Source organism: Prunus dulcis, chromosome 2 (assembly GCF_902201215.1).
Source record: "Prunus dulcis chromosome 2, ALMONDv2, whole genome shotgun sequence".
Taxonomy (NCBI): Eukaryota; Viridiplantae; Streptophyta; class Magnoliopsida; order Rosales; family Rosaceae; genus Prunus; species Prunus dulcis.
In genome coordinates, this window is record NC_047651.1 from 20,167,705 (window position 1) to 20,236,099 (window position 68,395).

The 68,395-nt window shown below is 36.8% G+C and overlaps 10 protein-coding genes across 14 annotated transcripts; 6 read left to right on the plus strand and 4 right to left on the minus strand.

Annotated features, from left to right (window-relative positions):
- Positions 1-996: 996 nt before the first annotated feature.
- On the plus strand, positions 997-4,354 carry LOC117619648 (synaptotagmin-3). Its single transcript, XM_034349647.1, has 12 exons — positions 997-1,107; positions 1,485-1,583; positions 1,686-1,736; positions 1,826-1,949; positions 2,257-2,375; positions 2,480-2,581; positions 2,687-2,761; positions 2,870-2,946; positions 3,034-3,283; positions 3,391-3,780; positions 3,995-4,123; positions 4,226-4,354. The coding sequence occupies exons 1-12, from the start codon at positions 997-999 to the stop codon at positions 4,352-4,354; spliced, it is 1,656 nt and encodes a 551-aa protein (XP_034205538.1).
- Positions 4,355-6,739: 2,385 nt separating this feature from the next.
- On the plus strand, positions 6,740-11,321 carry LOC117618889 (synaptotagmin-3-like). 2 transcript variants are annotated; one of them, XM_034348650.1, is made up of 13 exons: positions 6,740-6,854; positions 6,958-7,094; positions 7,776-7,874; positions 7,981-8,031; positions 8,184-8,307; positions 8,396-8,514; positions 8,618-8,719; positions 8,810-8,884; positions 9,019-9,095; positions 9,351-9,597; positions 10,196-10,564; positions 10,709-10,834; positions 10,927-11,321. In XM_034348650.1, the coding sequence occupies exons 2-13, from the start codon at positions 6,984-6,986 to the stop codon at positions 11,053-11,055; spliced, it is 1,629 nt and encodes a 542-aa protein (XP_034204541.1). In that variant the 5' UTR covers positions 6,740-6,854; positions 6,958-6,983; the 3' UTR covers positions 11,056-11,321. The 2 variants fall into 2 exon arrangements, with proteins under 2 accessions (XP_034204541.1, XP_034204542.1); XM_034348651.1 differs by lacking the exons at positions 6,740-6,854; positions 6,958-7,094; positions 7,776-7,874; positions 7,981-8,031 and adding an exon at positions 8,084-8,114.
- A 4,397-nt stretch (positions 11,322-15,718) lies between these two features.
- On the plus strand, positions 15,719-20,815 carry LOC117619625 (E3 ubiquitin-protein ligase WAV3). Of its 2 annotated transcripts, none has more exons than XM_034349623.1 (2): positions 15,719-16,498; positions 18,460-20,815. In XM_034349623.1, the coding sequence occupies exons 1-2, from the start codon at positions 16,268-16,270 to the stop codon at positions 20,389-20,391; spliced, it is 2,163 nt and encodes a 720-aa protein (XP_034205514.1). In that variant the 5' UTR covers positions 15,719-16,267; the 3' UTR covers positions 20,392-20,815. The 2 variants fall into 2 exon arrangements, with proteins under 2 accessions (XP_034205514.1, XP_034205515.1); XM_034349624.1 differs by having other exon boundaries at positions 18,463-20,815.
- Positions 20,816-21,764: 949 nt separating this feature from the next.
- LOC117620171 lies at positions 21,765-22,531 on the minus strand. Its single transcript, XM_034350303.1, has 2 exons — positions 22,123-22,531; positions 21,765-22,029 (listed from the first exon to the last, which is right to left on the minus strand). The coding sequence occupies exons 1-2, from the start codon at positions 22,411-22,413 to the stop codon at positions 21,952-21,954; spliced, it is 369 nt and encodes a 122-aa protein (XP_034206194.1). The 5' UTR covers positions 22,414-22,531; the 3' UTR covers positions 21,765-21,951.
- Positions 22,532-22,947: 416 nt separating this feature from the next.
- Positions 22,948-25,194, minus strand: LOC117620173 (large ribosomal RNA subunit accumulation protein YCED homolog 1, chloroplastic). 2 transcript variants are annotated; one of them, XM_034350304.1, is made up of 3 exons: positions 25,120-25,194; positions 24,112-24,802; positions 22,948-23,459 (listed from the first exon to the last, which is right to left on the minus strand). In XM_034350304.1, the coding sequence occupies exons 2-3, from the start codon at positions 24,645-24,647 to the stop codon at positions 23,060-23,062; spliced, it is 936 nt and encodes a 311-aa protein (XP_034206195.1). In that variant the 5' UTR covers positions 24,648-24,802; positions 25,120-25,194; the 3' UTR covers positions 22,948-23,059. The 2 variants fall into 2 exon arrangements, with proteins under 2 accessions (XP_034206195.1, XP_034206196.1); XM_034350305.1 differs by lacking the exon at positions 25,120-25,194 and having other exon boundaries at positions 24,112-25,113.
- Positions 25,195-25,797: 603 nt separating this feature from the next.
- On the minus strand, positions 25,798-26,935 carry LOC117619046 (F-box protein FBW2-like). The gene has a single exon (XM_034348867.1). The coding sequence runs from the start codon at positions 26,734-26,736 to the stop codon at positions 25,933-25,935; it is 804 nt and encodes a 267-aa protein (XP_034204758.1). The 5' UTR covers positions 26,737-26,935; the 3' UTR covers positions 25,798-25,932.
- A 2,128-nt stretch (positions 26,936-29,063) lies between these two features.
- On the minus strand, positions 29,064-32,613 carry LOC117619060 (BTB/POZ domain-containing protein At5g03250-like). The gene is made up of 4 exons (XM_034348882.1): positions 32,235-32,613; positions 31,669-31,738; positions 30,149-31,372; positions 29,064-29,854 (listed from the first exon to the last, which is right to left on the minus strand). The coding sequence occupies exons 1-4, from the start codon at positions 32,291-32,293 to the stop codon at positions 29,309-29,311; spliced, it is 1,899 nt and encodes a 632-aa protein (XP_034204773.1). The 5' UTR covers positions 32,294-32,613; the 3' UTR covers positions 29,064-29,308.
- Positions 32,614-34,337: 1,724 nt separating this feature from the next.
- LOC117619339 (dolichyl-diphosphooligosaccharide--protein glycosyltransferase subunit 1B) lies at positions 34,338-38,550 on the plus strand. The gene is made up of 9 exons (XM_034349268.1): positions 34,338-34,583; positions 34,683-34,727; positions 35,184-35,815; positions 36,445-36,592; positions 36,700-36,879; positions 37,004-37,072; positions 37,333-37,422; positions 37,968-38,108; positions 38,214-38,550. The coding sequence occupies exons 1-8, from the start codon at positions 34,464-34,466 to the stop codon at positions 38,097-38,099; spliced, it is 1,416 nt and encodes a 471-aa protein (XP_034205159.1). The 5' UTR covers positions 34,338-34,463; the 3' UTR covers positions 38,100-38,108; positions 38,214-38,550.
- Positions 38,551-43,810: 5,260 nt separating this feature from the next.
- Positions 43,811-50,037, plus strand: LOC117619348 (protein ENHANCED DISEASE RESISTANCE 2-like). Its single transcript, XM_034349277.1, has 21 exons — positions 43,811-44,273; positions 44,771-44,845; positions 44,958-45,011; positions 45,092-45,157; positions 45,237-45,298; positions 45,799-45,929; positions 46,007-46,053; positions 46,139-46,239; positions 46,602-46,697; positions 46,776-46,840; positions 46,931-47,002; positions 47,261-47,407; positions 47,503-47,816; positions 48,037-48,100; positions 48,205-48,380; positions 48,736-48,837; positions 48,977-49,027; positions 49,117-49,260; positions 49,354-49,449; positions 49,573-49,674; positions 49,776-50,037. The coding sequence occupies exons 1-21, from the start codon at positions 44,121-44,123 to the stop codon at positions 49,866-49,868; spliced, it is 2,211 nt and encodes a 736-aa protein (XP_034205168.1). The 5' UTR covers positions 43,811-44,120; the 3' UTR covers positions 49,869-50,037.
- Positions 50,038-59,028: 8,991 nt separating this feature from the next.
- Positions 59,029-62,420, plus strand: LOC117618793 (GATA transcription factor 8-like). 2 transcript variants are annotated; one of them, XM_034348521.1, is made up of 3 exons: positions 59,029-59,128; positions 60,369-60,626; positions 61,197-62,420. In XM_034348521.1, the coding sequence occupies exons 2-3, from the start codon at positions 60,387-60,389 to the stop codon at positions 62,010-62,012; spliced, it is 1,056 nt and encodes a 351-aa protein (XP_034204412.1). In that variant the 5' UTR covers positions 59,029-59,128; positions 60,369-60,386; the 3' UTR covers positions 62,013-62,420. The 2 variants fall into 2 exon arrangements, with proteins under 2 accessions (XP_034204412.1, XP_034204411.1); XM_034348520.1 differs by lacking the exon at positions 59,029-59,128 and adding an exon at positions 59,384-59,666.
- Positions 62,421-68,395: the final 5,975 nt, after the last annotated feature.

Below are 68,395 nucleotides of genomic sequence, written 5' to 3' on the forward strand. Positions count from 1 at the left end.
AAATATGGTCAAAGAAATTTCACCAACCAAGTCTATTAGTTCATGAAATCCAAGTTTTTTTCTTTTGAAATAGTAGGGTTTCATTCAACTGTCAAATGTTACAGACTTGAGCGAACAAACGTGGTCTCATCAAAACCTTGTCTCTGAAAACTCAGTGAGAAAAATATGAGACGAAGGAAAAAGAGTGTCACACGCTCCATAAAGGCTACAAACTAAACTAAAAAACAAAACCAAAATAACAACGTCAACTAGTAGAGACACATTGGCCTTGGAGGACCCTCTTCAAGCCAAGTGTCTGAAGACACACTGCCTAGAACAAACTTAGCATGGTTACAATAAGACACAAACTGCGAACGATTGACAATAATATAATATTTAATACAAATCCCGTTAAAGTAAAACTCTTTTTTCTAGTCAATCGCATTTTGTTGAGATATAATAATGGTCCAAAGGACTCTTGAATTAGGGAATAATTGTAACCAAATTAAGAACATCCACACAAAATCTAAAATTAACCATTAAAATGGACTTTCGACAGCTTGAAAACAACCCATAACCTCTATAACAATTGCCAGAACAAGGATCAACACAATGGAAACTAGATCATTCATGCTTTGAGGTTTACGTGGCTTTCAAATTAATTTCATGTGGATCCCAAGAGTTTGAAATATCCCAACATACAACAACTACAAGGGTATTATTAATAATTATGTCTTCTTTTTTTTTCTTTCCTTAATCATGTTTAGAGTTTGCAGCTCTTTTGTGTATACATTTGGTTGTGTTTGAACTAGTTGAAAAACGTCTCCGTTTTGGCGGTTTTAGTTGGGAGTTTATTCGTTACGTTTTTTTAGTACGTTCTTCTAGAGTTTATCGCTGGTCATTTTTGTTTGCTGGAAATCAACCCTTCATTCATTGTCTTAGCTCTTTCTCAATGCATGCAGGTTTTCTGAGTTTTCTTTTCTTTTCTTTTCTTTTCTTTTTGTGAGGTTTTAGAAGATGGGGTTTCTGAGCAGTTTACTGGGAATCTTTGGCTTTGGAATTGGAATCCCTCTTGGACTCTTGGTGGGGTTTTTCCTTTTTATTTATTCAAAGCCCAAAGAAGTTGAGGTAAGTCCATTTTCATCTTGCTCTTCTTTCTGTTTTCTGTTTTCTTTTTGTTTAACATGTATTGTCCTGGATGAATTATTTACCTGTCTTGCATTGCATAGTTTACTTTATTTTGTAACAATTTATCTTGTGTTCTGAGGTGAGGGTGCAATGGAACTACTGTTTCTTTTTGAAATTTGAGAGAGAAAAAAAAAAGATGAATAGGTTGATTTGTCTAAAGGAATTATAATCACTTGATTTTCTTACCTTTTTCATTCTATGAGTGCGATTGTTTCATTCAGAATAATGAAAATCCAAATACCAAAAACTAAAATCAAAACAGAACAATGTTACATCGTGCAGAACATGTCTGTATAATAACTTGACATACTTTGCAGGATCCGGTAAGCAGGCCACTTTATGAGTTAGATGAACTTTCCTTGCAAGATCTTCTTCCAGAAATTCCATTGTGGGTGAAGAACCCTAATTATCATAGCGTTAGTATCGCCTTTCAATCACCTCACTCATCAGTAGAGTTTCTGTTATTGTTTCTCTTGCTGCTTGTAAGCTATATCTTTATTCATTCCACAACTGTGCAGGTAGACTGGTTGAATAAATTTATCTCAGATTTATGGCCTTACCTTGATAAGGTGATATTCTGATCATTAGCCATTGTTCTTTTTGATTTATTCCTTTTCCTTTATGTCTGTCTGAGACATGACTTTAACATAATATGCAGGAAATTGGAGGTATGATAAGAAGTGTGGCTCAACCTATATTTTCAGAGTACATTGGGAAGTTTCAGATTGAATCAATTGAGTTTGAGAAAATAAATCTGGGAACTCTTCCTCCTATTTTTTATGGTGAGTTTGCTCCCAGCATCATCTAATTCGCTTTACTGCATAAATCATGGGCGCAAATTGGTATTGATCCAAAAATAAAATTCTAAGGTTAGCACATCATTTGATGCCCCCAAAAAGAACGAAAGAAAGATATCATATATAATACCTAAGCTTCAAGAAATTTTGAGCAAAGCTTATGACCAAGAAATCATATTGATATATAATTGTATGCATCGTAGTGGAACGATCACATTTCCAGTAACAAAAAAAAAAACATCATTCACTTGTCTTTGTGTTGTTATCATTATTTTGGTTTACAAATTTTCAGGTCTTCAAGTCTATGAGACTAATGAGAAGGAATTAATCCTAGAACCATCAATTAAATGGGCTGGCAATCCCAACATAATTTTGGTGGTAAAAGTTCTGTCTGTACCTATTGCAGTTCAGGTAAGAAGAACCTAAAGAAGCATTCCTTGACAGAGGAATGAAGAATTTTATTTTCTTCAATGTGGATCCGTTTGTTTCAGAAATTTGATTAAACTTCATTTCAGTTAGTAGATCTACAAGTATTTTTAGCACCAAGGATAGCTTTGAAACCTCTTGTGCCTGCCTTTCCATGTTTTGCAAACATTGTGGTGTCTTTGATGGAGAAGGTAAGCAGAGGCTGTAGTTAACTTGTATCCCTTTTCGTACCTTAAATAGGTTTGGTAAATAATAAGACAAGTTTCATATGCTGAATTTCTCTGAACTGTCTGCAGCCTCATGTTGATTTTGGAATGAAAATATTGGGAGGTGACATCATGTCTATACCCGGCCTCTATCATTTTGTTCAGGTGCTGCACTGGTAATACTTTCATGGGGAGTTGGGATTTTTTCTGATTGTCTGACATTTGGATGGTTGGTTGGATATGAATCAACTATGTAAATATAATTGCCTGCAGGAGACTATTAAGAAGCAAGTTGCAAGCCTCTATCTCTGGCCTCAAACTCTTGAAATACCTGTTCTTGACATTTCGACGTAAGCTAATTTGAGATGATACACGTTCCTTGCTCAGTCACTTTACAGAAATATTTTGAGCAAACTATGTACTTTTTATTCATACAGAGTGGCCGTAAAGAAGCCGGTGGGAATATTACATGTGAATGTTGTTCGCGCAACTAAACTCTTGAGGAAGGATATCTTAGGATCATCTGATCCTTATGTCAAGCTCAGCCTGACTGGAGATGGGCTACCAGCAAAGAAAACGAGTATCAAGATGAAAAACTTGAACCCTGAGTGGAATGAGAAGTTTAAGCTTATTGTGAAGGATCCCAAGGCCCAAGTTCTTCAGTTACAAGTCTATGACTGGGACAAGGTTACCTCTCTTTACTTCTTTCAAATTAAACACAGACATTGAAGCAAAGAAATAGTGTAGTTACGTGTTAGGTGGTTGTTTCTGATCATTTGCATTTGCTCTTCCAGGTTGGGGGGCATGATAGGATAGGAATGCAGTTAGTTCCTCTCAAACAGCTAACACCCCATGAGATGAAGGAATTTAAGCTCGATTTGCTCAAGGACACAAATATTACTGATTCTCATAGCAAGAAGCAAAGAGGGCAGCTTGTGGTTGAGCTAACTTTTGTGCCTTTCAAAGAAGACACGAGCAAATATAGTGGAAAATTCAGTGGACCTATTGAAGCTTATAGGAGACACGAAAGCGAAATTGATATGTCAATGTCATCAGATGAGGGTACCCTAGGTGGATCAGGTGTACTATCAGTTATGATCCAAGGAGCCGAGGATGTCGAGGGGAAGTGTCACAATAATCCTTATGCTCTCCTCCTCTTTAGAGGAGAAAAGAAGAAAACGCATGTAAGTCTTGGTTTCAATAAATATGAACTCGTTGCTACTGTCAAACTCTGGTTTTAAGCAGCAATTTCATAGTCTCCTAGATAACAGTGGATGCTATATTCCATTTCAAGACAGCAGTATGAGTCTCCAAAGCTGTGTTAGCAAAGGTGTATTTCAAGTTTGTATGCCTGGTTATCCATTTCACCCTTATATGACACAAATTTGGTTTCTTCAGATGCTTAGGAAAACTCGTGATCCGCGCTGGAACGAGGAATTTCAGTTCATGCTGGATGAGCCTCCTTTGGACCAGAAAGTTCACATTGAGGTTCTGAGCAAGAGGACAGGCATTAGTTTCCGGTTGAAGGTGTGTGAGTTCAACCACTTATACTTAGCAATTAGTAGTAGCAACAATTTCTGCACATAAGTTACAAGCATTTGAACTTTTAATTCTGTTTCGACCGCGTAGGAATCGTTGGGACATGTGGAAATTAATCTTAGAGACGTTGTGCACAACGGCCGGATCAACCAGAAATACCACCTAATCAATTCAAAGAATGGGATGATACATGTTGAGATTAGCTGGAAGATGATTTGAGGCATATGGAACCTGGAAAGCTAGGGAGTGGTCTTGACTCTGTGAAAGAAAGCACACAAACCCTTCAGGCCATGAACATGAGTCAATCTTAGTCTGGGAAGATTATTATTGGCCTAAATTTATTAGAGAGGTAAAATATCAGGTCATGTTCAACACCGAAAGATTATACACTTATATATTTTGTTTAATGAACTTCATGTTTGGATGCAGAGCTTAGAAAACAGAGAGCAGAGGTGGATTTGTTTGCTGATACTAACGCTGAAGCTGTGAATTAAGCGCAGTGTCGCATACAAAAATGCATTACAAATCTTTTTTTTTTTCTTTGGGTGCTATTTGTATAAAATAATGTAACATCTTCTGTTTTTTTTTGTTTTTGTTTTTGGTTTTACTAAAAATCATTAGTGCAATACTATTCAAATTTCAGAAGGACGGAACTTTGGCCCATCACTAGCAACATCGATATTGTCTCCAACTTAACCACCTGTTTAGCATATGTGGAATTTATACAAAAGACCGCAATGTTATTAGGAGTTGAGCCATTTATTATATGAGACTTTCTATTTTGTTAAATTTCCAATGTGGGACTGTGTGTATTCTTCAACAAATACAAGTGTTTTCTTTGTTGAAACTAGAAATCCACACAAATAATGCACATCATATTGTTTGATTTGGCTTTCCAGATTGACATCTGCAGATGTTCTGAGACAACAAGAATAATCTTTCATCATAATTAATAAAATGTTTTCTACAATCAAACAATTAGCAATCTCAACAGCAAATGTGAACAGAATTTTATATCTAGCAAATCTAATATTTTATACATAATGCAGAGAACTAGCATGCTAATAGTTAATCTATTTGTGAGTTAGAACTCAGGAAGGCTTATTCATGATGATATCTGATATCAGTCTTCCAAACATTTGACCCTTTTTCCCTAAATAATTATTATCTTAAGACCAATCTCTTAGATCAATCTTAACGTGCCAAATGGCATCTTTAAAGATTACAATCAAATTAAAATATGACTTTGGCGTACAACCTTTTGTGTTGTCGTAGGTTAACAGGCTGACTTAGTTGTCCAAACAGAATATTAGAATATAATTGGATATTATAGAGCTGATTAGAGGTAGTTAATGACTTTTATTAGTTGGCCATTAGTAGGGTCCTAGGTGTGACTCACAGAATTATAGATTTCTTCAGTCGTGTGTGACTCACAGGCATATTCTATCGAATTTATATTGTTATTGTCGTCCTGCAGTGCACATATCAAAGTTTAATCGATTTGTCTTTTATTTCGGGAGTTGTTATTAGCGCTCTAATAAAATTATTATATACTCTTCAAGTGACCGTATATTGAATTCATTCATTCATAACATTTACTTAGTTGTTTTGATATCCCAATTACATACATAGCGACAATATCATTTTGTAGAAGATATTTATTTATCTCCCTATGAATGTATACTTTATAATTAGTTAGCAAATAATCGTCATTACAAATAATTTTGGGTCTATTTTGGGTCACCAACTTTGTCAAAAGGAGCACCAGAAAAGATAGAGCATGGAAAGCAAGTTGGTGAGTTGATGGGAAAGACAAATAAGCACAATTAATTACGATATGTACATTTTCTGAAAGCATGTCAAAATTTTTTTTTAAAAAAATACAAATGATAGTCTAAACTACATGAAGGGGGTGAGGAGTTTCTCATACACATACAACTAAGATGTTATGAAAATTCGAATCTAAGACCTCTGGTATGCAAGTCAAAGCCTTTTTCCACTAGACCCTATTGGCTAACTTTAAAAAAATAGATATTCTTTCTTTTTAACAAATGCAACAATTGATTACATATAAATTACTATTTTTCCTACTCAAATTAAAACCTTTTTATGTGCGAAAAATATCTTCCCTTTATTGCAAAATGTGGAACATAATTGAACTGATATACAAGATAATGAAACCCAACATAGAAGATTAAAATTTGAGATGGATGCAGACATGGGTTTAGTCAAATTGGTTAGAACGGATGTGCTCCCCACTCTGCACCTGAGTTCGATTCTCCATTCCCGTAGTTTAGATTAGATTAAAATGAATTTTTGCTTATTCTTGTATTAAAAAAAAATTACATGGACAAAAACCTTTATAATTATTACAAGATCCCTGCTCTTATGACATAAATAGACATGGGCTAAATTTGTGCTTATTGTAATAAACAAACAAACAAATTTAAAAAATAATACTCTATTTGAAAGAAAATTTTTAATTTGGTGACAAAGGGGTGCAAATGTCATTTCCAACATTGAGAACGTAACAGTCACAATGACTACAAGTTACATGTACACGTAGAGACAATTGGGAGGCTCTGATGAGCAGACAAAGGCAGTAGTTTCCTTTGAGCCAAAGGAATTCAAAGTTTGAAACTTCGAAGCCAAATTGAGGTGAAACGACACCGCCGTGTTTTCTGGTTTTTTGGCGCTCTTCTTCTTCCACAGTGTTTCGGTACCTACCCAAGTTAATTTTTCACTTAAAAGACCTTTCTTTTTTGGTTTTGTTGAATTATTGATATCTTTTTTCCTCTGTCATTGCATTTTTTCTTCCATAGCTTCTTGAAGTTGCAGTCTTGAGAATATGGGACTTTTCAGCACTCTCTTGGGGATTTTTGGTTTTGGCATTGGAAGTCTTCTTGGACTCTTGGTGGGTTTCTTCCTTTTCATCTATTCAGAGCCTGAGGAAGTGAAGGTAACCTATTATATATGTTTATAATTCTTGTTGCATCTTTCTTTGTAAGGATTCTTTGAAGCATTTCGTTACTGGGTTTTCAAGGCTTTAATTGGGTATTTTAGATTGAAAAATTTCTTCAACTTGCCGGTCTTGCATGGATAACAAACTGTGAACCTCAAATTGTAATTTTTGTGTTAGTTTTTAGCTTGTATCTTCTGTTATTTGAGAGGACAGTTTAAGTTGGACTGTTGTATCAGATGCGTTTAGAATACTGGGTTGCTTATTTGTTTCAGAGAATTTCCCGTTTTACTGGAGATTCAAATCAGAGAAAGTGGTCTTTTTTTACGCTGCAAAGTAAGCCGGGGGCATTTGCCATTGGCATGTCTATCTGCTTAAGCGTTGAATAGTGAAATCCGCTATCCAATTCATGGTTTTAATTCAACCACCATAGTCCTATATTTTGAAGCTTCACAAGGACGCTTTTTTGTTTGTTTTGTTTCTGGGGAATATTTAAGTAGGATCACTTGAAGTTTTCATTTTTCATTTAACTTCACCTCCCCTGCTTTTCCCCCCTCTTGAATCCTTGATTGTAACTAAGAGGTTGGTTTTGAATCTATAAACATCAAAGAAACACTTCTAAAAAAAATGACTGTGAAGCGTGTTTAGTCTGTTAAGTGTTCAACATACTTAATGTTGCAGGATCCAGTCGTCAGGCCACTGCATGAATTAGATTCATGTACTTTGCAAGGTCTTCTACCTGAAATTCCAATGTGGGTAAAATTCAGCGACTATGATCGAGTTAGTATATCCTTTTAATCCTATTACATCAAGCTTTTGCTCTTTCTTTCTCTCACTGCTGCTAAGCCTTCACATCTATGTTCTGACTATACGTATTGTTGTGCAGGTAGACTGGCTAAACAAGTTTCTCTTTGATATGTGGCCATACCTTGACAAGGTGAAAATTTGGTTAACAGTTCTTTTATTATCTCTTCTTGGCTAAACAAGTTTCTCTTTGATATGTGGCCATACCTTGACAAGGTGATAATTTGGTTAACAGTTCTTTTATTATATCTTCTGGTATTTGAGAATCAGTTTATTAATCTCCAGGCAATTTGTAGTACAATAAGAAGCATAGCACAACCTATCTTCAAAGAGTACATAGGGAAGTTTCACATTGAGGCAATTGAGTTTGACAAGTTAAGTCTTGGAACTATGCCGCCCATAATATATGGTTAGTCTACTCACTTTGATAATCTAAGCATAGCACAACACTTCCAGATTTACTATCATATATTTTGGTTACCTTTTGAATCTTTCAGGTCTAAAAGTTTATGAGACTAATGAGAATGAATTAGTTATGGAACCGGCATTTAGATGGGCTGGTAATCCCAACATAGTTCTGGTGTTAAAGTTGTTGTCTCTGAGAATTACGATTCAGGTAAGAAATGAAGACACAATCCTTGAAAGGAAAAATCTTTTTATTTATATGCTACTACATTTGATGCATTATTTTCAGAATACTGATTTGTGCTTATTCTCAGTTAGTGGATTTGCAAGTATTTGCAGCGCCACGGGTAACTTTAAAGCCTCTCGTGCCGACTTTTCCATGTTTTGCAAGCATTGTGGTGTCTTTATTGGAGAAGGTCTCAAAAGAGCATAATTTTTCGCTCTTTCTTTTTGTACTTTTTAATTTAGATTGCACTGATAAAATGATTTTCTCCATCCATCTGCAGCCACATGTAGATTTTGGAATCAAAATATTGGGAGGGGATATCATGTCCATACCAGGCCTCTATCGGTTTGTTCAGGTACTACACCAGTAATTCTGTTCTGGGTAGGATTTTGGGTTTTAGTTAACTGGGTTTGGATGGTTGTGTTAGACAATTTATGCTTGCTCAGAGGTTGGTTGGTATGAATTAACTAATCATCAACGTGTTTGCAGGAGAACATCAAAAAACAAGTCGCAAGCCTCTATCTCTGGCCTCAAACACTTGAAATACCTGTTCTTGATGCTTCAGTGTGAGTAATTATGAGATGATATAGCTATGCTTTGGAACATTTAGCCCCCTTCTTTCACCAAAAATTAATTAGTTATATATTTTATTCTCTTTATATCCATTTTAAGTCATGAATCAATCATGTTGAATGAGGCTTCACCGATGTGGAGCCATCACAAAGATGAATGTTGCTATATTTGTTTATAGAAAATTTATTAGTGCTCTTCTTTCAAATATTTCTTTACAAAACTAATTTCCCCTTTAAATCTTCCAATAGAGTGGCCAAGAAGCCTGTAGGTATACTTCATGTCAAAGTTGTTCGAGCAATGAAACTTTTGAAGATGGACATTTTGGGAAGTTCTGATCCTTACGTCAAACTAAGCCTTACTGAAGATAGGTTGCCAGCAAAGAAAACCACAGTCAAGATGAAGAAGTTGAATCCAGAATGGAATGAGAAGTTCAAGCTTCTTGTGAAGGATCCTGAAACTCAAGCCCTCGAGTTACAACTTTATGACTGGGACAAGGTTTTCCCCTCACCTCTTATCTTTTGGTTCAAATACGACTTAATAAAATTGTGAATTTTAATCCATATTTTTGTTATTTCCTGCAATTTTACCACAGTTTATGTGAACCCTTGTTGCTTAGATTTATGCTTAATGTTAAGGAATTTGAAGTTTTTCAATGATGTAGTCTTTTGTCCCTTTTGAAAAAGGAATCAGAAGGAGGTCCTTGTTCTTACATTGGTATTGGTTCTAGAACCCTGATCTCAACTTTGTTTGAAAACAAATTCAGAGAACAATAATTCCCATTTTCACCAGATTTCCATATGTTAGTTCTCACAAAATTGGTCGTTACTAAGTTAGAAATGTTCCTATCTGATAAATATTCCCGAAAAAAAAATTGAAAAAGTTACATCTTTCACCAGTCTGCTAAATAAGGGTGAAAAATAATAACCAAAAAAAAAAGTGAAGAGTAATTGCAGTATCTTTTCACTGTTGATCATTAGTATTTAGTGTCTCTATAAGTTTTTCTTAGGAAGGTGTACAAGAAAGGTTCTGTTTGTTAGTTTTTGAATTTGTCAACAAGGTTCAATTTCAGGTTAATCTTCTTTTCTGTTTATAGGTTGGCAGACATGACAAATTGGGAATGCAGTTAGTTCCTTTAAAAGTGCTAACACCCGGTTTGACAAAGGAACTTGTGCTGGATTTGGTCAAGAACACAAATATCAATGATCCTCAAAACAAGAAGCGTAGGGGACAAATTGTGGTGGAGCTTGCTTTCGTTCCTTTCAAATCAGAAAGCAGTAAGCTTTATGGTAATGAATATGGGAGAAGTGAAAGTGGAATTAGTAGGTCCTCAGACAGTTCCGAGTCCCTCGGTGGAGCAGGTTTACTATCTGTTCTGATCCAGGGAGCTGAGGATGTAGAAGGGCAGCATCACAACAATCCTTATGCTTTGCTTTGCTTCAGAGGTGAAGAAAAGAAAACTAAGGTGAACTTCCCTTTTGATAATTACCAGCTCCTTTTTATTATCAACAAGAGTTTCAGAGATGTGAACATAGGCATGTGTCACAAGTTCACAATACACAGTTTACCTGTTTTCTTAACTCATGGTACAAACTCCTTTTCTTCGCAGATGGTGAAAAAAAGTCGTGATCCACTTTGGAATGAAGATTTCCAATTTATGCTTGATGAGCCTCCTTTACAAGACAAGATTTATATTGAGGTCATGAGCAAAAGCAGAGCCATTTTCCGAGCGAAGGTATGGTTATCATTGTTCCCCTCCTTATACATGCGCCTATCTTCTTCACATGCCTTGCACTGCTCTGATTCTACACATCTCCTCATGTGAAGGAATCGTTGGGGTACGTAGAAATCAATCTCGCCGATGTTGTACACAATGGACGCATCAACCAAAAGTACCATTTGATTGATTCACACAACGGAAGGATACACATAGAGCTAAGTTGGACAAAGGCTTGAGACATGAGATACTGAAAAACTATGAGTTGCAAGTAATCTCAAGTCTCAACTGACCTTTCCAATTGTTACAACTTACAACAGAGGATTATATGAGGAAATGGGAGGAAAAGAAGAGAGAGATTCTTGAATTCAATTGATTGTTTTGATATTTCAATCTTTAGAGTAGAGTCATTCATAGAAAATGGGCTTCAACAAATTTTTTTTTTTCCTTTTCATTCTAATAGTTTTCTATTAAATTTTTGGTGAATTAGTGCTTTACCAGACCAACAAACAGTTACCATGAGAGGTTAAATCTACCAAATGTTGTATAATTAAGTTGGCAATTATGAAGCATGCTTAAAGCTAAAGAAATTGTTAAGCAGCAAAGTGCAAAACAATTCCCCTATTGATTTGGAAAGGGCAACGGCTTTGGGTTAAACGTTAGCAAGCTGAGGCCAGACCAAGCCCAAGTCACATTCAAAGCTGAGGACGAAGCTCAAATGGAGCAAACCTAGCCCAACCCAATGATGCCAAAACCCACTATACCCAGAAGGCATTATGATACATGATGCACATACACATACATGAATATGCTGATAAAAAGTAAAATTATGAAAAAAAAAGAAAAATAGATAAAAAAAAGTTTGAAAAGGACTTGCACAATCCCAAATATGGACATCATCTTAAAACATATGGACCCCAGTGGAGGCATGGATTAGGTTTGACTTGCTGTTGATCAGTACATGTGACATCATAATTAAGGTAAAAAGCTGCTTAGCTACTGGTTCCCTATAGTGGATATGCATGGTTTAAAGTCCATCTTATATTATCCTAATTAAAGAGTATTAGAGGATTAGCATACATGTAATAATTAATGTTCCAAACTATATCAACCGAGTGATGAAGAAAAAAAAAAATTCTCCAGCTTTTGCATTAAATATATTTTAATTACATAATCTCTGCCTTCCCACTAAAAAAATTCTCCAGCTTTTGCATTGTATTTTATTCTACACTACAAATCATATTTGTATGTTCTCTAAAAGAAGGGAGAACCTAGAACAAATCTGCGTTGAAAAAATTTGATCCTTCAATAGATTTGATATATGTACAAATATGCGTCAATGTCTAATAACCGTTGATCGCGTTGATTCAACATAATCAGTTATGTAGTTTACTTAATTTTTATACAAATTAAGAGAGAGAAAGAGATTAATTATTTAAGTAAAGCATGAATTTGAGTATTTTCTAAAATATGCAAGACATCCAATGCCCTTAATCTCACTTTCACTACCCAAGTGGGGAGCACCATAAGAGTAGGGATTCCTCTTGCATATAAAAAGGGTCAGCTTTCTGGTTGACTTGCCCCAGAAAGTCTGGCAAATTTAGAGGTAGTAAAAGGGAATCCTATCCCCTCCCCACAAAGGGTTTTTATGAGGATTCTTTGTTATAATGGATCTCCACTCATTGCTAGGAACCCTTCATTACTCTCTCTCTCTCACTTGCTAGGGCTAGTTGTGTTGTGTGAGGCATGCATGTGTGCTCTCAAAAGGAGGGGTGAAATAAAAAGGGGGTCACTTTCTTGGTTCCTTGCTGATGTTCTTTTGTGGGGGAGAGGAATAACTTTAGCATTTTAAAAAGCCACAGCATTTTTCTTTCTTTCTTTCTTTTAAAAGGGTATTGTCTTGTGATATTATTATATGAGGCCATGAGCCATGAGGGTAGGAGAGTAGTGTATAAAGTGGGAATAGGGAACTCCCACTCACTTCACTACATGATGGTTAAGTCTTGATTTGGATTTAGTGTTTGGTGTCTTGTTGGATGCTTTGAGGCTCCTTTGAGGCAGAGTGCACTGTGAGCAGCACACTCTCAATTTCAGAAGCTGCTCATGAGATGTCATGTATCTCTTTAAGGTTCTTGTGATTGTGAGAGATTCTTGATGCCTCTTTCTCAGTAGACAATCACCAAATATTTTCAAAATAATGGAGATACAAATTCTCTCCCACAAACTCCCAAAAATTCCACTATCCAACTGACTCTAGATAGAGATATGGAAGAATGTATTTTTGCATAGAGAACAAAGCTGTGTAATGTGCCTATACTGCTATATACTATTCCAAACCCTAATGGGAAGGGGAATATTTTACCCAATTTCAATTTTCAACCAAGGCCACACCTATTGGCAAGAACCAACCTTTTCCCCCTTTTTTTGATGAGTACACTTTCACTTTTAGCCAAAATTAACCTAGGAAATAATCAAGATATAGCATATCAAGACAAATAACTTGGTCAACTCAATAGTCTTCCAAGAATATATTAGGCAGCATTTTACATCAAAATTGTAATTTTCAAGCACGATTCTTCTCGAAGAACCCATGCCTGCCATAGCCTACTATTCTTGTAGAAATTATCAAAGCATAGTGGTTAGGGTTTAGGGTTTAGGGTTTTGTTGAAAATTCCCAAGTGCCAGTTTTTGACCATTGAATCGATATGACAGATTCTGAGGGTGGTGATGTGCATGGGTTCATCGACCAAGGTTTTGTATGTTTTGAAAATACACACGAAACCATGTTAATATATGATTATAATAAAACAGATATGAACACATATCATACTCATCACTAGGTTTACAAGGTTTGAAACTTTGAACACATCGTTTTAGGTGGAATTTAAAATAAAACAATTTGTTTATTGAAGAAATATTGGGCCAATATGATGACCATAGACATAGCCAAACCCTACATTGTGCTGAAAAGTTTCTTCTATTTCTTTCTTCTTTCGGTTTCTAGTTATAATAAGGGAGATTGCATGATTAAAAAAAGAAGGGCAGGAAGAACAAGAATTGTGGTCCTCCTTCTAAGGCCCATTTGGTTGTGAAAAGAATCCATAGGAAAATAAAACTATTTTGGGAATATTACAAATTTCATTTTCGGAATATTTTCCTAAATTTGTATTCGAAATTCTTCCTAAAATGTTTTTACCATCTCTAGGAGAATACTACGGTATTATGGTAATGTGGTACATCTTATACACGTGTGTATAATATGGGTGGACGGCAATATTTAATTTTTCCCATTTTAGAGAATAATATCAATAAATGTCCATTTATATTATAACACGTATACAAAATGTACTACGTGATTGTACTATCGTAGCATTCTATAATTACTTCATTTTTAGGTCAAGTGTTGTTTTCTACGGTATGGGAAATCTAGATGGAATATATCAAAACATCAAGAACCCTAATTAGGCTCTTAAAAGTCAAAAGAGGGAAAAAGAAAATTAACAAGCAAAAGCAATGGGAAATAAATTCAGAGGAAAACAAAAGAGAAATCTAAATCATGTGATGAGATCTAGTCGTAATGTCAACCCTGTTGACATGGGAACCACAAAAGGACTGCTGTGATGATGTGCACGTGTGGCAAACTTATCATGATCGGCTCATGTGGGGCAAATGGTGCCATTTTTCTTCTTCTTCTATATATATATATATATATATATAGAAGAAGAAAATTCAAAGAAATTTTTTGCATGATTAAAAAAAATGGCACCATTTGACTCCATGGCCAACAATGATTCATCATCATGATCCATAGCGCAGCATGGGGGCCAAAGCCAATTGTCATTCATGATAAAAAATATAAAAAATTTGAGCCATACATGTTGTAATGGGGTATTCTTTTTGTCAAATAAATTATGAACAGGCGGGCCTGTAGAAGGAGATTATGGCATGATCCACTCAACATTTTGAACGCTATTTTATTAGCCAAAGTAAGAAAAAAAGAGGGATTTGACAACCAGCCACTAACACTAAATATTGCTGCTTATCTGCATAACATTATTATTATTCCTTTTATACTTATACATATTATATGAAGAAAAAAAGGATTTTCGCGCATTTTACAGTATTTGATACATTATCGATATTTAGATGAATAAAATTATAGATAGCTTAATTTACCCTCGTTAAACTTGAACTCTTTAATTTCTTCTCATTTTAGGTAGAAACTATACTAATCAACCAAAGCTGCTGGAAAAGGAATTGATCATGATTCATGAGTGAGTACAAAGAATCAAGCAGGACCGCTTGGTTTATTTGTCTGTACATACATGGAAATAGATAACATTCCAAGAGAGTTGAATTTGTTAAATAAGGCAACAAGAGAGTTGGTTATCAAGATCAAAAGTTTTTATTTTTACCAGAGAATACTATGGCATTCATTGTTGCAGAATATTACTGTTACGTGGAGAAAAAAAAACATTAAGAAAATACGGCATTTGTAAGTGTGAAAATTTGTCATGGAATTTGGTGGACATTTTCAGGTTCGAAAGGTTATCATTTTATTCATGTTCTTTTTACAGCAAACATCATCTCGCCCAGAAAGATAAAAGATGATTTGTTTCTTTGTTTTTGTCCTTTTTTTGATAAAATAAAAGATGAAATTTGGGTCTCTGTAAAGCTGCTGCTGACTAAAGATACATCATATGATTTATATTTTCTTTTTTATGCAAAAAAATTCATGGAAACTAGAAGGCAAGTAGAAAATGAAAAAAGAGAGAAAAGAAAAGTAGTGGTTCAATTAATGATAATTTGATGAAAAAGAAAGTGAGAGATAATAATACAAAGCAGCCAACTTTCCTCTATTCAACCAAAACGTGCTTTTGTATTTATGTCCTTTTGCTCCTTTTACCATTCTCTACAGCTAAGCTCCTACTTCAACCCAACAACAAAGGTCAACATCCTCAATAAACCCACACTCACAGCCTCTTAAGACCAAGCAAAGCCACTCTCTTGTGCTCTCTCATGGCGGCCAGGGACAACAACAAGAAGAAGACCGGTACAAGCCCCCCCCATATGACTCAGTTGCTCTGTTTTGACATTTAGCCTCTCATTCTTCTGCAAATATAGCCCAACCATTTTCCCTCTCTCCTTGATTAGCTAAAACACCTCCCATTAAACCCCTCTCTCTCTCTCTCTCTCTCTCTCTCTCTCTCTCGATTTTCGTGTTCCATTTCAACTTTTCTTAAAGCCCATTATCTCTCTCTCATTCCAAGAACTCTCTCCCAGCTAGAGAAAAGAGCTAAAGCAGCTTAATTTAAGCACTTTGAGATCTGGGTTTTGTGAATTTTGCTTAAATTTTTAGTCTTTCTGTGCTCTCTTTTAAATTTCTTGAGCTGAGGCTCAAAGCATAGGTTTTGGGTTCTGGGTTTTAAGCTTGAAATCTTCAAGTGAAAAATGGGGAGCAAATGGAGGAAAGCAAAGTTAGCACTGGGACTGAATCTGTGTGTGTATCTTCCAAAAACACTAGAGGATTCATCTCCCTCCTCTCTGGACTCAGCTGAGAGATTGTCTGATGCTGCTTTGCTTTCACCTGCCAATTGGGCCATGGGCTCGTCCAGGCCCACCACGCCAACGCCATCCTCTCATGGTTTGAAGCTCTCTAGAAGTGGAAGCAAATCGTCCAAGGTTTGTCTTTACATCTCATTATAAAGGATGAAATGGGTTATGTGGTTGTGTGTGTGTTTACAAAATTGATGGGTTCTTATCATTTTGAGTTGATTCTGTTTATGTGCTGAGAAAATGAAGTTTTGTGTCTGCTTTGTGGTTTTCCAGTTTTCCTCGGTATAGTATTTTAGAAGGCAGAACTTTCAGCTCAGCTTTGCTCAATGGTTAATAATATTGGTCATGTATATCATATAAAGTATATAGTTGATGCTGCTTTATTTGGCTTCGTCTGTTATGTCTTGTGGATGTTAATTTTCTATTCATATTTTGAGATGTTACGAGATAATTTATTTGAACAATATTCGTTTCAAAATTAAATTTCCTTGCTTTCCCCAAGCAACCAATCAGGGGTATTAGGATCCTTGGAGCATTCATTTCTGATTTTTCAATGACATGGAAATAGCTTAGAAATTGCTTCCATTTCTTTTGTGCTGTGACTTTAAAATCTGATTTCGAATTTGGTTCCAATAATTATGATTGATATATTACTTCATCTACAAAATGGATGAAACTACATGATCTTTCACTAATAACGTTATTCTTTGTTCATGGTTTATGCTTCTTAGCCTGCATATTTTCAGGAAAAGTATTTTGAGAATTTACACATTAGTTCTTTTCCCTTTTTCCCTCAATACACATGAGGTCTTTGATGATACCATATTTTAGCAGATTTTGAGGAGCACAAAAAATTATGGATGGAAATCTAATGTTATGTTGTTTTCCTATCTTTGAGCATGTGGGGTTAATGCACAAGTCGCTTTCAGGACCATTCTTGTTTGCCTAAATAGTAAAGGAAGACTAAAGGTTTTACCTTTCCTTTTCCTCCTTCCCATGGAAGAAAAAAGGAAAGTAGCTTGTTTGGCCATTTGCTGGCCTCATCTGTTGACTGTTAATCTGCAAGCTTTCTGGCAGTGAGTTTCATCAAAGATAAAAGAAAGGGGAAAGTAGTCTTATAAAGCAACTTATGATTTTCCTTTTGCTTGATAAATTGGTTTCTCTGGCTCTTTTCAAACCTCAGGTCCATTCTATGGTTTCTTAAAAATGGTTCTCTCTGTTCTTTTTGCAAATTTTATATTTCATTCAAACCGAACAAATCATAGAGTAGTTTTCAATTTTTTGTTAATGAAGTTGCTCCTGTATTCCCTCATTAATTTTGTTGATCGTTTCTTCTTTGCTTTTTTTTCAACTTCTATCTTTTTCTTAGTGAACGTCTTTTTTTCCCTGTTTTGATTTTTAAGGCATAAAATTGAGCAAATTTTTGGGTTTCCATGATTATTTTTTCCATTTTCCCTTACTGGACACCTAACATTGACTTTTTCAGCTTACTAGTAATCACTTCCTTTTTCTTGTCGGTATGTGATAATTCTACTTGCTTAGCATACCCTATTTTAAAAGGCATCTCTTTTGAAAATGTACGGCAGACTTACCACAAAATTTAAAAAAACAAAAGTATCCCTCCCTCCCGTTTGCTTAACGTAACGGATTTGAGGGGAAATCCCTTCCTATGTCATTTCCCAGGGGATGGGAAATGAAGATTCCTTTCCCATGTTTGGTAATGCTGGGAAAGTAACCGGGATATGTCATTTTATTTCCTTTCCCATATTTTCCAATTATACCTATATTAAATCAAATAAAAAAAGAATGCATTGAATGATATATATTGTAATTCTAAATGCACATTACTGTTGAATTCCTTGCAATTGTGGAATGTTTGTGTATTTTCAGTACTATATTTGTCCTTGTACTTAGCACAATACTGTTGAATTCCTCCATGCACTAGAATCTGCATGCTATAATGATAAATGATATTTCCTTTGAGATTGTTTAAATTTATGTATGTGTCCATGTTTATGTGTGTTTTGAACTTTTGATTGATATGGCTTATTTACGCTTTCTTTCTTACACTTGTTTTATGTTTTCAGCAGACGTGCTCGATATGCTTAACTAAAATGAAACAAGGAGGTGGCCATGCCCTTTTCACCGCAGAATGTTCACATTCTTTTCATTTCCACTGCATCACATCAAATGTCAAACACGGCAACCAAATTTGCCCAGTTTGTAGGGCAAAATGGAAAGAAATCCCAGTGCAGGGTCCTAATCTGGATCCTCCTCCTGGAAGGGCAGCTATCGGTCCAGTTGGTTGGTCTCAGAATGATGCTTTGGTGACTATGGTTCGTCGACTACCTCCTCCTCGAAGAGATTTGAGCCGACGACACATTGTGCCACTGTATCAGGCGCATGAGCCAGGTGTCTTTAATGATGATGAATCCTTAGATCACCAACCTGTGTTCGATGAGAGAAGCTCTTGCAATAAAAATGGAACTGGTGAAAATTTTTGTAGGACAATAGAGATCAAAACGTTCCCAGAGGTTTCAGCTGTTCCAAAATCCAGTTCTTCTGACAATTTTACCGTTTTGGTCCATCTGAAAGCTGCTACTTCAGTTACAAGACAAAATCCTAGCAGAAACCAGTCTAGTTTGCCACAATTTTCCCAGACTCATCGTGCTCCAGTAGACCTAGTCACGGTGCTTGACATCAGTGGTAGCATGGCAGGAACAAAGCTTGCATTGCTAAAACGGGCTATGGGGTTTGTAATACAGAATCTTGGTTCCAATGACAGGCTCTCGGTCATTGCCTTCTCTTCAACAGCCCGTCGTCTCTTTCCCCTCCGCCGAATGACTGACACTGGACGCCAGCAGGCACTGCAAGCTGTTAACTCTCTGGTTGCAAATGGTGGGACCAACATTGCTGAGGGCCTAAGAAAGGGTGGCAAGGTATTGGAAGATCGAAGGGGAAAGAATCCTGTTGCCAGTATAATACTGTTGTCTGATGGGCAGGACACTTATACTGTCAGTGTCTCTGGCGCTAACCAACCACAACCAAATTATCAGTTGCTCCTTCCTTTGTCTATTCATGGTGGTGACAATACAGGCTTCCAGATTCCAGTGCATGCATTTGGTTTTGGTGCAGATCACGATGCATCATCAATGCACTCCATTTCAGAAATATCTGGAGGGACCTTTTCTTTCATTGAGACTGAAGCTGTCATCCAGGATGCATTTGCACAGTGCATTGGGGGGCTTTTGAGTGTTGTGGTGCAAGAGCTGCAGGTGGCAGTTGAGTGTGTGAACACAAGTCTCTTCCTTGGTTCACTAAAAGCAGGAAGCTACCCGAGTCGTGTGATGGCTGATGGACGCAGAGGATTTATTGATGTTGGAGATATGTATGCAGATGAAGAGAGGGATTTTCTGGTTTCAGTTAATGTCCCAGCAGAGTCTTCTAGCAATCTGACATCATTGATAAAGGTGAGATGCATTTACAAGGATCCCTTAACTAAAGAAATGGCAACAATAGAAAGTGGAGAAGTTAAAATTGAGAGACCTGAAGTTGCTGGGCAAGCACTAGTGTCAATAGAAGTGGACAGGCAACGTAATAGGCTCCAAGCGGCTGAGGCAATGGCACAAGCACGAGCTGCAGCTGAGCTGGGAGACTTAGCTGGTGCAGTTTCAACCCTTGAAAATTGTCGAAGGGTATTGTCAGATACTGTGTCAGCAAAATCCAATGACCGCCTTTGTGTAGCATTGGATGCTGAGCTCAAGGAAATGCAAGAGAGGATGGCAAGCAGGCATGTGTACGAGGCATCTGGGAGAGCATATATTCTTTCAGGACTGAGCTCGCACTCATGGCAACGAGCGACAGCAAGAGGTGACTCCACCGACGGTTCAAGTCTTGTTCAGGCCTATCAAACCCCATCAATGGTTGAGATGCTTACTCGATCTCAGGCTATGCTGTTGGGTAGTCCATCAGCCCAGCGGCTTGTCCGACCATTATGTTCACAACCAAAGCCGAGGTAATCATATAGGATTGCTGTGTGCTCATCTTTTTTTTTCCCCTTTTTTTTCAATTTTCTTTGGGAGAGGGAGATAAAATTAAAGAGATAAGGAGAGGTTTTTTTGGCTGTGATTTTGCCTCCTGCCTTCTATATGTAAATCAATAAGAAAAAAAAAAAAAGAGGAACATGATGAAAAAAGTATAATTGGGAAGGAAAGAAGAAAAGGAACAAGTAGAGTAGGGTTTATAACATTATGTATTTCCTATTGTGTTGTTGTTGGTTGGTGTACATAAAGAAAAATGGTTTTCTCTATGAGAGAATGGGTACAAGTATGTAATTGTCAAAATGGTTCGGGTGAGCCCTTCAGCTCATATGTAATTTACGTTCTCTCAATTCATTTGACAAAGTTTTGTTCAAATTATGAGTAGTTTTCATGTGTGTGCGAACGGATTCTTTACATGTATGAGGCATGCATGGAATACATCTACTCGATTCGACTCTACAATTATTTTCTTCTATGGCATTGCCATTTGAGGATGTGTTTTTTTTTTTTTGTAATAATATCCAACAACTATGACCAAAGGATGTTGATGTTGAGAAACATACAAAAAAACATGAAAATGTGCTTTTATAACTCAAAAAACGTTCTTAGCTATTTTATGTCGAGTGCTAAAAAAACACTAGAGGCCTTCTGAAAAACTCTCAAAAAGGCTCTTGAAGCATCCATGAATGCCAAAAATGTTTGCGATCAATTGAGGTGGGCGCAACGCAAGGTATAAAAACGAAAGTTGTAAGATTTGCCCATTGAAAGAGCATTAGAAACCCAAGCTTAAGAAACGCAGTCTACCTATACAACACAACGCATGACATCAAAATCTTGAAGCACCGCACAAGAAATGAAAGCTAAGCCAATGGGTTCAGATTTGCCCATTGAAAGAGCATTAGAAACCCAAGCTTAAGAAACGCAGTCTGCCTATACAACACAATGCATGACATCAAAATCTTGAAGCACCACACAAAAAATGAAAACTAAGCCAATGGGTTCTACCAGAGTGGTGGTGACTTCCCCCTTCCCCCATGGCACCCCGTTCAAAACCCCATATGTGCACATTGGTGCTTGAGCCCCCTCCCCTTAGAGTAGTTTTGTTGTATAAAATTAAAAAAAGACTAAAAACTAAAAACTAAAAACTAAAATTGAAATTGTTATCAAAAGGCAACTGCTTGTGGCCCCAAAAAATGGCTCTGTTTTTACGTTTTGGTTGATGTCATGCATGCATTCCCCTGTTTTTTTATTCCACAAACAGCTTCTGAGTTCTCTGCTGCTGTTCTCTTATTCACAACTTGCTGCAGGCCTCTGTTTTCAACCAAATAATTGCACATCGCAGGCTTATAACAAGACAAACATCAAACATGGTAGTAATTTTTCATTAATCAAAACGTAAATTCCCTTAAACCAGATTAAACCCAACAAATAAACAGAGTTAGTCAGTCATTACAAAACCTACAAAAATTACATAATGGCATAAGCTCAAATGCCACACAACAACACAGAGAAATTGCACAAGACTTAAAGACTCGGCCTTTAGGCTGATTTGCCTTCATTTGGACGCGGGATTTTCTTGTAGTCGTAGTTGTTTATGTCCACCTTCTCTTGCAAAGCCTATAAACAAACAGAAACCAGAGAAACAAGAACTGGTTAGCACAAGCACTTTTGTGGCTACTTCTGGCTTATGGATTATGGGGAAATTTGTACCTTGAGCTCTTCCTCGAGCGATGTCTTTTTTGGGTTGTAGGCGTCCACCGGCCCTGTTCTCGAAAGTGCTTTTCTTGTCTCAATTATCTCCCATTCCTGATCGTCTTTCACCTTCGCAACGTCCTTGCCGCCTTGTATCATGTGACCCAGTCCGATTGCACCGACCACGGTGAGCGAGATCATCGGAAGTCCGTATCTGATAAACGGGTGCCTCCTGCCCCACCTCTTGAACGTCGATTTGATCACAGGGTCGCTTCTTGCTGTCTCCACGCTTGTCATCGCCACACACATCACAATCAACGCCCAAGCTAATTGAATTGGGGTTTTCTCTCTCAACCCGAATTAAGATGGTGAGAAAACTGGTCGACTGTGAAAATGGGTATGGCTTGGGGGCTGGCCTGGGCATCGTATTTTTGGGTCAAACGATAGGCCCAAATCAATGTCAAGTATAACGGCGTCGTTTTTGCGTGCATGATATTGAATTAATTACAAATCTATATGTTGTGAGAAGATTTCCAAATCTTATTCGTCAGTGCTGGGGCCATTTACTTATTTTTTATTATACACAAGTGATAATTTAAATAGTTTATTTGGGCAAAAATAATGAAAAAGAAGAAGACAATTTAAACAGTTTAAACTAATTTAATTTATAAGGATGATGATTCCAACTTGGGTGAAATGGGACAAGTTCACTGTCATAATTAACTCGCCTAACTCACGTCTGCGACAATAAACGACGAGCCTAATTTGTTTTAGTAATTCTCAATTCCAAGAAATAAGAATTTTTATATTTTCTATCAACTGAATTCTGTGGAGGATGCAATGTTTCCTGAAATAGAACGGAATATTAATTCATAGTAATTCTAATAGGAATAATATGGGATTCACAATGTGCTTGAACTAAAACCATTTGGTGCAATTCCAGAAAATATATACGTCATTTTTTTTGCTGCTGCAATTGCTTCTTTAAGTTTCCAAGCGGTCCAAAACCCTTCTTTGCCTGCTGTTTGCTACAATTACAACTGCCAGTGTTCAAATTTTTACCACAACCGAGACACAAACCCTTGCAACTTGGATTACATGTTGCGGTGATGGTAATCTCTAGATGCACCATGTCTCTTATGTGCTTTGAAATATCTATTTCTTTGTCCCCTGGGCGAAAATATAGCTGATCCTCAAAATCAATTGTGCCTTCATCATCGTCCTCCCCTTGGCCACCTATCCCAGTGTCCCCATATATCACTCCCATATTGATGATCTCAGGTTCTTCAATTGGTTCATCAGTTAGGAGAAGGGAGAAGTTGGAGAAGATGCACTCGGCCGCTGGATCTTCACACCTTCAACATAAACACAATCTTTAATCAAAGAAAATAGCATACCTTAAAGAAAAGACAGATGGAAATAATATAGTCGATATTTCCATTAACCTGCTTACAAGCAATAAAACATAGAACCAGTCTTAGTTGTTAGAAGATATAGATTGCCAGGAGAGGTGAATGCAAAAGTAGAAGTTTAACAGGAGCTCTTGCTAGGTCCTGGTATCTTTTCATCTTAACTTTCTCCCCTTTCCTGATTTAACATCTAAAGCTGATAAGCATCTCACCTAGGAAAATGGCACGTTTTCAACAGTAAAACATTTGCTCACTATTTGCAACAACCCATATGTCTTGACCTGATCTAACGGAAGAGAGGGATTTTTTTATCAAACACAACCTGTGTTTTCAGATGGGCCGTAACTGCTAGTCTCAAAATATAAAATGTACTTATGTCATTTCCATACTATAGCTCAGACCAAGGACAGTTAAACCAAGTAAATATACAGGTATTTGATTAGAACCCTGAACTTCCTATCTCATACAGGGTTATAGATAAAGACTCATACAGAAAAGATCCTACATAAAGTGGAAGCACCAATAAAATAAATTAAGAGGAAAAAGATTTATACATCGATGGCATTCCAGACATCAATCAAATAAGCAACTGGAATACCTGCTGCAAGTCAGTGCGATAACAGTTTTAATGATGCCATCAAGCCTCAACTTTTGCTTCTTCCTTGTTATGTCAATGGAAATCTGAACTGGTGTACCCTGTGGATAATCCTTCACAGCTTTGGTGACTCGTAATCCCATCACTGAAGCCTTAGATTTCGAGACCTCTGTTGAAAGGTTCCCCAATCCAAGCCTCTCTAACGTTGTGCAATACTCAACATGTGATATGGAAGTGTTTCTCTTGTAAATAACTGCCCCTTCCCAGGGTGACCCTGTTTCGTCTTCATCACCCAAATCAAGAAAAACTGCGTCTTCTCTGGTGAAGGACTGATAATTTGGTTTTGTGCAATTCGTTACAGTAGACCTTAAAATACCATTTGGTTTTCTAGTCAAAGTTGTAAGGATATTTTCAGCAAGGCAAAATGGATTTTTGCAACGAACAAAAGGAAAACATGGAGTTGTCAAAGTATTTTGGCAAGTTCTTAATTTAGAAACCCTATGGCTGCTAAAATAAGAGGAGGTGACTACAAATGACATTATAGTTTTAGAATTTGTCCAAACTTCTACTAACTACAAAAGGGTACGGGGCATAGTGTGAAAGGCTTGATATCAGAAACTCTCAGGCGCCACTTACACTGATTAATTAAGTAAATTAGAGAGGAAACGCTGCCAGTGAATAAGGGCAACCATGTCTGCGAGAAAGTTGGAGATAGTTCAGACCAAAAGGAAAATGAGCTATTGGGGACTGCAGGAGTCCACACAACATTAAGTTCACTTATGTTAAAGGAAGTCTGGCCGAAAATTTCAGCTAGGCATTTCATCAAACTACTTATGAACGAAAAAGCTCAAAAAGCTGAAATCTTTTTATCTTCTTCCGCAGACAAATTTGACATACAGAAAATAAACAAATACAAGCACAAAATGCATACAAACACAAATTACATTTCGAAACGGCTTGAAGAAGACGAACGAGGCAGTATATAAAGAGAGAGGAGCTAAGGGTGCTTACAGTGACGATGAACGCTTTATCTTATGTGAGCAACAGAGCTACAGAAGGAATTATTAGCTTCGCTTCTTTGCAAAGAGATATTTTATCTGGTTAGATTCAGCAAATGGGCCCAGCCCCGCAACTCAGCCCGCCTAATTTACTTTCCGGGCCAACTGCCCGCCCTATTATTTTCTTTTCGGTTTGGGTTGAAATTGAAACATTTTGAATTAATTCGATTTAGACCTCAAACAAGCAATTTATCAAAGAACACTATTACATATATCAAAATGATAAATTAAACAATATTTTAGAGAAATTTATATAAGAGCATACATAAGTAGAAACGATGAATTAGGGATTTTAATTTTCCCAATTAAAGGGCCGATATTACGCGGGAAAATGAGACAGGCCAATAAAGATCACAACCAAGACAAAAATGTCATATACCATTACAGTTAAGAACATTTAAATAAATGAACTGATTCGGTTTGATTTAGTTTCGGTTTGATTTGACTTGGTTCAGACGGCCGGCTCAATCACATAGTACACTTTTTCGTACCAATTTTCACGTGTAGAATTCACTACAAGCCCCTTTTTAATACTTTTGGGAATGGACACAAGTTTGTATCCAAAGGCAAGTCCTTTTCTTTCTTCTTGATATCGACATACTACATTCAAATATAAAATAAAACTAGCAAATTCAACATAACAAGTGCAGTTTTATTTATTTATTCATTTTTGGTCTGTAGAATTCTATTACATTTCTTTGCATCATTAGATTCACAATACACAAAGTTCACCATCAAAATAAACCTCCTCCTCTGCCTTTCCTCCTCACTCATCAATCTCAATTATTTCAAGATCTTCAACCGCCAAATCATCGTCCCTCAAAACGTGCGTTTTGGAACCCTTACACCTAAACTTAGAGATATGAGAAGCCAGCTTCAAAATCTCCTCATCACGTTCGTCAAAACCCTCGCACTCCCTCACATCCAGAAGCACAAGCTCTCTGCACTCCTTCAGCAACATCACAAGATCGTTCTTCTCCAGGCACGACTTCCTGAAGCACATGTACTTCAAATTGGGCACAAATTTCACGATCGCAGAGGCCTCGCTCGTGCCAATCGTGGCGTAGGCCACGTGCAGCCCAACGAAGCCCTTACAGTTCTTGCTGATGTGTTCCAGTATTTTTTCAATGGCGTTCACGTAGTGGCTGCAAATCCCGGGGATTTTCAGAAACTTGGCGTTGCCGCCGCTGCGATTGATGACCATTTTGATGAAGCTGGGGATTGAGAAACGGCTCCAGTCGATTTGAAACTCGCGCGCGAATCTCCTCACGAAGTAATCGAAGGACTGGCCTTCGATGCGGTTGGCGTAGGTCCATGGAAGATTGGCGACATTGTCGTCGAGACTCCATGGATCGTCTGTAGCTTCTTCTTCGCTGTCTGGGAAGACGAGGCGTTCCCAGCACACGGGGTTCTGGCTCGCTCTGTACCAGGACTTGCAGACGAAGGGGACGAACAAGAGCAGAGACTCAATTCCGACTTTGACGAAGACGTTGGCCAAACAGTCTGGGTCTAGGTCCTCCCATTTTCGATCTCTCTGGCGCTTGGAATTGAGATTGAGGAGCTTGTCCATGGTGGATTTTGGGTCTTTTTCTGATTCAGACGGATTTGATTTGGCAATTGGTTCTGGAGGATTCGATTGAAGAGGAAATCGATGCCTCCGTGTCTCTGTTTAGGGTTCTTTTACTCGAAAGAGTAAAGTTTATAGTTGACGGCAGCTGGGTCCAAAAAATATAAATACTCGTTCTTTTTAGTAAAATTACCCATTTAGTCCTGTGATTTTTATTTATTTTTAATTAAACAATTAAAAAATGTATTTTTTCTATAAGGGGATATGGAATATTCGAACTCATCTTCTAATTTTGGAAAGAAGACAAAATCTATATATATAAAGCAAAAGGTAGATAATGGTAAAATATTTAAAATATCAGAAAATGACATTGGTTAATGCAAACATTGAAATTATTAATTAAAGGAGGATAATATAGTAAATTCACATTTTTTCATATTAAAAAAATTAAAAAAAAAAGAAAAATCAGATAATAAATTCTATTTTTCTGGAACACAACTACCTATTATATTTTTTAATTTTAAAATAAATTTATTTTTTTATAAATAAAAAAGCCTCTCACAGGCACGAGAGTGCATGCGGAGAGGCTAGTTTTCATTAAATAATTATATGCCCAAAAAAAAAACTAAGTGTGATTTATTTAGGAAGATAACCAATTCCAAATCCGAGCATAACGTCGTGCTCAGGACGACAAGGGAAAAAATTTAGAATGTAATGGATTGCCACACAGTGGCCCACGCGCTACCACCCGTCGCAGCAGCACGTGGGTGTCGAGAAATTTTCGACGACGGAAATTTCTCGAAACACCCCCACAATACCTAGACCAATAGTTCAAGCACAAATAAGGGAACACTTTTTGTTCTTGGACCACCTCCAAAAACTTACCTGAACTAGCCAGATCGAAGCTGAAAGTGTTAGTTAAAAATAGGTATATTGAACGATCTAAAAACCTCACATTCGCTCTAAAATACTTACATAAACGAATAAAGCACAAAAAGTAGATGAAGTTTCATACCTCACTCGACAAAAATGGCGGTCGGAGTCGTCGGAAACTTCAAAAATCATCGAAACTTCCAGTCGTTCCAGTTTAATTTCTTTGGGTTTTTTGAGCTGGGAAAATAGGTGGGTTAGATAGAGGACATCGATATGAAAGTTTTGCAAATGAGCAACGAAGATTAATAGGTGTTATGGTAGAAAAAACTACATGTGACTTGATCTCTTCGTAAGGGTATGTAGGCAACCTAGGCTAACTTGGTGCAGCTGCAAGTTTATGATTTAGTTTTGTTATGTTCAATTTTGTCAAGTTGAAATTGCTGACCTTCTTATGTTGGTAAAGTACCTTGTGCTGCTGAACGCTTGAGAAATAGTTGAGTTTGCTGTGCATGTAGATTTCTGGGTTTTGAGCCTTTTTCAAGGGAGACTCTGCTGGTTTTCCGGTAGAAATCAAACCCTAAGCAGTTTTTAGGGTTATGGCAAGAAGGGTATTTTGGTCATTCATGCTCGACACCTGCCAGGTGTTGGACACGCACAGGGTTCGATACATATTCCAAAGTAGAATTTAGGTCTGGTCCTTTCAGGTCCTGTAATTTCTGTGTGTATGTTTTTTCTCATTTGTATCACTATTGTTTTAAATTTTTCAATCAAATTCTTGTGATTAGACTTAAACGTTCTCATGTGCTCTTCTGCTTAATTGGTAGTGATATAATTTTATTTTTTCTTTCTATCAAGTTTATGTGCTCGGCTAATTTCCCAATCAAGTTCATGTGTAAGAGAAAATATGTTATGTGACCAATTATTTACAATCACGTGTCTATCTCTTTTTGGTTACATTGGGAGGAAAGAAATTCTGGAATTTCGATCCTAAGTGCCAAGCAGCCGCAACCACTATATAGGCTTGAATGTCCTTACGCTATTGTCCAAATTAGTGTATGAGTTGTCATGTGAGAAGAAAGATAAACACATGATTACATACAACTGGCATCACTTAAAAATCTCTGTGTGTCGGCTTGAACGTCCTCTCATGATATTGTGCCTAACTATGGTATGCTTTTAATTTTATGAGGACCTAATTGAAAAAACTTGCAAATTGCATGACCAAACTGGTCATTTTCTATATTCCTTTTTTAGATTAATAAATTATAACATATAAATATAAATAATAATTATACAAATTTACGATTGTGTGATGAATTTTCATTAGATGGAACTTGAACCAGTCATGGAAGCAAGTTAAAGGTGAATTTATCAAAACAAAACAAAAAATGTAGAAGCAAAGTTGAAGTGTTGATTTCTTAAATCAATACATTCACAAATTGTTTTCCAATGGGTCTTCGTGTTTGAGAATGTTTGATAATACAACCAAGGATCCAGTGATTTTCCCTTGAATTCTGCATTTGATTATTCCCAATATTCTTTGAACATAGAATAGAATTGAGGAAGATAAAGAGAAAGTTTCATGGAATACAGTATCTGACGTCTAAAATATAATTACAAGCCACAGCCTAGATCATTAACAACACTAACTAGACTGGAAAAAAAAAAAAAAGTTTCATTTTCATTTTAGTATTTTGAAAATTCATTCTCTTAATTCATTATTTTCAAAATCTTGTTTTCCTTTCATAAGTGGTGGTGCTATAGATGTAGGTGCTTCTTTGGAATCACTGCGGGGCTTGGATGCTTTTTTGGCATCAGATTTTGACTTGAGTCTCAAACCAAACCTTTTCAAGAATGTGTTCCAGCTCCCCTTTGTCTTCACCAGTTTCTCCATCTCTTGTTTCATGCTCAAACACTCCTTCTCTAGCTCGGAAACTCGTTCCCTCATGTCATCAACGGTCACAGTATGATCACGCCGCGCGGTGCCAGCGTGAGCAGATGCCTCGTTTCGACCAAGCACAAGATTCCCACTCTGGTTTTGTGAGTTCTCAAGGTTGTCAGATACAAAGAACCAACTGGCAACTGATGTGCGCAGCCGAAGTTGTTCAAAGAACAGAACTTGGACAATGACACGGAGTGGTAGCCTCTCATTCTGGGCTGCATGTGTGCTGGCTTCCAGTGAGAGCTTCTGGCAGTTCATGAGCCTGCAGACTTGTTCCCTCTCGGAGTCTGTTAGCCAGGGATGGGCCTGAGCTTGAGAAACAAGTAAGTTAGCTTAAGAAGTAATGGAAATATTAACATATTCTAATGGCTGCAACAATTTCCCAAAAGCATTGCAGATTTGCTTTCTTATGCTGTGTGCAGGCCTCAATGCCTTGTTTTGATTTAGAAATTTACAAAAAATTTAAACAGTCCCAAAGCACTAAAAACTATCAAGATTAGCAAGTAGAAGATGTTATAACAAGCATTGGAAGTTGTAGAGCAAGTCCTTCAACCAGATTTTCATAACCATGATCATAAATAAGAGTAAAGATCTACGTACCTTGAGGTATATATCGATAGCACGGTAAATTCCATCTTCTAATGGTCTGGCATATTCAGGGATAACAGCAGCTAGAGACTGAAATTTTTGCAACTTCAAGTTAACATCAGGCGCTACCTCTGCAAGATAGCCATCCACCAGGTTAGCTACCATGGTCATTGGGGTCAGTGAATGAGATGCACCCATCAACTGGCCCTCATCCACTATGCAGCTCGAAGTACACTCAATCGAATCGCGGTCCATAAGCATGAAGTGATCAAGAATCCGTTGAACGCAGTCAGTATCATAGAGGGTCTCCACTGAGTACCCCATGTTTGGTATCAAGAGATCTTCAAGAGCTGCTTGATCCAATTGGGCCCCAACCTGTCTCTCCAAATTCTCTCGACACGATGTGCTAGCTTGCAAAATCATAGATGTCCGCAGAAGCCTAAGCAGGAAGTTGGTTGGTGTGACACCCTTCTGATCAGGAAGTAATTCCACTATCTCTTCAAGGAGATTCCTTTGGTCTGGATTAGATGGAGCAGAAACAGTTGATAAAGAGGCAGCATGGTTTCCATTTCGAAAACTCGATTGCCTACCCAACAAGGAAAGATGCCTCTTTGCATAGTGCATGATGGAGCCAGCAATCCTCTCTGGCTTCATGCTCCCTGATTCAACGGCCAGAATCAGTCTTTTATAAAGAGGAAACTTTAGGGAGCAGACATCTTCATACCACCAATCCTCACTGACTGGATGTGGCTTGGCTGTTGTGCATATTCCATTCCAAAACGCCACGCCTTCTGAGCTCTCTGTTGCATCCTTTCCCGACACAGGCCAACTGAATAAACCTGGATCAGCACTAGCTTTCATTGCCAATGAATTGATGCATCTTGAAACAAGATGAAGCTCTTCGGCATGAGGCAATACCTCTTCGCAGGTTTCAAGTGCTTTAATGGAATCACTCCAATTGCTAAAGATTTCGTTTAGGAAATCCTCTGCTTTTGTTATGAGATTTCCCTCTCCATAGTCTTCTCCCATACGAAGATACTCAGCCGCACACTTCAAACTAACTACATTTGACGCATGGAGTTCTATTCTCACACCATAACAAAATTTGGCTACCAGCAAGAATGATTTGGCTCCACCAGGAATGTCATGCAGTTGCACAATACATTCCTGCTCATCCTCGCTAGAAACTTCTCCAATAACATTCTCTAGCAATCCACTTCTAGACAGCAAAGGAAACTGGTGGATGTAGAAAAGGTGGAAACAAAATACAGTGTATGAGAATATACGGCAGATGAGGAGAGAATGTCATTAACAAATCAGTGTGCAGAAATAAACACAGAGCTGCATATGTAGAAATGGGGTTAACATCCTAAGTATTTTTTATCAAACAAAAACAAAAGGCTGAGGAGAAGTATTTTGTTTGTGTGCCTCAGATTCAAGCCAATAAGTCATCAGTGTGAGGTATGAAAGCATTGCCTTTCAAATGATAATATCCTACATATATATTGTAGAATTCACCCAGTAAAATTCACCTTGTGGAGATGGAAAGATGTTTCTCCGACTTCAACGACAATGTCACTGGGAAGTCCAGTTGAGCAAAGCCTGCCAAAGAGAACATTAATTGTTCAACAAAAGAAGAAGAAGAAGGGCATAGAGGTAGAACTGATTAACAAAAGCGTAACTGATACACTGCACTTATTAATTCGTTGTAAGGAAGCAACAAGGAATATGTGTAAACGTTGACATCGATCAAGACACCAAGCAAGTTGTCTCACAAGATAAAGTTTCTCTGTTTTCTCATTGGTCTCATAGCAAGAATCAACCAAATATGGATTCTACTCATCTGTTATATTCTCCGAAAACTATCTCCTTTTCTTGTTATGATTTAAACCATGTAAGAACGTCAACAAAAAGGACAGAACCCAATTGAGTAATTCTCTAAAGAACCTAAACAAGAAAAATTAAAACCCAGAAATCGCAGAATCTAAAAATACAATTGAAACCAACCCATTATGCCATTCCCAAGTGTTATGGCAAACCCAACATTCTAAATTCTCAATGTAAACAGAAAAGAAAAGCCAGCATCAAAACAACATACCAAGTTTGGCCATCAAGGTGAAAGACTTCAGATTTAGATCCCAACTTCACGCACGCCATATCTAAACACTCTTCAGTCTGTCCTCCAATATCATTCAAAACAGCTCCACCAGAGAGACATATATATCATTCAAAGGCAGTGCTGAAAATGGGTTCTCTCTCTCTCTCTAAAATCTTTTGAGCTTTTGGGGTACAGGGCAGGTTGGAGAAGGTCCCGAGTCCAAGGGGGAGGATCTAAGAGAATTCAGTTCCTGCTGTTACGGGGAAAAGGCAGAGGCAGTGTTTCGTGCATCACTCTCTAGAAACATAACCTATATTTTTTTTCTTAATTTATTTTTCGTAACTTCCAACGTTGGATGAGTACTATATAATATTCGACTTTAATGAAACTCTCATTAAAATATTTTGGCCAGACTGCTTCAAATTCTCCGTATGTACAGTGTACTTTGTAAAAGATATATGGCTATCCATTCTTAGAAGGGCCCGATTATGGCGGACAGCATGGAACGTGACAATAAGACCTTTCTTTGTCTTGCAAAAGTTATAAAATTTGCATGGGATGGGATTTGACTCTTCCTATCTCTCAACAGAGAAAATAGATTTTGACTTTATGGAAAGGATGGTTAATGAATTCCTCAATTTGGATCCTCCAATAGTTGTGTTTCCAAAATCTGCCCCTACTTAGCATAGAAGCATTTTCTTTTATTCTACCATTGCAAAAGTATAATTTTTATTTGTTTGGATCTAATTCTAATCTTATTGATGGAAATAGCCACACACATGATAGCACTCCACTTGATTTGAAAGCTTTTTTCGGTGATTACGACGTCACCATAATATATAATTGTATACAACTAGACACTTAAAAATTTCTCTTATCGATAAGTATTGGTTCATATAAAATAGGAGAAACGAAATAAAGATAAAAATCCAACTAACTTGTCTTTTTTCGTATCTTATTGATGGAAATAAAATTTTATTTATTTATCACCAATTGTAGTTACGAAATAGTCACACGATTGCTAGAGACTATAGCACCCCACCTATGATTTGCAGGCCTTCCTTTAATGACTATAACCTCAACATATACACATAATTATATACAACCAATTGCACACCAAACGTGTCCTTTTTCTTTTCACAATAAAATTGAACCTAATATCCATTCCTTACCAATTTGCATCGTATTTTTGTTTGACTATACCACTACATGACACATGGAGTTCCTAAAAATTGTCTAACAAGCTAGCTTTTCAACCATACCTATAGAAAAAGAAAAGAAATATTGGTGGTTCAAAAAAATAAATAAATAAATTATTGATCAACTCTAAAGTTTCGTCAAACAACTTGTTTGATAGTGCTTCTATAGCAAGCACTTTCACTTAAATGATTTTGGGTGCGGGAAATTGAACCTAAGACATCGATAAATTTTTGTATGTTTCAGGTACATCATATGGGTGATGTATTATTCAATACACATGAAACATGTAGGATATTGGATATATGAATAAATAAATATTTTTAAGCACTTGAGCTAAGCGTCTCCAGAAGAGTCCCCAAACTTTAGCCAAATTCTAGTTAAAATAGCTAGAAAGTTATTATAGCAAACCACTTAAAAGGTGTTTCCTCCAACAATGTTCTCTATTTTGGCTAATTTGAAATATTTTATTATTATTTTCTCTTTCTCTTTCCTCCTCTTTCTCTTGCAAATCCAATATATTTATTAAAAAAAGTAGAATCCAACCCCACCAACCTGCCAAATGTCTCTCTCTCTCTCCCTTTTTCTCTCTCCTCCTAGCCAAATTCTCTCTCCTCCTCTCTACATGTAGAGAGCCAAAAGTTGATTCTCCAAAATAAAGAGCCAAGTAGGGAATCTGCTGAAGGAGAATTTTCCTTCTTTTTAGCCAAATTAGTTAGGGACGAGCTCCTTGTCAAACACTTCCTCTTATAAGTTTTTTGTTTTTCCTCTTTGGTCGAAACCGCTTATAAGTTCTTTATTGGGAGAACGGATTGCCAAATAGGCCTCTCTCATATAAGCAATGGACTTATTTAAAAATGAATAAGTTGAGACCTGAACAAGCCCACACAAACAAAGCCCAAAAACCATGATCCTCCATTCCTGAATGGTCAAAGCTTGAGCACCTCTAAAGAGTGAGCCCAGCTCAAGCCTTTCCAGTATACACTGCCCCAGTCGTCGCAGGAGAGTCAAGGCACTCTCTCACTGGAAGCCATGGACGCTTTGCGAAGCTTGGGTCGAGTAATAGTAGCTTTCTGGATCTTGTCCCATCTCTCACTGCTTGCTTACTCCTCTTTCCTTCAGGATCTCCAGATCCTCAACGCTGAGCGCAGAGTAAGACTTCCCTTTCATTTCCGCTTCACCAGCGCTCAAATTATCTTCATCGTTATGATTTATATGCATTTATGTTTGATCAATCTATGTTCTTTGCAGATTGACTTGTCCTCTCACATTGTTAAGGTTTTCTTGACGTTAAAGGTATATATTTTCTGTATTGCTTACACTCTTGGATTGGACTCATTATTGTAGAAAATTGTACCCAATCTGCGGAAATTGGAAAATTTTCTGGGTGTGGAATCAAGTCTACATCTTTGATATCATAGTTTACAATTTTATAGATATCTTTCATGTCGAATTTTCGGCATTAATGTAGATTATTGAGCTTAGTTTCAATCTTTAATGTAATAGATTTACAAAAATAGTCTGAATATGGTATAATGTAGAAGTTTTGAAATTTTAGTTTTTTCTTTACAAATTGGCATGCCACCTGCGAGTTTTGCTGCACAATGCACCGCAGGTGGGACACAACACTTGTAACGATGACGAACGTGGCACTGTAGACAACCGTACTTTGTGACCATATAGCATCAGTGATTTTGAAAATAGCTTTTAATGTACTGGGATGTTTATTAGATTGCTGGGGTTGTCTTTCAGGTTGAAAATACTGGTGCATCTCCTGTTTCGGAAGTACTTCTTGCTTTTCCACCTACACAGGTTGATCATATAGCTTCGCTCAAAGCAGCTCTCACTGTTGGAAAAAAGAAAAAGAAAAGCTATGTGCCTCTTGAAGTGAATCCCACTGACCTCCCTGATGCACCAAATCAGACCAAATATTTTTCCATATCTTTGCTCAACCCATTAAATGCAGGTGAAACTGCAACATTTGAAGTGCTTTATATATTGACACATTCTCTGGAGCCTTTCCCTGCAGAGATAAACCAAGCAGAGTCTCAGTTGGTCTATTTTCGTGATAGTGCAATAATATTGTCACCATATTATATTAAGCAGCAGACTACTTTTATAAGAACACCTAGTACTAAGGTGGAATCATTTACAAGAGTAGAGTCCACTAACCGTGCTGGTACTGAAATAAAGTATGGCCCTTACAAGGATCGCCCTGCATACTCTTATTCTCCAGTAATTGTTCATTTTGAGAATAACAAGCCATTTGCTGTCGTTGAGGAGCTTGTACGCGAAGTGGAAATATCTCATTGGGGCAATCTTCAGATCACAGAGCATTACAAGTTGTCACATGCTGGTGCACGACATAAAGGTGTTTTTTCGAGGTAGGCTCTGCTGCTGGTCTTATCTTCTATATTTATTATATGTTGATGTTTTAAATCCTGCTATCTGTGTAAGTTTATGCATCTATGTATCGCATGGATATGAAAACAAACACCCAACTTAGAAAAACTGAGTCTCCAAGATATGGTCAAGGTTGATCCTGAGATTTTGGGGAAGACAAAAATGAAGAAGGGGCCTTTTATACATACCCATAATCTCATATAAGAAAATCATTTCCTTCTAATTGCTAGAAGAAATTACAATATGTGAAGAGTTTTAATATTTTGAATAAAACTGATATTTGCAGAGTGAAATAATCCCATGAATCAATAGGAAAATAGACTTCTTATAAAACTATGTTGGTGCTATGTTGGTGAATATCAAAAGTAGAACTTCAGAGACATAAAAGTAAAATTCATATCATTTCATCATCACACAGCTGAAGAAATTCGAACTTTTACAGATGCATTCTGGAGATTTGGACTCCATGACCAAGGTTAAGACAGCCTTTAATTTGCATTATGTTTGCTGGCAAAAAATAATGAAAAGGAATAATGTTTGTTAATGCTCATAAAAAACTGTTATGAGTGTTTGTTTTCAATATTAATCTTCCAAGGCTTCCTTTTGGCAGGGTTGAATATCAATCTAGGCCATCTTCTGGTGGAATCTCTTCATTCAAACATCTTCTAGCCAGACTACCTCCTAGAGTCCATTCTGTCTTTTACCGAGATGAAATTGGCAACATCTCGTCATCACATTTACGTGTAGATTATCTAAAGGTAACCTTTTTGCCTTGAAATGGAACATATATATTCAAGGAAGTTTTCCTTTTACATATATACAATGCTGATTCTGTTTTGTTTCTTCAATACTTTCTTTTTATCAGTCAGATCTTGAAATTGAGCCAAGGTATCCTTTGTTTGGAGGTTGGAAAGCTACTTTTGTGATTGGGTATGGGCTACCATTGGAAGACTTCCTTTTTGAGTCACCTGATGGTAGGCGATACCTCAACTTCACTTTTGGTTGTCCTCTTGCTGAGACGGTGGTAGACAAGTTAATCATAAAAGTGGGTTTAGTTACTTCACTTTTGTATCCATATTGCTCTATTTTCGGTTTCATTAGCTCTTCTTTTTTGTTCCCCCCAGACATGGTAATATTAACTTACTGATTCACGAACTGCTATATTTCAGGTTGTGCTACCAGAGGGATCAAAAGATCCTTCCGCTGTGGTTCCTTTCTCGGTTAAGCAACATTTAGAGGTAATCCAGTTGTAGCGCTTTATTCATATTGATAGATGCATCCATATGATAATTCAACTTTTTTTCCCCTCTATACTGTTTGCAAAGTGCATTAAAAAAAATTACAAGATTTTAACTCTTTTTCATTGCCCCAAAAAAAGGACTATCTAAATATTTATAAATGAAAAAACTTTTTATTTGGTGCAAATAAAATGGTTTTTTATTTTTTATTTTTATGTGATGGTGATTGTGAGCGTATCTTTTCATTCTTATATCTGCAGACCAAATATTCATACCTTGATGTTGCTGGAAGGACAGTGGTGGTTCTTGAAAAGGAAAACGTAGTTCCAGAGCACAACTCTCCTTTCCAGGTGACTAGGCTATAACTAATATTGCTTTAAATTTACTCTCGTAAGTATTCTATATATTGCTTGAGGTAAGCTATCCTAAACCCTAAAGTCAGGACTGTCAACTCTCCACATGTAGCCAGATACGCTCCCACCAATGACATATTCTAGGATACGATTATAGTCCTTTACACACTCTGGATGAATTTAAAGGAGCACAAGCTCTCCAAGTGTTTAAGTTCAACCTCAAAAATGTCTATATGTCATTGGTGGGAGCGTATCTGGGATCAGTTAGGCTCAACCAATAGTAAATATGGCACAAAGGTTAGCAATATTTTAGTTGTGCATTGCAGGGTAGGTCATTGATCGTAGAATATATATATGTTCTACTTGTGAAATGGTCATTCTATATAATATTATGGATCAAGTGAGTATTGAATCTTCTTAGAGTCCTGTCTCGTGAAGGAATTGAAATTTAAATGCATTATGTATATGCATGTGCAGCTTCCTTAATATAATAGAATGAGTAGTGGCTGAACCCACTCTTTCTCCTGAACTTAATTTGGCAGGTTTACTACAGCTTCAACCCAATTTTTATGCTGGCAGAACCACTAATGTTAGTGTCTACATTTTTCTTCGTGTTCATGGCTAGTATAGCTTACCTACACATAGATTTTTCGATATGCAAGACCTCATCTTGATTCTTCAAGGTATGGTTTCTACAACTTGTAATTACACACTTGCAATAGAATGATCTTTATTGTCGAAACTATTTTACTTTGTAGCTTATCTGATGAAACAACTTGAACTTGTAGATGATTAAGTGGAGCTAAGGAGCCAGGACGCTTGTATGTGAACGTTGGCAGTTACTCTGGGTCCTAAAATTTGAAATTACCCTATATGATGTAGGTTACCGTGAGATAAATTTTGCTGTGCATTGACCCTCTCACTTTATAAACCTGAATGTAGCGTTATATTATGGACCTAGTCTTAGAGATACACAAGGATTCAAATGTGTTTTGATAGTGAAAATACTTTGTTATAAATCATTTTAGATAATATGGCAGAAAACTCGATCTTTTTGATGGCCTAAAATGTGGATGAATATAAGTACCAAGCTGCAGTGCTTGTATGTAAAACATTTTTCTGTCATTCTTCTTGCTATGCAGAGCACACTGTAAGAACTAGAAAACAGCAAAAATAGAGCAGAACTACAGCAAGTTTAGTTGGGACTTCTTGCCAGAGTTCTGAGTCTTTTCGTTAATTCCCAATACAGAAAATTACAAATTAAGCTTTGACAGAACTGTAGATGAACCCCTAAATTAACATCAAACAAAGTTACGACTATGCGGCTCCTCTTGCTTGCAAGTTGCAGCTTCCATCAAACGACAGGTCCTTATACAGCTTTCTTCTCCTCGTAGCTCTTCTTGTATAACTTGGGCGATTTTTAGCTTACCACGACAGCTAACTTCTTCATCAAACTGGGACATGAAATAATGTCACACCAATGAAAGGCTATATAGTGTTTGTGAGTTAGTATATTATCGTCATTCTCAATACAAGAAAGGTTTAAAATAAAAAATAAAAGGCCGTTTGCGTGCATGCATTATGCATAGATTAAAAAGGACAAAAAAAAATCCTCTGGCAAAATGGAAATCATTAATTATGATCCGAATTCGAAAGCCTCCTCCATCACACTTTGTCACCCTGTGAGTCAAAATATGCGGCCTTGTCGTCGTCTCAATCTCAAATCCCAGCAGCAGCACAAACAAACTCTGAAAGATTTGCAACCACCTCACTCAGCCCACCAAGAAAATGAATGCGATCTGCTTCCCCATCATCCCATTCCATCCCTCAACAGTCAATAGTCACCATCAAACAACCAACCAACCCTCTCTCTCCCTACCTAAAAACTACCAACTTTATTATTATAGGCTTCTTCCTTTAGCATTTGCCATAACGCAACCCATACATTCTCATCATAATTCATATTATCCAATTTTGGACAGACCTTTCTTTCTTGTATCTCTCCATAGAGTATATATGGTTGGTTAGCTCATTAAAATCCATTATCATCATGGGTTAGCTGGGGTTGGGCAACTTTTTACAGCTTGGTCATCATCAGGCTATGACTTCTGAGCCACTGCATCTACATGTGCTTTCTTGTTGGTTCTAATTCGTTTTCATTAATGCAAGTTAGATAGTTCATAGGCTTTGATTTTGACCAGGGGCGGAGCTAGAATTGTAAAAGTGGGGGGCCGAAATAGAAAATACAAGTATATAAAACACATAAGTATTCAAAACTTACATGTTTAGAGCTAAATATTTCTAATTGAGTCATGTCTAATTTGTTTTAGAGGAAATTTTAACTTAAATTCTAAGTTGTTTATTACAAATTATATATATCATATATAATATAATAAAGCTGTGATAAAAATATAGGGGGGCTAGGGCCACTCCATGTCTAGGAGTGGCTCTGCCACTGATTTTGACAGACATTGAAGATGAGGGATGGCAATGGTTTGAGTTTGGAAAGAAAATGTATCATTTTGTAAGGAACTGACCTTGACTTTTTGTTGGAATTGGCATAAAATCAATATGCGCCTAACCTAAAATAGGTATTAATGTAGGAAAAGGAAAGCTGTAGGTTTTTGGGTTAGCTTGGACGCAAGCTAACATTGGCTTAATTTCCTAGTTTGATTAGGATATAGTTTTTTACAGGACCAGACCCAAATTCCACTTTGAAATCTGAGCCGAACCCTGTGCGTGTTCGACACTTGGAGGGTGCCGGGCACAATGACTAAATTGCCCTTCTAGTTAAAATTCAAGTTTATTATTAGTTCAACTTCTACCGAAAATTCGGCAGAATCTCCCCTATAACTTGATCATTTCCCTGAATTTCAACCTGTCAAAAAGCATATATATAAATATCTCAACTGCCAGCATGCTTCCAATTTACATCCAAACAGTTCTGATAAACTAAACGCCTCAGGCCACACAGAAAGTCCTAGGGCAATTCATCAGAGCAACTAATTCAAGAATATACAACAGAACAATTTGATTTCAAAAGAAAATTCTATATAAGAGGGAGAGTGGAGCGGAGTGTGGAATATACCCGGTGGTGGCGCTCTGATGCACGTCTATTGCTGCTGGTCCGAGCTAGCTGGACCTTTCGAAGGTCCCTCCTTCGAGTCTGCCTAAGCCCGTATGCCTTGGCCCAATGATCAATTCCACCTTTAAAGCCCTCGAACGAAGCTTTCTGTCTCTTAAAAACCTGAGCTGTGGCGGCCGGAATTGGCCGGAAAAGACCACGAACAGTGCTGCTTTTGTACAGTCGGTTTGGGCTCATTTTTGGCTCTGTTTTCGATCGATTTTCTGGGCGATTCACTTGGAATCAAGGCTGGATATGGTTATGTATGAAAAGAGGAGAGAGAGATGAAGAGTTTGCAAGTTGTGGCACCCGATTTAGTGGCTGGACGGAGGAGAAAAGCGAGTTTGAAAATGGCTGTTCGTGAGGCTTGCGAAGGAGAAGAAAAATCTGGGTTTTACAAATTCTGAACTTCAAAAAATTTACGATTTTACCACTGAACTTCTTTTGATCGTAACTTCTTCGTTACAACTCTTATTTGAGTCCACTACGTGTCTATGGACTCATCTCGACGTGCTCTACGCAATGGTGTAACTGAAATTCCCAAATTCCTTATAGATCGAAAAGTCAACTTTTGACCCAATAAAATATTCCCGGGGTAAAATAGTCTTTTCCCAAAATAAATTAAAAATTAAAAATTAATTTAGAATCGGGTTGTTACAGTTTTAGTCTAGTATTTGGTTTCCTATGTATAATAGGATTTGGTTGTAACCTATGTCATCTATTAGTATAAATAGATGACCTTAGGAGGAGTGTAAAGATAAGTTTGAAAGGCATCTGTTTGTGTAGTTGAGAGCTGTTGGGTTTGCGAGTTCTCTTGTATTTCTTTGGTAATTAATAAGAAGCTTCCGTTGGTTAGGGAGGTACTCCAATATTGGAGAAACCCTTAAATTATTTGTGTTCCTTATTTTTTGTTTATTATTTTAGTTCTTGTTCTAGCTTAAAGTATAACACTTTTTTAGTTCTGCAATATGGATAGGTAATCAATAGCAATCAATATCACACAAGTCATACTGCCCATGTCTCCAAATAGGTATTATCTTGCATATATATGAGTGTATCTTTAATCATTTGGGGAAAAAAAAAAAAAAAAGATGAAAATTGAGGTAAAGACAGTCTTAGGATAGACTCATATGAGTTATAATTAGCTCCATGCATAAAGTTGATCTGCAATTATAAGTTTTGTCAAGAAAATATATATAATGTCAAAAAGAAAAATGAGAGAGTGACCCTAGTTTTGCTTTTGTTTAAAGAAGCAACCACAATGAACAAGTATAAAATTCTAGAACCAAAGTTTTTTTGGTGGGTCTACTAATTTCATGTCACATTTACCCTATTTACTGGTTTACTGCTAAGCTTTTTGACTTGAGTAGGGGTGAAGAAGAAAGTCTATGAACTGATTTTACGCATAAAGTTCTGAATTTTTCATCATGTAAAGTAATTAAAGTTAATAAATTCATCATTGGAGTTTTAGTCTCATATTCTTTAATAATTAGTTACTAAGCTGTCCACTAAACTTTTATATATGGACATCTCAACAACCTCACAAAATGGAAAGTTTAGTCTTTTTCTTGATGTAATTGACACAACTACATTCAAGAAGACTAGGTAATATAATTACAATAACATGCTAAGATGGCTTGCTACATTTTGTAAGGAAGATTCCTTCCCCTTTAGTCTTGTCTAAGTTCTAAACAGGACATAATTTGAGTACGTAATTATTTCAAGTGAGAGTAGTCCTATAAATAGTGGATGTTATTTATAGTCGTTTGATTGAGGGATTTATTTTTTTATTTTTTTATTAGAGTTTAAGTAACTAATTGAATTGTTTTGAATAAGTGAAATTTCGCATTGAAAATGCACTCTCCAGATAATTAACATAATCGATACAACTCATTCAAAAGAACATTATAAGTAATCATTGCAATCACTACACAAAACATAGTAATGTATTATAAACAATATCAATATGAAATCCCTCTTGTACATAGAACTTCTCACTACACACTAGGCAAAAACCAAAGTCCCTGCCTTGTCTGTGAAGCTACCAGAGAGACTTTCTTTCCCATTTTAGTTTTTTATTGCTTTGGGAAAGATTTTGTGAACAGAGTTTTGGTTGACCTGGTAAAAGGACAGGTGAGGAGGAATCCATTGCCAGACAGAGAAGCAGAGCATCGATTTTAGCAACCTTTGGAAGGACTAAGGAATCCATTGATTGGACACCATCCACTTGGATGCCTAAACAGCTCAAGTCTTATTTTAAGCAAAAAGATACCGTTCTCTTTTTTCTATGGGCCATGCTCTGCCCCTTCCTTCCTTGCTGTGGCAGTTATGTTTCTTTCCTAACCAATAAAAATCATATTCTAAACCTCTTCAAAATCTTAGATTTATTTGCTGGTTTCTTAAAAATGTCTAGATTATTCACTCTTGTATTGTAACCAAAATAAAAATAAAAATTATTCACTCTACAACTCATCATCTTTTTTTTTTTTATAGGGTGTCACACCTACGTGGAGCTTTGGATAGAGAAGAATGATCAAATATTCCCATTTGACCTTCTTGCCCTTGGTTGCTTAAACTCAAATTATATTTATTTGGAAATTCAATTCATGCATCATAACTTCACAAACCCACTTAATCATACCTTCATGTTCCTTTACTTTTTGAAAAATGCTAACGAAACTTACTCAAAAAAGAGTTCTTAGGTGAATAATTCAAGAATTAATATTAAGTTTGACTTACTATTTAAGCGAAAAATGATACATCTCAAATATTAATGAGTTATGAAGAAGAAAATAAAACCATTATTATGACACAATTACACTGCCAACCAGCCTACCAAATTTTCATAAATGGAGAGCACCACTCAACTGTATGATAATTATGATGACAATGACTATACAAAGATGTTATTAATTGCATTCAAGATATTGACAATTTTCTTTAATCAAACCCAGAAACCACAACATTTAGAAGGTATTTACCAACAAAAATAACAATTAGAGGGGTACTTAGCCTCTTTGGAAAGATTAATATACATTTTATATTTATGAAAACTGCAAAATGCGGCACCATGTACTTATGCATAATGCATGCATTCAGAAATCATACCATTTAGAAAGAAATAAAATAAAATTATAAACAAGAGAATGAATATAGAACTATTTATATTTCAACAAATAAGATGAAGGGGTAAAATTGGAATTGCACAACCAAACTCTGAATCGTATATATACGCCAAAATCAGTTCTTTCAAAACCGGGAACAGAAAACAGAGAAAGAAATACAGAAAGAAAGAAAGGGAGAAAGAAAAAAGAGAAGAGCATTGCTCTGATATTCCAGCCCTGAAATTTCTGTAATTGATTCTCTGATTCCCTTAGGTGGGATCAGAGGATCATCTTTCCTGCCCCAATCCACAATTTTAACAAATTGGCATCTTTTTTTGGTTCATCTAGCATAACAACAATTTTGAATAAGAAAAAAAAAACTAAAACAATCATCGTTGATAAGCTAAAGACTCTCCGAAATAGTGCTTGGGAAATCAGAAAGTTGGTGTCTTGTGATCTTTTCTCAAATGGGTATCTCACAGAATGATGGTACAATGGAGGGTTGGCTTTATATCATTGGGTCCAATCGGCTTGGGTTGCAATACTCACGCAAAAGGTACTTTATTCTTAAGGATAATTGCCTGAGGAGCTTCAAAGCCAAACCTTCTTCTGACTCGGAGGTACTTTGCATTCATTTTCATCTCAGTTCTCTCTCTCTCTCTCTCTCTCATCGTATGCATTGCATTCCCGGCTTGTTTCTTAGAATTCCTACGCTTGTGTGAAAACCCATGTTGCAGAATCTGGAATTGGGTTTTGGTTTTGATTTTTTTTGTTTTTTGTTTATGCAGATACCATATATGCTTTGATTTGATTTTTTTCATATGAAAACCATGTATGTAAACGTGTGTTGTGTTCTGAAAGCTTTGTTTTTGTTCAATTTTAATTGGACTAATGGATTTATTTCATATTTGCTTTTATGGTTGGTATAAAACTATGCTTGCTATACTGGATTGATGCATATTAATTTCTGGATGGCATCTTAACCTCCCATTTACTTGTGCTATCAACTACGTCCAGATGCTTTTCATAATTTCTTGAATTTTCAGTATGGATTTTGTTGTTGATGATAGTGCACAAATCAGTAAGAAATGCTCAGTGGAAACTTTTGCCTTGTCAGGAACCAGTTAGAAGTGCAGTAATAGACAGCTGCATTCGGGTCACAGATAATGGCAAGGCAAGCATTCATAGAAAGGTATGGACCTTGGAAACCCTATGTTTTTCAGAAATTTTGGAGCAATTTTGTTGGCATGCGAGAGATACATTTTTTTAGTATGTATGTTTGTAACGATTTTTCCAACATACAGGGGTTCTTTATTTTCACGCTCTACAATACTTCCAATCACAATGATCAGCTCAAGGTGGGGTGCATTTCAAGTTATACATCATTACGTAGATTTTGCAATATATTGATACATAGTTGAAATTAAACTTTTTATAGTTGGGAGCAAGTAGTCCAGAAGAAGCAGCAAAATGGATGCGTTCATTGAAGGATGCTGCATTAAAGGTTTCAGGCTGCTAAATCACAACCTATGAGTATAGCAGTTTTCATTTATGATATGTACCTTATATTTTATATGTTTCAGGAGTGCCCGGATACAGCAAATGGTTTTGTGGCTTGTTCCAAGAGCAGATGGCCATCTTTTATGTATGTATCAGGTGCCTAGTTAATAATTTATATGCTTGTATATTTTCATTGTGTAACTATTGTGCATGCCTGTGTTGGTGTATATTTTTTCAGGATTTAAGATCTTGATTTTAAAAGCTATAATTAAAACCTGCATATAGGACAATAGAAGCATAAATGCTGTTGTTTTATTTTCTGGCAACATCTGATGCTCTTATTCTTATTCCCATCTGCAAACCTGAACTATATTCTGTTATAGACTCATACAATTACTGTGCATTTGAATGTGTCACATATCTTGTAGGACACCCTAAATGCTTTACTGAAGAAAAAAAAAAATTCTTGATCATCTGATAAAATTGATGTTGCATGTAGTAGTGAGTACAATTAACATACTCTTCCTTTAGATTTGAAGCTAAAATTGATGTTGAACTTATTTTTTTTAGTTAGGTTGAAACTACATATCATTTTCCAAATCTACTGTTGCCCTTGTTTTATTTATAGTTTTTATGTTCCGGCAGACGGGGTGGTTCCAGGAGGGCGGAAAGTAAAATCTCTGTTGATTGGACTTTGGGCTCATTGACGCACACAGAATCAATGGCATCTGATGTTATTGCTCCCTCACCATGGAAAATTTTTGGTTGTCAGAATGGTAAGACATTTTAAGTTTCTTATCTGCATTTCAAAAAACTGAATGCCTGTATATCAAAAGAATCATTTATTATGCAGGATTACGGCTTTTTAAAGAAGCAAAAGATTGGGATTCCCGTGGAAGGGTGAAGTTCTCTTTTGATACATGAATTCTTGATTGTTGTACTTTGTTCTCTTCTTTTCTTAGCTGAATGACATTTTTAATCTCAGCATTGGGACGACCATCCGGCTATAATGGCTATAGGATTGGTTGATGGAACTTCAGAGGCCATTTTCCGGACTCTTTTATCGCTTGGTCCCTCAAGATCAGAGTAAGATCACTGACATGTTATGTCAACCTTTTTAGAAAATGGAGCATTTGATGCTATTAGAAGCTATAGTAGCCATGGCCTCATTGTATTGGTTCAAGTAATGGTAAGAGTATTTGGGTGTGGATATAGGAATAGTAGGGGACGGTATGCAAAAGACAAATGCTTTTGTGCAAGAACATGTTTTTGCATTGCCATTTTCACTTGGAAAAAAAAAATCCTCCTTGTGCTTTATACACTACAAGATTCACTATCAGTGCTGAATCCTCGATGCAATTGCTTTCTTTGAAAAGAAAAATATTATATTTTTTTCCTAATAATGAATTGTTCTCATTCCAGAGGTTGAATTACCAAGTGTCTTGCAGATGGGACTTCTGTTTCTACCGGGGTAGCGTGGTTGAGCACCTTGATGGTCATACAGATATTGTTCACCAGAAGTTATACAGTGATTGGCTACCTTGGTTAGATTTGGAACCTCATTTCTTTTTTAAACAAATTAAAAATAAATGTACTGTTTTTTGAGACGTCGTGGTTTCCAGGGGGATGCAACGAAGAGATCTACTGGTGCGTCGCTATTGGAGAAGAGAGGATGATGGCACATATGGTATAAATTCAGCAGAAAATTTAAATCATAGTTAAAGCTGTGGAGCCATTATTAGCTGACCCTAACTTTCTTTATTTGATTTTGTCACAGTAATTCTATACCATTCTGTGTCTCACAAGAAATGTCCACCAAAAAGAGGCTATGTCCGTGCTTGCCTTAAAAGTAATGTACGCTTTGAGCTGGATATTACTGATTGACTTACATTTATGGCTTGATATCAATTTAGCAGTGAATTATCTATTTTCCTGCTCATTAACTATTTTCCACTGCCAAAAAAATGTGTCTGCGCAGCATACATTTTTGTTCCTCTCTTCTTTCCTTCATCTGCAGCTCAAATGTGCCTAGGGAGATGGGTGGGATTTGGGTTTACTTTTCATCCTAAGTAAGTTCTATATGAATATTATTTCTGTAAACATGCAGGTGGAGGATATGTAATAACTCCTGTGAACCAAGGGAAACAATCTCTTGTGAGACACATGCTTGCTATTGACTGGAAATTCTGGAAATTATATCTGCGTCCATCATCTGCAAGATCCATTACCATCCGTATGCTTGAGAGAGTTGCTGGTATCTTTCCATTACTAGCTTAGGATTGCAATTTTTTATCCTTATTATTTTTAAATTCTTGTTCATACAACCTTCATTGTTTTTGTAATTTGCAGCATTACGAGAGCTGTTTGGAGCCAAAACTGGAAATTGTTCCTCTGAATTCTCATCGGGAGACTTGACAGGAGATATCAGGTTATCTCAAAGTGGAAAGAACAATATTAAGACTGAAGTTCAGCACCCCGGAGAAGTCAGAAAGATAGAGGACGGTCTTCTCGTGGAAGATGAGGTTGAAAAACCAGAAGGTCGTGCAAGTTTAAAGGGGCTGCATGACGCTGCAGACGAGTTCTTTGATGTTCCTGAACCAACAGAATATGACCAATTTGAGAATGAGTGGCCTGCAGACTTGAGCATGGAACAGCACTCCACGGTACTTTACTAATCACTAGACTGAAACCTTAGATAACAGAAATAGTTTAACCAAATGTTCAGACTCAATGTTTGCTCCAATTGCTCCTGTCATGTTTTATATTCTGGCGTGCACATTGTGTGCCATTTTGTCCAAGGAAATGATCTTTTAACTTTGCTATCTATGTTTTGTATTTAAAAGTGAATTATTATTTGTTGACTATGGTCTCAACACTTTGCAGAATATACAACATCCCAAACTATCATCAGCCGCAGTTCTCGTGAAAAAATTGCATGAACTTAGAGGTCAGTTTATTTCATAAGCATAAGTTGCTCTGGATGGATATATTTAGGTGTTTCCATCAGTTTTATTTTGACTAAGATTGGCCTAAAATTTCCTCACACCACAGTTCAGAAAAAGGGTTATATGGACTTACAAGAGGTGTCTAGGGAAGAAAACATATCATGCTCCTACGGGGCAACTCTTCAAAAGGACCCAAGTTGTGCTTTACCTTGCAGCTGGGGATCAGCCGATCCTTCTTCGTTTTTGATACGTGGGCCAAGTTACTTACAAGATCGTCAGAAGGTAATCGTTTGTTTTTCAGCCCCTCCTAATATTGAGAAGAAACCAAAGAATCTAAAATACAAGACGATTCCTTGAAAGTTCTAGATTATGAGTAGTAGACTTGCATAGGAACTGTAATAATTCAATTATAAAACACCAACCAAATTTCATATAGCATGTTTTGACTGCAAACCTGCTTTACTCTTGTAGATTGGTTTACTAATGCTCCTCCTTCACATGGCTTAAATAGTATTAAAGAGTTTTATGATGGTCTTGTTAAATGATGTATTGAGCATCTCACCATTTTTCTGTTTTGAAAATGAATTTGGTGTTTGCTTTCTCTAATTTATGAACTGAGTCATAATCTTTGTACCAGATCAAGGCAAAAAACACCTTGATGCAACTGGTTGGTGTAGATTGGCTAAGATCTGACAAACGAGAAGATGATCTAGGCAGCCGTTATGGTGGTATTGTTCAGGTTTGAACTCTCATTTCTTCTTGTATTTTTTATGTTGTTATAAATGAACTATTGGACAATCTGATTCCACATACCTACATATATATATGTTTCAAAAAAGAAATTTTAATTATACAATCTATTGGACGGATGCATGCAGAAATATGCAGAACGAGGTGGATCAGAATTTTTCTTCGTTGTAAACATTCAAGTAAGTTTGATATGGGGTATATCATAACGTAATATCATTATTATCATCATCAAGAAGCAGATTACTGAGTATACAATACGCTTGATCAGGTCCCCGGAACAACCATGTACACTTTGGCATTCTACTACATGCTGAAAACTCCTTTGGAGGAAAATCCTTTACTACATAACTTTGTCAATGGAGATGATTCCTATAGGAATTCGAGATTTAAGCTAATACCATACATTTCTAAGGTCAGTACCAAATTAGCTCAAGAAACAGATACTCGTATAATACATACGTCTTTCGTATTTTTACCGATTACATTGCTGAGGCTTTTTTCTTAGGGATCATGGATAGTCAAGCAGAGTGTTGGGAAGAAAGCATGCTTGGTAGGTCAAGCACTTGAAGTACATTATTTTCGTGGGAAGAACTATCTTGAGGTAAGTTACCAAATCCTTTATCATGTTATGAAGTGAGAGTTACAAATGCTAATCATGTTTGGCAGTTTTGGTTCAAGGCCTGATCACGGTATTATATCTAACCTATGAATTTTCTGATATCAGCTTGGGATCGACGTCGGGTCTTCAACCGTGGCAAGGGGGGTGGTGAATCTTGTTCTTGGTTACCTCAACAATTTGGTCATAGAAATGGCATTTTTGATACAGGTAAACAACTAATAATGCCACAAACTACGTGTAACAAAATTTCAAGTTGAAAAGATGACATGTAATTTGAAGATATGCTAACATTAGAAAATCTTTTGCAGGCCAACACAGAAGAGGAACTTCCAGAAGTCCTTCTTGGAACATGTAGAATCAACCATTTGGACGCATCCAAATCAGTCCTGGTAAAACCATGATTTTCACCCAGAAAATCTCAAGTATCATCAGGCAGATGCCCAAAAAATATCAACTCCCAGCAAGGAACAAAATTGATGTAAAGAGAGATGCACCATGTTCTTGAAAAATCCGACTGCTTATGGTCATTTTTCCATCCAATCAATGATATATATATTTTTCCTGTGATTGGATTATTTGTAGGATTATACATAATATCATAACATAAATCAGACTAAAAAGGAAGAAAAAAGATTGTTTTATGATACATGTTTTAAGGATCATTATAAGTGGAACTCAAATTGAACCCAGCCCAGCCCAGCAGAAGCAAAATTCAAATTAGAAACTTAGCTGTCATGTTTCAAAATTGAACGTGTAAATGCTGCCCTCAGAAAGTCTACATTGCCTCTAAATTATCTGTTTTGAATACTCTTCTTGTCAAGACCATCATCGTCGTCTTTCACACCACTCTCTATCAATGTAGCCACAGAGTATTGCATTTTGCTCATGCAAACTCGTGATCGTTCATTATATTACGACACCCTGCATGCATATAATTTGTTTGCATGCATAGCTCATTGTGTTTAATGTGACCGGTTCGTCGCTTTCTTTTTTTTCAATGTATCACTAAATTAAGAATTAGTTACTCTTAATTCTGCTAAAACATGTTAAAATTGGGCTTTATTATGGACCTGCCTACGTTTTTGTTCTTCTTGTTGTATGAGCATTTCACTGTCATAGCCTTACCTAACTGGAACAGCTTGCAAAATGGGGCTGGGCTTTCCTAAAATGATTAGATTAGAGATGAGAGTTACTACCTAATACGACTTGAATCCAACACGAAATTAGCAAGCTATAGCTGATTATTGCATAACACATATCCATAATCCCACAAAGTACTAACTCTTCTTTTATCTATTTTGTTACTTATTATTGAGTTAATATAATTACTTGTCAATTCCGACACGACTCGATAAATAAATAAGTCCGAATTAATATCATATTATTCAGCTGGATTATTCACACCAGTCGGATTATTAGGATGAAATTGTATCGGGAACAAGATGGCATGATTGCAAGGACCTGTCACTTCACACCAAATTGAAGTTTGTAATGTCCAAAATAAATCTTTGAATCAATCATACAAACAATACAATCTCACCAAAGCTCAAACTGAGGTTGAGTTAAGCAAAACCCTAGAAATACAATGGTATATAGACAAGTTCTGCCGACAGGTTTTTCTCAGTCTCCACAGCCAACACAAAGAGAGAAAGAAAGCCAAACAAATACGTTTGTGCAAATTTTTGATGTCTTTGTCACACACACAAACCCTACTTACAGAAATATTAATACGAATAAAATTTAAAATTTTAAAAAGAAAAAAGAGTATGGTTTTAAAAAGGTCATACAAAAAAATTTTTAAAAAATAATTGAAGAATTGCCATTAATTTGTGGGGAACCATGCTTTTAACAAATCTGATAGAGCGATAGCTACACTGCTCCCTCACCCATGAACACTCGACAAAGTAGCCACAATGCCTTCAAAGATCCAGGAGTGGCTTGCCACTCTCCATTTTTTACACTGAAAATAATTGATAAAATGACCGAAGTACCCTTGCATTTGATAAATTGAAGTAAAAAAAAAAGAATAAATTTGGAAACGTTGTCCCCACGTTGTGTCATCTGATTGAGGCACCCACGTGGCACGTGGCCACAATCAAAGGCTGAAGTATTTGGCTTTTTATTCTTTAAAAAAACATTTGTGGGTGTTTTTTCTTACTTAATTAATTAGGTGTTAATTTAATTTGATTTTGCCTCTCACATCACATGTAAGCATCGCTTTCACGTACCTGTTCCCGGCGCTTATAACGCTCACTGCAATAGTCCAATAGTGCAATATGCTTTTAAATAAATAATTTTCCACATCCCTATCATGAAAACATTTACATTAAATAGAGATAGCACTGTTTTGTAATTCTCAGCCAATCAAAATATGCTATGTATGATAACTTTTTCTTGTAATAAACTATAACTGGTCGGAAATAGCAAAACAATGATGTCCCTGTTCATACAAGTTTTTCTGTCACTATCACTACATCACAATATCAATTTCTAATATATATACTCTCTTTTTCTTTGGATAAAATAAAATAATTTATTCTAATTCTTATGCAAATATCAGAATATTTAGTAGGGAGATTCACTATTATACCCAATATGGGGGCCCAAATTATAAAAATACCCTATATAAAATGGACTTTAGAAACACACCCAAAGCCCATTTACAACATAACAAAAAAGCTTTTAACTTCTTATAAATTACAAAAATGCCATCAATTTCTTAAAACAAGCCCAACCCCAAAATATCATAAAAATACCCAAAGCACTCAATAGGGCATCAAAGTAATTTAATAATCAATATTAAATTCAATAAGGCTAGCTATCATTTTTTGGGTTTTTTTGGGGTTTGTTTATAGGAATTCAATTGTGTAGGGTTTATTTATAATATTAGTGCTAGAAATGGGTATATCACTAAATATCTCTATTTAGTAGCCATATAAGCTACTGGAGCACGACCACCACCTCCACATGTGGCTGATTATAATTATAATTATTTTTCTTTTCTTTGGGTCAAAACATTATTCTGGTTCGGAATTTGCCAAATTCCAGCTGCCACATATGAATATGAATATATGAATTTTATGCAAGGTGTTGCATGACAGCATGTTCCATTAGCTGAATTATTGAGGTGTTATTTTATGAAATTAAAGTTGGGTAAATAATAATCTGATAACGTGTATTTTGTTTATATATAATGTGACAAAAATGGGCATAAGTTTGCGACGACTGTGCCATATAATCTGACAAAAATGTGGTTTTCTTGTTCAAATGTTGATGATCATCCATGTTACTTATTATGTCAAGTGATGAGAAGAAGCCCCAACACCAACACCACTCCATTCTTCGTAGTTTAAGGTTTCTTTGTCTTGGTTCATCAATACATTTAAATTTACACAAAGACCAGGAGGCCATTTAAACTATGTATTTTACTATTTGTAAGTATGCGTTTAACCAATCACATATAGTTATGTAAAATTTTATTGTACTTTAAAGTAGTTATCGACGCTTTGATTATCACGATCGCTTCAATCCTATATATATATATATATATATCCGTACTTATTATCAGACTAAATAACCCTTGACATATCAGAGAACATGTTACTAATAATACTCCGACACTCATCCAATTTGTTTATCAAGTTTTCCCCACTTTAACATGACGTTATTATCTCATTTACTTTTACTACTAAATAAGATTATTATAAAAAAAAGATACGGGGATGAAATTGTCAATGTAAAATTTGGTACCAAAAAAAAAACAACAACTGAAAACCGTTAGAGATACGGAGTTGTCACGAGAGTCAAAAATAAACGCACCGACACGTTTAGGATCCCCGTGCATAGGCTTTCTGGCCCAGTAACCTTCCGTAGCCGGTAAACAACCCATTTTGTCAGACACATGCCACCTCCAACTCCCGGTTACCCCATCTCTCCGCTACTGTCGGCACCGACACGCCATATTCATTCCCGGTCATTTTACATTTTTCTTTTTATTCTTTTTCTCCTTTCGAATTCTGTTTTGTTTTGTTTAGGAAACATATCCGGATGGTACAATGTGCTTTCTTTTCCGCTGTTTACTGTTGTACGTCTTACGCTAGATGAGGTGGCACTTATTGGGATTGTCGCTAAGCGAAGTATCAGTAACTGAGTCTGAGTGTGTTTTTTTGGGGGGTGAGTGGTTGTGTGTGGTGCGGTGTAGGCTAATGCCGTGGGGGTTGTTACTAATAAATGCATTGATTAGTGGGGAGTGGGGGACCATGAACCCATTTGTTCCTCACGTGACTTACAGCCAACCAAAATGGACATCTACTTTTTGTTTTTGATTTGGGCCATATGATGGATGACCCAATTCGGGTGCAATAAGATGAGAACATTATCTCGATCAACTGACCTAACTCACATTTACGATTAAGAAGTTTTTTTTAATTAAAGAAGGAAATGTTCTTATCATCCATATCTTAAATCTTGCTCCTTCTAGAGGAGTACAACTCAAACATGCATGTTCTAAGGCGTAGAGTGAATAACAACAAGTATTACCAAAGATGCATTTTATTTAACAATTGAATCGTAGCGCACATCGTTAATTATTAATCTCATTAAATTTCTCTTATTCTCAAAGAAAAGAAGATCTTACATAAATAATGAGATACAATGACATCTTTTAAGAAACCAATTATTTTTTATTTGATCGTCTCATATGTATAATTGTTGAAATTGAATTGAGTTTATAATTTGTCGACCCACGAATACTAAGTGATTTATCTAATTCGTAGTTTCAACAAATAATGATGCATTCTATGAACCATATATATCACATATTAGTTGGTATATGCAATTATTTTGCATGAAGAATGTGGAAACATATTGCACATGGTTAGAGACTTGTTGCCATTCAAACAAACACCATTTCTTTATTGAACTTCTTGAATAACAAATCAAACAATGCCCAAGTTGGGTAATCTTCAAAAAAAAGAAAAAGAAAAAGGGCCAGGGGGTGGGTGTGGGTGTGCAGAGAACATTGTTTAGAACCGACGGTATTTGAAGTGAATAGAATAATTCTCCAATATTGTGCACTGATTTTTGGACTAAAAACACTCCCACACAAGCATGCTATGGCCCACAAAAGTCCCTCATCACATTTAGTCGCCAACTATATATTGTACGGCTGTGATGAAGGCCCCACAAAGCTTGGTGCTCGTGGCCCCACCGCCCATAAAAAATATCTCTCCGTCACGACTGGAAGGTGTAAATAAAGAAAGAAATCCAACGGGACGATGAAGCTTTCGTCTCAGAAAAGTTAGAGCGTGAAACGTGGCACCCAATGATAAGTCCAAGTAGACCAAAGCAGTGAGTGTAAGCAAGGAAAGACGAATCCCGAGACAGAGTCACGTGACCCTACCCCACCTCTCGTGCTCTCTTCCCTTTAGCACTTGCCATCGCCAAGCTGGCAGTGAGCGGTTGATTCGCTGTGTGGGCTCCACCTTAAGCAGTCAATCCACGGAGGCCACGTCATCTACGCGTTGACGGTGGATCGTGAAGGCGGGCCCCGCTCTAACATGGGGTCTTTTACATGCTCGCACGCACGTTTCATATGACATTTTAGACATTATGACTTCCCCCCGCCTGTCGCGCAGGGTACCGCCACGTCATCGTGTGATGTGGATTTACGTGAATGCCCGTGTATCAGGAATGCGAAGATGGAGAAGGGATGGGTAAATTTGTCTTTGGAAAATTGGAAGGTTACGCGGTCTTTTCTACTAATCAACTCCATGGATACATGACAACTAACATTTAGCATAAAAAAACGTGTTTTGTTGGCGCGTAATATGCACCTTCTGGAAGAAAAATGTTATACTTCTGAGTACGACTTGCCCCTGTTAGAGACAGTGAATGACCAACTACACAGTGAATTAATTATTTTTTAATTAAACCGATTTCATGACATAATTAAAAAGAAATTATGTTATGTGCCCCACGAATCGGTTCGACCTTAATAAAGAATACGCGAGGTGCTTACCAAATAACATAGAATCTCGTTTTGTGTCTATCATAGTCAGATTCGATGTATTTAAAGTAATTTGTAAAGTTTACCGATTGAGAAATAAATGAAATTGAAAATATATAAGAATCAAAACTAAGCCCCCTTTTATTGTGGGATTTGTTGCTAATCAAAGCTACAATGACTTGAGTTTATTATGATATGCATTAAGCTATTCGTGGCATTAAAAAACATTGCATTATGCATGGTGACCTAGTCGCCCTATCTAGTAGTAGCATATTGGGGATGCAATGCCATGTGCACAGCGGCAGATGTGCACTTTCCCTCAGCATTTTTCTTACCGACATATTGTCGATTGCAGAGAGAGCAACTTTGCTTATATTTTATGGTAATACAGCGACAGATGATGATAGATTCTTGGTGCAATTTAATTTGATGTTATCTAGATCAGTAATCTCGACACGGAGAGATAGAGATGTTACTTCCACTAATTGGTCGACCCAACGACGTCGTGCTGGGGATTAAATGGCTACAAAATGCATAATTAATGAGGTACTAATCTATCGCTATTTGCATGCACATTGCCTTAAGTTATATATGCATAATGCATGCATTTCGTCGGTGCTTCTATTATTTATACCATAATTTTAAAAGTTGCTTTTAGTTCTAGTATTTTGCACACACTATGTTTAGGTATTTATATGTAGACATTTTTACGTTATTATCGTGCAGTTGTCATATATTTTTTCTACTATCTCTCTCTACTTTTCTCCCTATTTATAATGACATCCGCATAATAATAACGTACGGACATCTAAATAAGATATATATATATATATATACTTACTTATATATTTGTGTAAAGAATGGTACATACCATAAAAATCCTTAGTTTCCTTATCTTTGAAGGGAAGAAATAATGTATCAATCAGTTTCTGTCTTGGTTGAGGATGATCACCCTACTAAATAATTGTCCTCGGGACGTCCTTGCATTGATTTAACACTAATTAAGAAAGGTCGTGTGGGTGCATTTTTTAAATTAAGAAACACAAACACCCCCGCACCCCCCCCCCCCCCCAAAAAAAAAACCCAAACCTTTCAAAGATATGAGGAAGATTTGGTATATTCTCAAAACACGACTCTAGATATATTAATTTGTACCAAGTCCAAAAGGGTTTTTTTTTTCTTTCTATTCTTTTAATTGGGTGATTAATTAATTATGATATCAATTTTATATGCAAATAAACCTAATATTTTGTTGTCGCTTACCCCACTAGTCTTCAATATGGTGGAAGAAGCCTGAACCTTGACTGGCTCAAAGTCCATATGGGTTTTTAACCAAATTCACTTTTTTTCTGAATATGGAAAAGTCTTTTAGAAGGAAGTGATACAAAGAGTGTAACCCAAGTTAATCATAAAAGAATAAAAGGGTCCTCTTTCTTCTTCTTTTCTTTTTAATTTTAATTTTAATTTTAAAATTTTGGCAGAGTATTTTAGAAGGGATTGATGCAAAGAGTAGAGCTCAAGTTAGTTTTTTTTTTTTTAATTTTAAAAAAGAAAAAGAGAAAGCAGAAGAAAGCCCATCATTGCCATGAGGCCCAAATGAGACATGCTTCGGCTGTGAAGTCACTTTTATTAACCTTTCTCTCCCTTTTTTATAAAATTATTTTTTTAATTAATCTCCACATTAATACATTGATTTGCTGGTACACTTTCCCAATTCGAGCACACTTGAGGCGCACTATAGGTTTTTTTTTTTTTTTTTGTTCTTTGATTTTGACCAGAAAGCTCGAATGGCATTAGGTGGTGGAGATTTGAGGGTATCATCGTAAAGTAATGGGATTAACAGCCTACCCCATCCGCTATGTTAGAAATGACAGCTGGTGATTACCCACTTTGCATAAAGTCCATGCTGTAATGCCATTTAGGCATTTACCATCATCTCACCATTTTGGAATTTTCAGCGTTAATTTATCAATATACGATACGATACGTAATTCAATCATCAAATGTTAACATCAATTATCAAATGTTTGTAAAAATATTAACATCAGTCGTTAAATATTTGTAACATACGAATTCTATGGTAGCGGACAAGTAATTCATACCATTACCACCATGATTGGTGAGAGTGGCCCCAAATATTTCAACCCGCGTGGACCTACACTAAAGCTATGTGTCAAAAATTAAAAGCACTAAAACTAATCATTCACTCTTTGTTCTACCAAAAGGGGGAAGTCTCTCACAAAAGTGACCCTAAATTACTGAGTTGCGCCAAATATTTTATTGCCTTGTAGTTGTACGTATAGATATATAGTGTTTTGGGCACGGTGTCACCTACATGCAGGAATTGCATCAATTTGGGTCTTAAACAGTGATGCATTAAAATGCAACATTTTTCTAGTTTCGGGTAATAGTTAAGGATATGGTGGATATGAATCATATGCTGAAATTTGAATGATGTCAATCCCATTCACTCATAATCTGACAATAACAAACAATATAATGGGAAGAAAAGGGTAGATTTTGACACAAGGTGAACATATATGTGAGGTGCTTGAAATGTTTAATGTGAATAATTCTAAGCAACTTCAATAATAAATTAGAGTTCGTCTATTGTAGTAACTCGTGTAAATCCATTAAGATTCAATGGTTGAAATGTGTTTTTATTTGACTTTTTTCAATTCGTTTCGTGAATGTTAGTATTATCTTTTTGAACTCCTTAAAGTGAGCTTCATACCAACTTATGCAATAATATCTTCATTACCTAAAACAACTCGAACGATTAGTAAATTTAATCGCTCTCTCGCAGCACATCTACTCTAACCTTATCGTACTTGTACACCCTTATCGAAACTTATTACTATATCAGGACATATGTAATTACAGACTTAGCAATTAATGACAACCAAATCACATCCCCATAATTGTTAGTGAGACAAGGTTAACAAATCTGGCAATTTTAATTAGGTTACCAAGCATGAGAAAATAGCATCTCGACCTAGGTAAAAATATGGAAAAGAAAATCCAGGAATTCTTCCACATACAAAAATGTAATAAATAATGTTCCCACTGAATCACTAGTAGTTTATCAAAACCTCTCACCTCTGAGAAGGTTCCTGGTTAAAAAAAACAACTGGTAATAACAAACCATTTATGACATAGAAGGAAAACCAAAACCACACCCGTCAAGAAATGGAAAAAAAAAAAACAAAGAAAAAAAGGAAAAATAAAATAAAATAATGGAAAGGCGAGCATGTGTTGTGATGGATATACTGCCAAATATGACCGACTAATTTTTTTAAATTTTAAATACGTTGCCATGTTGGGCGGGCAGTAATTTTCAAACATCTACGCGTAACGGGGAGGGTAGGGGAGGGGATAAGGATAACGGCGTAACGCGTTTAGGGGTGTAAGAAAGGGACAAGAAGGTCGCTGTTTTGAGGGAAAACGGAGGGCTGGAATTCCGTTAAAGAAACACTTTGGGGAAGAGGGGGTGGGTTAAAAATAAGAGCAGTAAAAGGTAAAAAAGAAACGGCGGTTAAAGGCTGACAAAAGGCGCAGAGAGGCTTCTATAAGTAATCTCTTGTCTCAGTCGCTCAGAGAAACAGAGAGCAAGCAAGCGATAAGCAGAGAGCCCGAGAAGCTGAAAGCGAAAAAGTAAGACCGAAACCCCACCCCCATTTTTTAAAATCTTTTTATTGCATTTTTTGGGCATTTGATTTGCTTTGTTTTGCTCTGTTTTGTATTTATTTTTATTTTCTTGCATTTTCGCGGTGAAAAATTTAAAAATGGAAAAGGGCAAAAAAGGTGTGAGAGAGCGGTGGGAGGGGAGAGGAGAGGAAGGTGTGGGGCCCGTGGGGAGGCTTGAAGATGACGATAGTAAAAGACAGCTAGCAATGAAGGAGGAGGCTCACCTACCATTTTACATAACATCACTCTCTTTCTTCTTCCTTTTTAGCCCTTTCCTTCTCTCTCTCTCTCCTTTCAAAACTCAATTCACTTCTTCATTCAAAACCCATTCTCTCTCTCTCTCTCTCTCTCTCTCTTCTTTCTCCGTTCCTTATATTCAACCAGGAATAGGGTTTTGGTAGTTTAGGGCTTCGTTTGGATTTTGGTCTCTGCTGCTTTGGTTTCGTTTCCTCTGAGTTTTTGTTTAGGCGGGAGTGAATTTGAGTTCAAAACCAAAACTCAACAGGTTTGGCCCTGCATTTTCCACTCTCTCTCTCTCTCTCTCCACAACTTTCACAGTTTCAGTAGCGTCGGCAATGGATGCGCTCCATTTTCCTTATTTTCACACCCTTCTTTTGAATTCGCTGTTTGGTTGCTCAGAAAATGACGGAAAACACTCCTTAATATTTTCTCCTCCTTTCACTAATTTTCGAGTAAAAAAAAAGGAAGAAGAATTTTATTCGTCTTTCGTTCGCATTCACTTGAGAAATTGAACGCATTTTGAACTGGTTTTTGCTCTCTGCCTCTGCTTCCTCTTGTTCAAATTTCTCTCTCTTTTTATTTCCTTTTTTCAGCCAAAAATTCCTTATCTTGGTTTTCAAGAAAAGAAAAACAACCAAAAAGCAAAATTCGGAGTTTGAGTCGGTACCAGCTGGTGCTACCCTACGCCATGTGTTGGTGTCACTTTACTGAAAGCTCCCAATTCACCTTGATTTTCGCCTCTTTTTAATTTTCGTCATTTTTTTCTTCCAGAAATTTAAGTCATCAGTGTGAAATAAGTAAAGTGGAACCGGAAGAACCTTTGCGTTTAATTGCGTATCGCTGCTAAAATGCGCCACGCGCTTTATGCGCCACATTACCTATAAAAAATACAACTTCAAATTCAAATTCTACAAAGTGATTTTGTCGCTGATTTTTGGCTTTTCGTTCTTATTTTTTATTATCTCAGGACAATTTTTCAGAGACAATGATCGGACCGAACTTCATCGACGAGATAGACTGCGGGAGCTTCTTTGACACCATTGACGACCTCCTCGACTTCCCAAACGACGACGTCGAGTCCGGACTGGGCCCCGCCCCTGACTGCAACGCTGCGTTTAACAACTCCCTCTGGCCCAACCAGTCCGGCTCGCTCCCGGCTCCCAACGACGCCGTTTTCTCAGCCGGCAACTCCGCCTCCGACCTCTCTGCCGAGCTCTCCGTTCCGGTGAGTCACACTCCCTCCCTCTCGCTATCTCTCTCGGTGCTTCCGTGGCATTTAGCAGTGTCGGTTTCACGGGATTTGCGTGAAATGAATGTGACGATGACGTCATAAGTTGAAATTAGGACAGTTTTTATTTTTTATTTTTTATTTACATGATTTTCGTAGAATTGACGTGCCAGGCTGGCAAGCCCGCGTAAAGGTGGGCATGGTCCTCTGGTGCAGCATGTGGTGGGTGGGTGGTGTTGAGAGGATAGTGTTGTTCGTGAATGATTGGATGTGGTGAAAAAGGATTTAGGGTATTTTAGTCATTTGACCACGTAACGACGTCGTAGTATGTCGGTGGGGGGTTTACAGTTTGAATAGTTTCATTTCATAATTGCGCGGTGAAAAATTGAAATGGGCGTGACATGTGACATGTCATGAGATGAGTACACTCAAATTCCAAAGAGCGGGTATTGTGGTCAATAGTCTTCATGTACATGCTTCTCTGTTGGGTTTTTTCCTCCTTTTCTTTTCATCTTCTTCTTGAACTGGGAACTTAATTGGCCTAATTTCATTTCTTTGTTGTGACAGATTGAAGACATAGTTCAATTGGAATGGCTGTCGAACTTTGTTGAGGATTCCTTCTCTGGTGGAAGCCTCACCATCAACAAACCAGACTCCTTCATCAACAAGGACACATCCCACCACCAGTTCCAGACCTCCAGCCCAATTTCTGTGCTTGATAGCAGTAGCTCTTGTTCAGGTGACAAGAATGTGCCTCAAAGTCCTGGACCGGTCGCTGCTCCCGGTAAGCGTGGACGTGCTCGCAGCAAGCGTCCACGCCCGGCCACCTTCAACCCTCGTTCCGCAATTCAACTCATTTCCCCTGCTTCCTCTGTTACTGAGGCAGAGGGCCCCCAGGCTGAGCCATTCCTCGCCCCAAAGATCCCTTCTGACTCTGAGAATTTTGCAGAGTCTCGTCCTGTGATCAAGATACCAAAACAAGCTTCTGGGGAGCAGAAGAAGAAGAAGAAGCTCAAGGTGTCGCTTCCCCTGGCTCCCTTCGAGGGGAATCAAAATTCCGGTCCTACACAGGCAGCAGTGAGAAAATGCTTGCATTGTGAGATTACTAAGACACCCCAGTGGAGGGCAGGCCCAATGGGACCAAAAACCCTATGCAATGCCTGCGGCGTCCGCTACAAGTCAGGCCGGCTCTTTCCTGAGTACCGGCCTGCTGCCAGTCCTACTTTTGTTCCATCCTTGCACTCCAATTCCCATAAGAAGGTTCTTGAGATGAGAACCAAGGGTGGCGAGTTGGTTGTTTTTGGAGAGACTGCAACAGCTATGAACGAAACTCCCGAACTCATTCCGAATACTAACAGCAGCATCTCCATGGATTACATGTGATGTGAGGGAGGATGTAGAGGATAATATTCCTAGTTGGATACACAGTTTCCTTCTCTCTTCCTCTGTTATGTTATTTGTCTTAGTGTCATTTCATTTCTTTGTTCATTGGTTTTTTGTACAGGGATGGAATGGGGGGGAAAATAGGAGCAAATTAGATGACCATATATTTAGCTAGTAGAGGAGAGACCTGAAAAAAAAAAGTGGGGGTAGAGAGATGCAAGTTTAATGGTAGACTTTAGATGTAGTGATGATGATGGCTAGTAGTTCTTTAAGGTTTTTAGAAGTTGAGTCTGTGTTGTCTCCTTCAGCATTCATTTTCCTTTTATCTTCCTTTGCAAGGGAATTCTTTTTGCAGTTCATTTGTAGTAGCAAAATTCTGAAATGAGTACTGGAATTTGAGATTTCTTATGGTTTCTTTCTTTCGCTATTATTTTCGGGTTTTTGGGTTTTGCCCTTTTATTGCCCTACTGAACCAACCAAAATGACCCAGAAGTTTTGCTTGAAGAAGCAGGAAAGCATAATCAAATGATGACAGTTTGTTGCTGCATCATTCAGTTTCGTACACAAATATTATCAATTGGTGGTGCTTCTAGGTCATCAATTTTGTGCACATTTCAAGTTTGCAAGAGGGTCATCAATCATCCCTCATCAACAATTTGATGAGAAGTTGAGAACAAAATATGTCAAATCCGCAAGACTTCCATACAATTATTTAAGAAAAGGCACATGGTTCTGTTTGGATACTGACACAATAACGCAAATGGGCCTACTAGCTAGGGCTCTGTTTGGCATATGATGGATTTGAACCTACAATCCCTTAAACCCTATCACATTTTTTCCAAGTTCATGAAATGAAGTATGACATATGGTCATGGGTCAATTTCCTAATATTCACACATATTATTTATTCCATCCTTACCATATAAGTAGGGGCTCTACGTTTTTTACCCCCCAAAAAAAAAAGATGCTCATCCATTCCTGTTAATAGCAGTGCGACATAAGTTTTTTTTATTTATGTGTTTTTGATAAATTATTTTTGCATATGTGTCAAACTGTGATCCGTCAGAAAAAAAGAAGTATCTCTTTTAATTAATCTTTGAAATTAATTAAGTTTGAAATAGTAAGAGGTTGGAAGATTCACAATCCATAGATATATTTTTATTGGTGCATGGATCTGATTCTGATTTGCTCAGTTGGGCAATTGCGTAATGTTTTTCTTTAACTGATTAACTAAGTTTTTAAAGGTGGCATGCTTTGCCAATTTTGCCTGTGTGGTGTGGTGTGGTGCTAAGAATGCGCTAATAAATAATGCTTTTATGTTCTCTGCAACACCGTTGCTTAAAGGCTAATGAACCCCTCATGATCAAAACAAGAAGAAGGGCTCTTTTTATTTTATTTTATTTTTAATATAAAAAGAAAAATGATTCAGATGAAGATGTTGATGGAACAAAGCCAGTGAAAAGTCATTATATATATATATATATATATATATATATATATATATACACACAAAGAAACAGAAGGTCGTCTTTCAATTATGGTTAAGAGTTTCACATGCCACATCTGACGAAACAAACTCATTAAGATGGCATTGAAATCAAAGTTAGGAGGACATTACTTTAGTAATTAAGTATTATTATCATTAGTTACTGGCCAAAGTCATTGCTACACAGTTAGGGTTGGCAGGTTAAAGTTGAACTTGAAAGTTGAAGTGACCCAACTTGGGTCAGAATTGAGGGCATAATTGACAATGCGAAAGATACGAGAAATTTGACTTATTAATTCACTTATGTTATAACACATGTATGTATGTTAACACCAAATTTCAAAATATAAACTCGTTGTTCATTGCGTATTATAATTTGAATGAATTAGTAATATCATGTGAAGAGACATTGAGTTACACGTAAAAATTTACCCAAATTATACCCATTGGACTGGGTTTTTGGGGTAGAAATCTTGATTAATGTAGCTAAGGTTGTATGTCAAGGACTTTGGCAAGACGTCTCAATCTGACCAAACGCAAACCAAATGAAAGAAAAAGATCAACTTTATTACCAACAATGATAGTATTGATTATGCGCATAAACCAAACAGGATTACCATCAATCATTTCCGATAATTACTTTCATTTTTTCAAGCTGACTGGACTGCTAATCATATGATATGATATCATCTCAAATGCATGTTCTAAGTAATGCTTCGTTGGGAAGGTTTGATAGGACATTGCAATGACATTAAAAAATAATAATAAAAACCCATAAAAAAGAAAAAAGAAAAAAGAAACCATTTGTGTGAGACATGAGAATGAAAAGTCTGGGCAACCTAATAAGTTTGGTTTAAATAATGTTGGGTAGTTAAACCTAATTGCAAAACAATGCTACTGGTTTTTCAGTTTTCAATGATGACTACGTTTTTGCAGAAAACAGGGTCACATTTGGGGGACATGATTTAATGTTCAAATATGGGGTTGGCCCCAAATTTGACTATGGTGACCCAAAGGCTGAACCAAAAATCCAAACTGCTCACTGTTGAGTTGGACTGCCACCAAGCTTTTAGGATAGGCCCAATGCTTATAGCTTAAGTTCAAATGTATTGTTGATTTGCACTCAGAACCTTACTTTGATTGTTGCATGTGATGTGTAACGTTTATTATTATTATTTTTTCCCATTTTGGGGGTAAATTTTAGACTTTTTAGTCATGGTAAAAAAAGTAAAGGTGTGGTCAAGCCCGTCCCTTATTATTAAGGTAGTGAATAAATTTTTTCAAATTGTCGAATAGATCAATAACAATTTTGAATTGGGAAGCTGAAAGATGATTTCCTTTATGTGCACACACACTTGTCCAAGCTTAAAAAGATGCAAAATTAAGAAAGTTTTGTTGTCCATTATTACAATTTACTGGTCAGAGAGAGTGATGAAAAAGTTAGGATTATATATATGGCGGGAGTTACCCTTAGTTCCTCCCTGCCATCTAAGCCCAAAGTTGACTTCAAGAAAGAGGAGTTCTTTTGGACTCCTCATTGCGTTGCCTTAGAGAAAAAGCAGGGTCTTCAGAATTTTCTTCACTTGCTTAATTTTAGGAGATCTTTGGGCCTAGTGAATTTTTCTTCGTCAAAAGATAAATATATGAAGATATGAGGATTGAAAAATAATTATGATAACAAAGAATGGGTGCTAAATTACAAAATATATATGGAACAATATCTTCTTCCTCTTCCTCTTCCTCTTCCTCTTGGGAGGCTTAGACTTTCTAAGTGTGGAGAATGGGAGCATGGCATATTTTTCAACCATGAGACTTATTACAATAACAATATATTATTTGTGGATCTAACAAGTATTTCTATAAAGAGTATACTACTCAAAGGTCCACTGTATTCTATGGAAGTTTTTAGTTGTACTGACATGATGATTTCTCTAAAGAATTGTGGAGATTTGGTTGAACCAGAAGATCAAGAACAAGAAGGTGTTACTGAATGCCCCATGTCTTAAGAAACTGATGAGAATCTGACTAAGGCTGAAGAATCAAATGGGAGAGATTTTGTTAACTTGAAAACATAGACGGAGCCAATATGTGTTTCTGTCTCGGAAACCATATTAACCACGTAATACACAGATTTCCTAGCCGAAGGGAAGGAGAGTAAATGAGGAAACCATATTAGTCTCAGAATATACTACATAGTGTAATATATGCTTAAGTATTAATATTATATATCTCAATTTTTTATCCTTTCTTTTCGGGTGTTATCAGTCTTCTAAGTTGATTAAGAATGAATTTTCAGTAGAAGGTGGAAATAGCATAATACTACAATGAAAATGGTTGGTTGTTTATACATTTAAGGAAGTTGAATACACACACACGCACCACGGTCCACACCCCACACACACACTAGCAGAAAAACAACAACATTTCTTCTCTAGATCACTTGCAATATAGAGAATAGAGAGGAAACAAGTAAATTCCAACAACAAATATATAATTGCACTTAAAGAATCACATTAAGGATATACACTCACTCCTGAAAAGCCTAGGGTGAAAATCTAAATTGTGCTCTGAGTGGCGGTGAGTAATTTCTTTAACTAATAGTAATACTTTGTTGTATTGATATTTAAAGTATCAAGTTATGGTGAAGTTAAGCCCCCTTAATTTTGCTTTTCTTTCGTAAAGGATATTTTTCAAAGCCCAAACATTTAGCCGGTGCCCAAGGCCTAAAATAAAACCCACACTCGAATTTCAAATCCTGCACCAAACCCAACAATTTTCTCTGGCCTTATTTTTTTTTGGTGTCGTGCCGGTTGAAAAATGGAAGATTTGGGATTCAGATGTTACAATGCCCCTCTGTCATTGAAATGTCTATCAAACTTGAAAACTCGACACTTGGGTTCAGCGGTGTTCATGTTGTTACAATTCTGTAGTAAATGCCTTATCTAAGGCCCTTAGATGAAGCCCTATTTCTTAATCATTGGATCAAGTTTGTTAGCTATTGGATTAAATTAGTTAATTTGATCTAAAGGTTAAGAGATAGGACCTCATCTATGGGCCTTAGATAACGTCCTCACTATAGAATGACTTGTTGGTGGTTTTGTTTTGAGATTGGGCTACACCTTTTCCAGCCATTGTTGATGATAAAGCCCTTTATTGGAGATGGCCCAATTGAATCCTCATTAATCTTCTGTAGGCCCATATATTTTTCTTTTTTTCCAATTGAAAAAAACTTGAATCATTGTGTGTGCACCATGAGAAAGTAGATGGATGTTGATTGTTGAATTGATACTGTCAAGTTGTAACTCAAGAGGTTTACAAGCCGGTTATGAACTTTAGTTGTCGGTGAGTGGGTCGCACATGGGCGGGAAAGCGATGTTACTTTATTCAAGGTAAGCAAAAAAAGTTGAGTCGAGCACATGACATATCATCACTTGACATATTTTCTCATAACCGACTTAAAATGGAGCCAAATTGTTACAATTTCACAAGGTGCATATGGTAAACTTTTATGCTGACTCACAAATTATGGCCGGCAGGCAGTCAAATTTGATAAAATTGTCCCCAACCTCACGTGTGACAACTTCTTTTTTGGTCATAAGATTGTTTCATAAAATAAACATTAGTACGAAGAACAAGTGCGAAACTGAAAGCAAGCAACAAACATTGTAAACTTGGGATCATAAATCAGCCATTTTAATTTAGAGAGTCAATGACTCGATTGAATTGATCTTTGTCAGTCATAAATATTAATAAAAATAATAAATAAAACTTAGCGGCTAAGTTGACTAATTAATTAAGGCTTAATTGAGTGTGGAAGCGAGAGCAGCGGCCATGGCTGGCAGAGCGGCATGTGAGAGAGAGAGAGAGAGAGAGAGAGAGAGAGAGAGAGAGAGAGAGCAGCCGCTGCGTATGTTATGTGGTCGCCATGTGTAAGCATTCAATGTCTTTGATGTTAATGTGTACAGTATATATATGTTCATGCAAATGGCATTGCATGTTTTGACGACGACTATTTTGCTCTCAGCAACTTGGGGACCAGAAAATTTATTGCTTTGATTTGTTTTGCTTTGCTTTGCAAACCCCTTAATGCGTTTTTAATGCAATTATTGTGGCTCCTCACCCACGCCAAGAGCTTGATTAAAAACCCTAAACTTGCTACCTCAAAGCCATCGAAATATAATAAACACTTTGTATTATCAACTTGACTGGTTCACACCAATCTGTCTAGTCCACCTATAGGAAATTGCATTCATCATTAAAATTGAGAGACAATGAAGGTTACCATGACCCGAACTACTCCAATAAGACTCGTGTTTAATGGAAATGACAAGTCTGACATCACCGGATTATGATTTGTAAGCGACATTTCACAATATGTTATGGTCACTTCTACAACGCGCTTTGAATTTAAAATTTCTTGAAATAAAGTGGAGAAAAATGTCATAGTAAGTGAATAATTGATTAGTAGTGTATGCCAATTTTGACTCATTCAAATATCATATAGCGATTTACGAGATGCTAATTACCGTATTAACTAAAAGAGCATAATAAAATAGTTTTATTCCGATTGCAATCAAAATTTTCTTCTCTCTACCCTCCAAAATTGGCTTGAGCTTTCTTTTTGTTTTTTCAGTCTAGAGTTACGTACGCGGGCTGAGTTTTTCACAAATTTTACTGTTGTAGGGCCAACAGAAGAAACGACACAGATTCGGACGTGGGACCCAGTCACCTAGACGCGTCATGTTTCCATTATCCCATCCCCATCTATCTCACTGACGAGATTTACAACAGGACGTGGGGCCCATCGGGAAACTATCTAAAGTTCGATGCAGCCATGCGGAGGAAGTGCACCCGCTCGTTTACAAATGTCGTTGAAAATGAAAACATTACGTTAGTA

Bases quoted from the DNA above. Each gene is read 5' to 3' on its own strand.
- LOC117619060 (XM_034348882.1), bottom strand. From the start codon at position 32,293: ATGGCGTGCGTGAAGTTGGGATCTAAATCTGAAGTCTTTCACCTTGAT. The intron at 31,373-31,668 runs GTGAATTTTACT...TACATCCACCAG, and splicing joins CATCTTTCCATCTCCACAAG to TTTCCTTTGCTGTCTAGAAG. The intron at 29,855-30,148 runs GTACGTAGATCT...TCTCAAGCTCAG, and splicing joins CTATCGATATATACCTCAAG to GCCCATCCCTGGCTAACAGA.
- LOC117618793 (XM_034348521.1), top strand. From the start codon at position 60,387: ATGATCGGACCGAACTTCATCGACGAGATAGACTGCGGGAGCTTCTTT. The intron at 60,627-61,196 runs GTGAGTCACACT...TTGTTGTGACAG, and splicing joins CTGCCGAGCTCTCCGTTCCG to ATTGAAGACATAGTTCAATT.
- LOC117618889 (XM_034348650.1), top strand. From the start codon at position 6,984: ATGGGACTTTTCAGCACTCTCTTGGGGATTTTTGGTTTTGGCATTGGA. The intron at 7,875-7,980 runs GTTAGTATATCC...ATTGTTGTGCAG, and splicing joins AATTCAGCGACTATGATCGA to GTAGACTGGCTAAACAAGTT. The intron at 8,885-9,018 runs GTACTACACCAG...ACGTGTTTGCAG, and splicing joins GCCTCTATCGGTTTGTTCAG to GAGAACATCAAAAAACAAGT.
- LOC117620173 (XM_034350304.1), bottom strand. From the start codon at position 24,647: ATGTCATTTGTAGTCACCTCCTCTTATTTTAGCAGCCATAGGGTTTCT. The intron at 23,460-24,111 runs GTATTCCAGTTG...TTTATGTTGAAG, and splicing joins ATCGCACTGACTTGCAGCAG to GTGTGAAGATCCAGCGGCCG.
- LOC117619046 (XM_034348867.1), bottom strand. From the start codon at position 26,736: ATGGACAAGCTCCTCAATCTCAATTCCAAGCGCCAGAGAGATCGAAAA.
- LOC117619625 (XM_034349623.1), top strand. From the start codon at position 16,268: ATGGGGAGCAAATGGAGGAAAGCAAAGTTAGCACTGGGACTGAATCTG. The intron at 16,499-18,459 runs GTTTGTCTTTAC...TTATGTTTTCAG, and splicing joins GTGGAAGCAAATCGTCCAAG to CAGACGTGCTCGATATGCTT.
- LOC117619348 (XM_034349277.1), top strand. From the start codon at position 44,121: ATGGGTATCTCACAGAATGATGGTACAATGGAGGGTTGGCTTTATATC. The intron at 45,012-45,091 runs GTGGGGTGCATT...AACTTTTTATAG, and splicing joins ATCACAATGATCAGCTCAAG to TTGGGAGCAAGTAGTCCAGA. The intron at 49,675-49,775 runs GTAAACAACTAA...AATCTTTTGCAG, and splicing joins AAATGGCATTTTTGATACAG to GCCAACACAGAAGAGGAACT.
- LOC117619648 (XM_034349647.1), top strand. From the start codon at position 997: ATGGGGTTTCTGAGCAGTTTACTGGGAATCTTTGGCTTTGGAATTGGA. The intron at 1,108-1,484 runs GTAAGTCCATTT...CATACTTTGCAG, and splicing joins CAAAGCCCAAAGAAGTTGAG to GATCCGGTAAGCAGGCCACT. The intron at 1,584-1,685 runs GTTAGTATCGCC...ACAACTGTGCAG, and splicing joins AGAACCCTAATTATCATAGC to GTAGACTGGTTGAATAAATT.
- LOC117619339 (XM_034349268.1), top strand. From the start codon at position 34,464: ATGGACGCTTTGCGAAGCTTGGGTCGAGTAATAGTAGCTTTCTGGATC. The intron at 34,728-35,183 runs GTATATATTTTC...GTTGTCTTTCAG, and splicing joins AGGTTTTCTTGACGTTAAAG to GTTGAAAATACTGGTGCATC. The intron at 37,073-37,332 runs GTAATCCAGTTG...TTATATCTGCAG, and splicing joins CGGTTAAGCAACATTTAGAG to ACCAAATATTCATACCTTGA.
- LOC117620171 (XM_034350303.1), bottom strand. From the start codon at position 22,413: ATGTGTGTGGCGATGACAAGCGTGGAGACAGCAAGAAGCGACCCTGTG. The intron at 22,030-22,122 runs GTACAAATTTCC...GTTTGTTTATAG, and splicing joins CGCTCGAGGAAGAGCTCAAG to GCTTTGCAAGAGAAGGTGGA.